Below are 72,089 nucleotides of genomic sequence, written 5' to 3' on the forward strand. Positions count from 1 at the left end.
TGGGGGTGGGAAAAGTCACATCATAACATGTATGGCCTTTTTTCATCTGGATGGCTCCCTCCTTTCCCTTCCTTGGCTCTTCAGAGCAGCAGAGAAATCTTTCTTTCCTTACCTCATACAAAATAGTTCTGCCCACATTCAGACATCCTCAGGGCTCCACATTCTAGCCTAAGCACTCAAAAAGTGATTTCCCCCAATTAAAAACAGAGTTCTTCTTCTACAAGGATTTGGGGTAAATATAATCTGTTCCATCTCTTGACCTGCTATATATGAGTGCCCCATTTCCTGCGCTCTTGTCAGTTCTATTTTAGTAATCTCTTTTGTTTTATCAGTTTCTATCAGAATCTATAAATGTATGTTGATGCTCATTCATTTATTATCTCATTCATTCAACAAATATTCACTGAGCACCCACTATATATGTGAGAAGGACTGTGCAAGGTGCCAGGGGTGTGTGGTGAATGAAATCGACATGGTCCCTGTGTTCATGGAGATTAATGTCTGGTGGAACTGGTTTTGATGAGAAGTTGGTCTCCAGTTTAGGAGTCAAAGTGAGAACCACTAACTGTTGACTTCGCTGCTAAATTAAGAATCATCAGCAAAGTGTTGGAGGGACATGGTAGGAGATGAACTCTGCTGAGGAAAAGCCAAGGAAGACTTGTCAGAGAAGGTAGAGCTTGACAAGAGAAGGATGAGGAAAGCTTCTACAGGTAGAGAAATCAGGAAAGGACATTCCAACCTGAGAGAAGAGCACAAAGTGTGAAAGCACAAAAGCCCATAGGATTTGAAAAACAGCAGGCTGAAGCTTACACTGTGGGTGATATTTTCAAACAGTGAGCTTGTGGATGAATCTCACAAACACATTGTAAAGTGAAAGAAAAAAAAAAACACAAAAGGATACATGTTGTGTAATTCCATGTATAGAGAATTCAGAAACAGGGAAAACAAATCTATGGAATTCCAAGTCAAGTTACCCCTGTGGCAGTGACCGGCCGGGGGCAGGAAGGAAAATCCTGGGGTTCCGTTTGCACAGGTATCTTCACGTTCGATTTTGGCACATCTCCATATATGTAGTTTTCTTCAGTAAAAGTTTACTGAGACAAAAGAGGAAGCCTGATCATGTCACTCCCTCCTCCCCTATTTGAATCACTTCATTGCCTTCCCTTTGCTCAGACCCTCCCTGTGGACTCCAAAATCCTTCGTGGTCTGTCCTCTGCCCACCTCTACAGATAATTTCTCACTGCCTGAAGCCACCTTGGCCTTGTATTGTTCCTCGATGTGCCATGCCTCTATCCTGCCACATGCTTGTCCTTCTGATATAGGGCCTTCGCATATGCTTGTCCTTCTGATCCAGAGTTTCACTGAAGCCTACTTGTCCAGGTGTGATTATCCACTGCCCTGTCCAAGTCTGGTTCCATTGTATGGACTTTAGGAGAATTGATTCCCTTGCCTTCAGAGTGCTCATCTTCATTTGTCATTATGTATTCATAAGGTAATTATTTGACTGTTGCCTTCTCTTTCCCTCTAGCCTATATGCTTTAGGAGGTCTAAGGCTATATTTTTATTCTGCATTTTATCACCAGCATAGTGCCTGGCACATAGTAGGTGTCTGATAACTACTATATGAATAAGTGAATGCATGAATATGGGAGAAATTGAGCCCATGAAAGCCTCTGTTCTACTTAGAATTCATTGTGAAAAGCCTGGATGACACACAACTATGTGTGGCAGCAGGGAGCCATGGAAAGTTTTTGAGAAAGGGAGGTAGGTGAGCTGCACTCTGCTTTGGTGAGACCTGTGTGAAGTAGAGGTGGCAAGGCAGAGTGCAGGGTACACACGGTGCCTACAGAGGGCCAGCGGCCACATGGAGAAAGGTGGGAAGTAGCCAATGTTCCACCTACACTCTGACCCCTGGGCCAGCCACCAAGCCTGACAATGACCTCACAATAGCCCCACCCCACCCTCCGCCCTTTAAGGCCAATATTCCGGCTGCTTTGTCTGACCTGCCCTTTATGTTCGCATCTGGAGGCTACGTCCTACCTTCTACACCATCCTAGTCAGCAAGTAGAGTCAGAGGGATCAAGAGACTGAGCGTCACCCTCTCACCCAAGACTGGACTAGGACTTCATCATGTCCGAGAAAGCAGAGGACCTGAAGGACATAATGCCCACTGAGCGCAAGTCCACGTGGAAGACGGCTGAGGAGAGACGCATGTCCGACCTCACGCGGGTGCTGGAGTGGCTGGAGCGGAGGCAGGGCAAGAAGAAGCAAGCTGTCCAGGTGGGCATTCGAGAACTGCCAAGGGGCAGAGGTTTCAGGGCTTAGATGTCAGGATGGGATCCTTCCCACTGTCCCTGGCCACTTTCCTCCCCACTGGTAGCTCCAAGGTCAAAGGCAATGCCCAGTGCTGTCATCCCCCCTGTGACTCTGACTAACACACTTCTTCCTCTCTAACCTGCCCTTCCCTCTTTCTCCAGGAACGAAGGCAATCAATTTTGCCTCAGTTTCCCCCCAGAGACCCCCCCCCCCAGGCTCTGAGGAAGGCTCATCTGTAGCCACGTCCATGGAAAGTGCCTTCTCTCTCCACCTGATCTCGAATGCCCCTGGACCCCAGAGCAAAGTGGGTGAAAACAGCAGTACAGCAGCACTCATGATGAAGCTCGTCACATGGGTACTTTTTATTAAGCATTTCCTGTGTGTTAGGCCCTATGCTTAGCATTGCACACAGGTTATCTCATCGACCACTCCCAGCCAGGATACAAGGTAGGCACCATTACAACCCCCTGTTGAAGAATAAGGAAGCAGAGGTGAAGAGAAGTAATTTGCTTGAGGTCATATAGTTAACCCTTTTACCCCTACTGGTACATATAGATATCTCTTACATTTTCCACCTCTCGGGTTTCTGGAGAGGCTTTTTTTTTTTTTTTTTTTACCACTTTAGTACATGCTGGCACTGGGGCTGGGACTTGCATAACTGCGTAAACAGAAGGAAGTTAGTTGGTGCCATATTTTTGGGTTGAGAGGTTACTGTATGAGGTATAATTCTAGAGGAGTGATTGTATAAAACTTTTGGTTTTTTGGGCTTCCGTACAGCGAGGTAAGGCTTGTAAGTACATTTACTGTTTCCTGTGTGTTATTGGGGATAGATAATATTCAAGAGAATAGGTTATTTTCAGGCACAATACAGTGTGAGCATGTGTCCTTGACATGCTGTGCGACCAATGGTACATGTAAGCACTGCTTACATTTTTCACCTCTCGGGCTTCTGAACAGCGAGATAAGCCTTGCAAGTATGTTTATGGTTTCCTGTGTGTTATTGGGAAAGCTGTGGTTTGGGGATTAGATAATATTCAAGTGAATAACAAGAGGGAGACCCTCTTTTCTTGTCAGAAACAAGCCAGAGTCAGCAGGGTGCCAAATGACGACCAGCTCCGACAGGTCAGAAAGCATTTACCTGTGCAGGGAACCCAAAAGTGATGCAGAGAAGGCAGCGCTAAGAAGAGGCAGACTGCAACAACGACTGTGGGCAGCCAGTCAGGTGCCTTTATATGTTGCCTCATGTTTTCAAAAGTTTCGTGGTTTCTTCCCTGCTTCATTCCACCCATCTTACCTCTAGACCCCACAGGTACATATGTGGACCACATAATATTTATAAAAATCCATCTTACATAATAAAAAATTACCAACTCTCAATGATTCCATATGCATTCCATTAGTGAAAAAACATTACATCACCAAAAAACTACAAACATATAATAACTCAATAATGAAAGGGTTTTAATAAAGGATAGAGCCAGGGATCAAACTCATATTTACCCAATTCCCCTGCTAATGGGTTTTGTTAGACTCCATAACTAACCCCGCTTTCTCTGCTTTATCTAGTTAAGCATACCCCGCCTTTCAGGAAAACCCCCATTTGGGAAAAAATTTTGGTAACAGCATATCTGACAAAGGGTCTAATTTCTAAAATATATAGAAAATTTTAACAAATCAACAACAAAAAGATAAACAATCCAGTCAAAAAATGGGCAAAGGACATGAACAGACACTCCACCAAAGAGAATATTCAGGAGTCTAATAAATACATGAAGAAATGCTCATGATCATTAGCCATTAAAAAAAACCCTGTTGCTGGTTCCAACTTATAGCGACCCTATAGGACAGAGTACAACTGTCCCACAGGAGCTGCTTCTGAGGAGCGGGTGGTGAATTCGAGCTGCCGACCTTTTGGTTAGCAGCCACAGTCTTAACCACTGAGCCACCCGAGCTCCAACCAGTTGCTGTAGAGTCAATTCCAACTCAGGGCAACCCCATGTGTTTCAGAGTAGAAACACACACCACAACATAGTGTTTCCAACGATTGTGACCTTTCAGAAGTAGATCACCAGGCCTTTCCTAAGGTGCCTCTGGGTGGATTTGAACCACCAACCTTTCGGTTAGTAGTCAAGCAGTTCACTGTTTGAGCCACCCAGGGCCTCACATTAGCCATTAAAAAAAAAAAAAGAAAGATGCAAATCAAAACTATAGTGAGATAGCATCTCACCTCTGCAAAAATGGCATTGATTAAAAAAAAAAGAAAACAAATGCTGGCAAGATCATGGAGAGATACAACTATTGATTTCTTCCCATTTGAAGCAAAGAAGAGTGAAGGAGACTAAAGACTCAAGGAAGAAATTAGTCCATACGACTAAGGGCCCACAGGAAGCACAGCTTCTTCTAGCCTGAAACCAGAACTAGATGGTGCCCTGCTGCCACTACTGTCATGGACTGAATTTTGTCCCCCCCAAAATGTGTGTATCAATTTGGCTGGGCCATGACTCCTGGTATTGTATGATTTTCCTACGAGTTGTAAATCCTGCCTCTACGATGTTGGTGAAGGAGGATGGGCAGCAGTTGTGTTAGTGAGGCAGGACTCAACCTACAGGATTGGATTGTGTCTTGAGGTGGTCTCTTGAGATATAAAAGAGAGAAGCCAGCAGACAGACAGGGGACCACATACCGCCAAAAAAGCAGTGCTGGGAGCAGAGGGCGCCCTTTGGACCCAGGATCCCTACGCGGAGAAATTTCTAGTCTGGGGGAGGATTGATGAGGAGGTCGACAGAGAGAGAAAGCCTTCTCCTGGAGCTGACACCCTGAATTTGGACTTTTATCCTACTTTTTTTTTGGAAATAAACTTCTCTTTGTTAAAGCCATCCACTTGTGGTATTTCTGTTATAGTACCAGTAGCACTGGATAACTAAGACAACTACCAACCATTCTGACCAAGGACACAATAGAAGATCCCAGTTACAATGGGAGGAAAATGTAGAATAAAACTCAAATTCATAAAGAAAACTAGACTTACTGGACTGATAGAAACTAAAGGAACCCCCAAGACTATTGCCCCTAAGACAACCTTTTTAACCTAGAACTGAAGTCACTCCCGGAGGTTACATGTCATCCAAATAAAGAGGACCGGACAAACTGTCAGCATTTGCACAAAAGCAAAGATGGGGCAGGAAAACTGGAGGGATGGAAACGGAGCAGGCAGGGAGGAAATGGGGAAAGTGCTGACACATTGTGGGGATTGTAACAATGTCACAGAAAAATCTGTGTATGAATTGGTAAATGGGAATCTAATTTGCTATGTAAACTTTCACCCAAAACACAATAAAATATTTTTTTTAAAAAAGATGCTCCCAAGAGGGAGGTGCTTCTGTGGCAGGCCAGGGGCAGCGGCAAGTGATGGGGACCTTTTAGAGGAGATGGTTGAGGGGGGGAATGGAATGGTCTGTGCCCCTCAGGCCACCCCTGCACATTCTCTTCCTTCTCCCGGGCCAAGCCTGGCAACCCTGGCTGGTTCGTACACCAGACGGCTTATGGCACTACCCAGAGGGCTTGGACGCTTGTGACCTATTTGAGAAAACCCCAAGGCCCAAAAGTCTCAGGCACAAAGGCCACTGAGTTAGTTTCCTTGCTTGCAGTTTTTTTGGGGGGGGGAGGCAGGGTGGCATTGCACGCATCACCACATCAATCCCACTCGGCTTCCCCCAAAATGAGTGAGCTACTCAGGTGAGTCCCCAGGAGAGGCTGAGCATTGTGTAGGGGAAGGTTAGGGGAGGACTACCCCTGGCCAACTCACTCCCACCTCTCCTCTGAAGTTAACCAGAATCCCTCTCCTTAGAAGGCATTTGCGACATTAAGGTGTCTGCTTTCTTTTCCTAGTGCAGCTGTAACAGAAACACCACCACACACCAACGTGTGGCTTTAAAAACAGAAATTAATTTTCTCATCAAACCAAACCTGTTGCCATGGAGTCAATTCGGACTCATAGCGACCCTACAGGGCAGAGTAGAACTGCCCCATAGGGTTTCCAAGGAGTGGTTGGTGGATTTGAACTACCCACCTTTTGTTTAGCAGCCAAACTCTTAATCACTGCGCCACAAAAAAAAACATTGCTGTCATCGAGTCAACTCCGACTCGTAGCAACCCTACAGGACAGAGCAGAACTGCCACACAGAGCTTCCAAGGAGTGCCTGGCGGACTCAAGCTGCTGACATTTTCACTAGCAGCCAAGCTCTTTAGCCACTGTGATACCAGGGCTCCTTCACAGGTTAGGCAACTAGAAATCCAAATTTAGGACATCTGCTCTAGGGGAGGCCTCTCTACGTTGGGGGAATATCCTTGTCTCTCAGTTTCTGCGGCACTGGCATTCCTTGGTTCCTTGGCCATCTTCACATAGCATCTATCTTCTCCCCATTTGTGCTTAAAGAGCTCCGTGTCTAAGGAGCCCTGGTGGCACAGTGGTTAAGCACTCTGCTGCTAACCAAAAAGTTTGTAGTTTGAACCTACCCAGTGGCTCTATGGGAGAAAAACCTAGAAATCTGCTCCCGTGAAGAGTACAGCCTAGAAAACCCTATGGGGAAGTTCTACTGTGTGGCATGGGTTCGTCGTGAATGGAATTGACTCAATGGCACCTAACAACAACATGCTGCTCCTCACGTCACTCAGACGTGATGATGTTTAGGACACACCCTACACTGATTTGGTCTCATTAATGCAACAAAGAAAACCCTATTTCTAAACAGGATTACAACTACAGATATACCAAACCAAACCCAACCCATTGCCGGGGGGCAATTCCGACTCAGGTTAAACCCCAGGGGCTACGGAGTAGAACTGCTCTGTAGGGCTTTCGTGGCTTCATCTTTACAGAAGCAGATTGCCAGCCTTCTGTGGTGCTGCTGGGTGGGTTTGAACTGCCGACTTTTAGGTGAGTAGTCGACTGCAAACCATTTGTGCCACCCAGGAAGCCGTCCACAGGCATAGGGATTAGGATGCCAATACATATTTTGGGGGAGATAATTCAATCCATTATAATGTCCTTGGTGACTTCCTCCTTCAGACCCAACTGGCTTATCCAGACATTCCTTCGTCCCCACAATACGGTCATTGACATTAATGGAAGGCTTCGTGTTTACGTTTATTAATTCTTTTATTTCTCACAACCCTAGAAGATAGATCCTATTATCATCACCATCTTTCAGGTAAGGAAACTGAGCCACAGTGAGGGCAGGAACTTGTCAGAGGTTACCCAGCCACTAAGCAATAGAGCAGGATTCCAGCCCAGGAGATCTGACCTGGAGATCACAGTCTTAGCCACTGTCACCCACTATCACAAGTCGCATGTCCCTGAGAGAAGATTTAATATTCTCCATTGCACTGCACTTGCCATGATGCTTCAGCTCTTCCCCGCCCAATTTATAAACTGACAGGAGTACACCCTGCCTGCCCGCCCCGTAATGCATCTCTTCTGGGTTCTACCCAATGCTGGGTCCTAGAGACCCTAAGTGAGTCTGCCGTCCCTGCCTCCTCTCTGGGCACTGGAAGGCCAGATATATCCACAAGGAAGCCAACGAAAGGCAGGGTGAGCTCAGCTCCTTGATAAGTTGCAAGAAGCACCTGGGGAAGGAGAAAGGTGAGATTCGTCTGGCCAGAGGACTCTACGAAGGCAGTCTAGGGGTGGACGTGGTACAAGGAGACAGAGAAAATCCTGAGTGGACAAAGGCCTGGGAGTCTGAACAAGCAGGACCTGCTGGAAAACAGGTCAGCCTTCCAGTGGTTCCAGCCTGAAGGTCACAGCTAGAAAGGCAATTTGGGGGCTGGAAAGAATTTCTACCAGGCTGGGGAATGGGACCCTCACATGGAGGGTGGCAGGGTTCCAATGACGGATTCCAAGGTGGAGAGGGACAGAGATGATCTGGGGTTTACAAGCTCATTCTGGAGGGTTGTGTGTGGACACTGGAGGCTGATGGCCGGCAGAGGAAGAATGTGGCTACAGGAGACTCAGGAGGGAGGGCAGCCCACTCACCAGGGAGCCTTTTCCTGGACGGTGCCCAGACCTTCCTCCGTGGGGCACAGGCTACAAGGGTGGCTACAAGGCTCTCTTCCCGTGTCTTTTCAGAACAAATCCAAGCATGTGGTGACCATTCATAAAGCAAATGGGACCGAAGGAAATAAAACAAAAGGCATCCGGAAACAGCAGCAGGGAGGAAACCGCCAGGTGCTTTTCCCTGGGCAGGTAACACAGCCCCTCCCACCCCCACTCCCCAACATTTGTTGTTGCTGTCCTGGAGTCAGCCCCCAACTCCCCTTTATGCTCTCCATAATTAGAACGAGTACCTGCTCCTTACCTGCTCCTCACCTTACAGCATCTGGCCACTTTGTGTGTGTGTGTGTGTGTGTGTGGGGTAAATGTACAGATAACAAAGCATTTGCCATTTCAACAATCTTCACATGTACAGCTGAGTGATGTTAAGCTCATCATGTTGTTCAGCCATCACCATTAACTCTTCCTGAATTTTCCCATCACCCTTAACAGAAGCTCAGTGTCCCCTGAGTGTTGTCTTCCTTTCTCCCTCCCTCCTGCCCACCCTCGTAACCACTAATAAACTTCCCTCTCTGTACACTTGCCTATTCTAGATATTTCATATAAGTGAGGTCATAATATTTGTCCGTTTGTCACTGACTTATTTCAGTTACCATAATGTTTTCAAGGTTAATCCATGTCGGCTACTTTTTTAAGTAGTTGTACTAACACTTTTATTAATATTAATTATCTTAGTAATTTTTACAAAAGAGAGATTATTTTCTTTAGCTGATCCTGGACAACAGTAACAATGAGATTGCGAAAGTCATTTGCTTGGCAATTGTGTTTGAGTTGATCTGGATTGGTGATAATTTTCTCTCCTTTCCATTTCTACTGGTCACAGCAACCCCCTCACTCACTTAGTGGGCACTTTTCTTATTTATGGTCCAGAAACAGCATTTAATAGTTACATCTTACTTTCCCTAAACTAATGGACTACTTTTAGAGTAGTTTTAGGTTTACAAAGAAATGTGCAGAATGTACAATGTTCCCACGCACCCCTCCCCCCTGCACATGATCTCCTGTTAATGTGTTGCACTCCTGTGGCACATTTGTTACAACTGATGTACCAGGTTGATACACTGTAATTATTAACTAAATTCCATAGTTGACATTAGGGTTCACTCTGTAATGTACAGTCCTTATTTTTTTATTTAAGGCTGTGACGTCCACTCCTGCCCACACAAACACTCAAATTAGCCACACCCTCTCAGCTCCCAACAAATGTCCCCACTCCAGTGAGAACTGCATCCCGGGGCAGCTTCTTCCTTCACAGGTGCCATGTCTTACCTTCTCACCTTGCTCCCACCAAAACACTCAGGAATGCCACTTTACAGATGAGAAAACCATGTCCCAACAGCTGCTTTCCAGTCACACAGCTGACAGAGCCAACCCCAAACCTAACTGATTCAGAGAGCAGTGTGTTTCCATGTGTTTCTCAGGCTCCAACTGAGAAACGGGGGGAATCAAAGTGGGGAGTTAGTAAGCAAGCAACAATGTGAGGTCTCTGCCCACTTCATCCCTCCTGGGGGAGTCTCTCCTTTGTCCCCTTTGTCTGCCCCTTCAGCAAACCCTTGAAATAACTACATCTAGGGGTGGTGGAGGAGACCCTGGCTGACGAAAATGGTTAACACACTCAGCTGCTAACCGAAAGGTTGAAGGTTTGAGTGCACCCAAAGGCTCTTCAGAAGAGAGGCCTGGCAATCTACTTCCAAAAAAAACCCAGCCATTGAAAACTCTATGGAGCACAGTTCTACTGTGACACACATGGAGTCGCCATGAGTCGGAGTCGTCTCCATGGCAACTGGTTGGTTAGGGGTGGGGGAAGGAAGTGAAGCCAGATCCTCCTCCCCAGGGTATAACTTCTCTCCTGCTCCCCTTTGAGGTTTCAAGGCAAAGCACCAGGAAAAATGGAGACACCTTCATGTATCGAAGGCTCTACGGGGTGGAGCGAAGGGGAAAACGCCTCAGCATGGTTCCCAGCAACTACATCAAGGATGGCTCCAGGAAACCTGGTAAGGGAAGCCCTCCAGAGCCACCCTCCTCCCAGAGGCTACAAAGCCCACACAGCTCTCAGGGAAGCAGCACCCACGTCACCTGATGGTGGACACAGGGCCAGAACCCCACTTGGGGGCCCTTTAGGGATCACACAGGGTGGGGGTGAGGGGTGCACTTGGACAGGAGACAAGTGGATGTCCAGGCTTGGTGCACACCTAGGGGCTGGCATGGTGTCCCAGGCCCCTGAAGCTATTCCTGTGGAGTGTGACTCCATGCATTCAAAATTATCTAGTTAATTAGATTCTGTGGCAAAGTCCAACACAGAAGGTTCTGAGCCTGCTGGCCCGAGGCCTGCGAGAAGTTGCTCATATACAGGAAAGGCCAGCTCAAGTTACACCAGACCCCAGTTTCCACTCTGTAACCCTCACAGTTGTGAAACCCTGGGCAAGCCCTCCATCTCTGAGGCCCAGGTTTCTCATCTGTAGCACAGTGTAGTTGGCGCATAGGGATAGATGGTGCCTGGAAAGCACTTAGCACAATGCCTGACACAGGGCAAGTGCCCCACCAAGGCCGGAAAATGGCTACTTTACATCATGTTTTGCTAAAATTCTCAGCTGGGCTCTACCGTGGTATTGGAAAAACAGATGCATTTATTTTGCCTAGCCTCTTGGGACAGGGTGTATGGTAAAAGAAAGACCTGGAAGGGATTTCAGTTAACCCAAGTAAAGACAGAGACACCGGCATGTACCGAAGTCAGTTCTGTATAAAATTGCCCCATTCTACCCAACAAAAAGTCCTTTTTTGCCTTTTCACTTAATACACCAAATACGCCAAAGCTGTTGTAACAAATGGCTTTGCATGAGAAAAGGAGGAAGGCAGAAAGGAGTGGACAGGTGGGGCTGTCAGTGCACGTTCATATATGTGCTGCACAGCACAGCAGACTTGCCTCCTGAGCTGCCCCAGTCCCGTGCTAGAGGTGAGCAGTGAAGGAGAGGCACCCAGGCTGGGCCTGGTGCTCCTGGGCTACCTGCAGTTCTCAGAAAGGGAACTTGCCTGTCAGATTTCAAGACAATTGGCTCTAAATTCAACGTAGTTAGTGGAAAAACTGGTGGTTGGGGGGCGGGGGGGACCTCTGCAATATACCAACATGAATGTCTTTGTTCTGACAAGTGTTACACAAGATGTTAACCTTAGGGAAACCTGGGTGGAGGCTGTACAGGAGCTCTGTTGTCTTTGTAACTTTTCTATACATCTAAAATTATTCCAAAATATAAAGTTCATTTCTAAAAATACAGTTAGATAGGCATGTGCCCCCTGGGAAGACCCATCCTTTTCCCAGGTTTTCTGGGATTCCCAGTGTTGTACCTGGCTCCAAAGTCCTGGTCCTGCTGGGCCCCAAGCGTCTGTAGTTCTTGCTTCAGTAGGTGTTTGTTCTCTTTCCCCTGCTCATACCTCGTGTCCTTGGTCCCTCCCCAAGCCTCTCACAGAAGGTCTTTGTGTGTAAGCTGACTTTACTGAGGGTTTGGGAGCAACAGAAGGAAAGAATTACATCCCAGAATTACACACTAAACGTATTAGAAGTCCAGTTTCAAGAGTCTGTATTTTTCTCCTCCCCTCTTACACCAGGGAAGTAAGCTTACTCCAGTTATGGGAAACTTTTCTCTAGTGTCAGCCTCCAAAAGGACAGGCTCCTTGTCTGGTTCCTAATACTTGTGGTTGCTCTTTGATTGCTCCCCATTCTTGCTAATGTAGCCACAAATGTAGGTGACAAATGATTTCTTCTTTTAGAAGCTTATAGCTGTGACACCACCCTTGCAAAGTTAGCAAATACTTAAAACAGGTATAAAAAAAGTTGTTGTTAGGTGCCATTGAGTCAGTTCTGATTCATAGTGACCCTATGTACAACAGAACAAAACACTGCCTGATCCTCTGTCACCCTCACAATCGTTATGCTTGAGCCCATTATTGCAGCCACTGTGTCAATCCATCTCATCGAGGGTCTTCCTCTTCTTTGCTGACCCTCTACTTTACCAAGCATGATGTCCTTCTCAAGGGACTGATCCCTCCTCATAACATGTCCAAAGTACGTGAGACAAAGTCTAGCCATCGTTGCTTCCAAGGAAGATTCGGCCATACTTCTTCAAAAAAAAAAAAAATTAGAAGTGAATTATAAGACATCCTTGTTCTTCAAAGTCCTGTGTCCCCCTGCCACCAAGAGTTGTTCCCTAGCTACCTTTCTCAGTAGGGAACAGCCTCCTAATATTTACGCTCAACTCCAGGGCTGGGATTAGGATGGGACAAGTGAGGTGTTCAGTGCATATGTTTTAAGGAAGAGTCACTACCAGGTGCCAACCCTGCACTTGCATGAGCCAGAAAGTGAGTGCCTCCTTAAATTTTGCACCCTGCACACCTTGCTTGCCTCACCCTAGTCCTGGCCCTACTCAGCGCCCCCTCTTCACTCTTGGTCTCTTGCTCCTCCACCCTCTACATTCCTCACCTCAAATATTCCCATTGAATCGTCACTTGGAGAGATTTCTTTGCTTCACTATCTCTTTCCGCACTCAAAGTCGTCTATCGAGTTGTTTTCTCCCTAAGAGAAACTCTCAAACCAACTGATTAAATAATTATTTTCATCTCACTACACTAGGACCCCAGCAGGGCAGGTGGACTTACAAGCTATCTGATCCTCTATGTTTTCCTCCCCGGGCCCAAAACAAATGCACAAGTGGAGATTGGAGTTGTCTCTTCTAATGCAATACAACCTATGGCCACTGGGGAGAGCAAATGGTCCAGTGCAAGTGCTGCGGGTGCTCCAAGGCAGCCAGGAACCACCTGTGCATGCAGGTGTGGCACTCAAGACTGAGGGGAGCTTCCTTTGCAGGCAGCTTATTGTTGTTAGGTGCCATCCAGTCGATTTTGACTCATAGAGACCCAAGGTGAGTGTGAGTCTGGGCCCAATCCAGACCCAAGTCAGCAAAAGAAGCCACATGGTTAGACTGCCACTATGCTCTTGGTTCACCTCACTTCCATAGATAAAGGGTGAAAAATATTCCAGTTTGGTGGGCTTTCTCCCCGTTTTGTCTATTTCTCCTTAAGACTTTCCATTTCAACTCCTTTGTTCACCTATTAGCTACAATTCTTTGTTGTATTATTTTAGTGATTGATTTAATTAGAGTTTATAGCATACATCTTTCCTTCAAGTAGTAAGTATCATGTCACTTCACACAGAGCATAAGAAAGTTTCAAGAGAGTGCCTCTGTTTTTCTCTCCCAGCCTCCATGCTACTGTTGTCAGACACTGTACTGCTCCATCTGTTGTAAACCTCACATTATATTGTTACTATTCTTGCTTTAAATGAGTATAAAGAAGTTTTTATGCTTATCCACATATTTAACATTTCTAGTGCTCTTCATTCCTTTGTGTAGATCCAGGTTATCATCTGGTATAGTTTTCTTTCTGCCTGGAGCCCTTCCTTGAGCATTTCTTATGGTGTGGGTTTGATGGTGATAAATTCCTTCAGATTTTATATATCTAAAACAGGCTTTATTTCACCTGGTACACAATTCTAGACTGACAAGTCTTCTTTCTGTACTTAAAAGATGTTACTGCACTGTCTTCTCACTTGCATTGTTTCCAATGAGATGTTGGCTGTCATCTTGACCTTTTTTCCTCTGTAGTGTGTCTTTTTTTTTTTTTTCTCTCTCTGGCTGTTTTTAAGATTTTTCTCTTTGTAACTGGTTTTAAGCAATTTGATTGTGATATGCCTTGGCATAATCGAATTCATGCTTCTATGTATCTTGTGTTCAGAGTTTGTTGAGCTTCATAAATCTATGGGTATATACTTTTAATCCAATTTGGAAAAATTTTGGCCATGATTTCTTCTAATATTTTTTTCAGTTCTACATTCTCTCCCCCTCTCTTCAGTGACTCCAGCTATAGATATCTGAAATCCCATAGCTCACTGTTTACTTTTTCCAGTCTTTTCTTCCGCAATGCCTAGTCTAACATTAATCCCATCAGTGTATTTGTCATTTCAGACATTATAGTTTTCATCTCTACAAGTTCAATTTGGGTCCCTTTTAACCTTTGGTGTCTCTCCTTAGCATAAGCATGCCATGCTGAACACATGGAGTACACTTCCTAATAGGTGTTTTAATGTCCTTGCTTACCATTTCTCTTATCTGGGTCATTTCTTGGTCTCTTTATATTGATTGTTTATTTTCCTCAGAATCGGTCGTATCTTGCTGCTTCTTTTCATGCCTGGTAATTTTTTATTGGACGCCAAACATTGTGAATTTTATGTTGTTGAGTGCTACTTTTTTTTTAATTAGTCCCTTAAATATTTTTGAGCTTTATTCCAGGATGCAGTTAAGTTACTCAGAAACAGCTTGATTTTTTTGAGGCTTGACTTTAAGCTGTATTAGGTATGGCCAGACAGCCCTTAGTGTAGGAATAATTTGGCCCCACTTCTGAGACATACCCTTCTGAATACTCTTCTTGATGCCCCATGAAAAACAAAGCTTCTCAACTCAGGTTGTTGGCAATGTGAATGATTCTCATCCCTGTGTGAGATCCAGGAATTATCCTACCTGCTCCTTTCCAACAGTTTCTTCCCCAGCCTTGGATAGTTTCCTCACTCATATGTGCTGAGTAGTACTCAGCATATCTCTAGACCGCTCTCCTGTGAATTCTAGCTGCCTTGGCATCCCAAATTATCTACTCTTTCCCCAACTCAGAGAAACTGCTGAGCAGCTCTGCCTGGGTACCCCAACCTATGCTGCAACCTGTGTCTTCCAGGTAAGGCAATCATGGGGCCCACCTAATTTTTCTCCCATCTCTCAGGGATCATCATCCTGTGTTGCCTGTTGTCCAATGTCTGAAAACTGCTATTTCATGTAATATGCCCAGTTTTTAAATTGTTTAAAGTAGGAGTGTAAGTCCAGTCCCCGTTACTCTGTCTTTGCTGAAAGCAGAAGTCAGATTGACATTTGTAAAACAAACCTTATTGAATGCAATGGGAAACTACTGAAAATTTTTAAGAAAGAAGTTACCATGTTGGATTTGAATTTTAGAATGATCACTCTGGGAAAGCAATCGGAACACATTTTCAAGGAAAATCTTGGCAAAGTATAAGCAGTTGGATTGGGGAAAGGGGGTCATTGGGTCATTGGGCTTTCCCTTCCCAGTACCTATGCCCAGAGCAACTCCTAATGCAAAGGGATGGAGGTCAGCAGCCCCCACTATCTCCCTGAGGGTAGGGTCAGCCCCTGGAGGCCCAAACGTGGCCCATAGAGACATGACTTCACTGTTCAGCCACAGATCCAAGAGTGTGGGTCAATTCTGTCCAAGGGGTGGCCAGACCAGGCTTCCACAAAAAGACTCTGACAACCTAGGATCACATCCTGGATCCACCACTGCTTAGCTATGGCATCTTGGGCATGTTACTTGATTTCTCTGATCCTCAACATTCTCATTCGTTAAAATGTACATGCTATGTTAAATGTATATGAGATTAATAGTGCCCCACTCCCTAGAAAGCCTCTTGAACACTGCCTGGCACAAGAAAAATCATTCAACAAATAGTGCTTATATATTTAGTTTTATAACCATTTATATTGCTATTATTCTTTTCCACCTGAGACAAACTTTGACCCAGAAGAGCATTAAAAGATGTCTTGGGGGATGTTATGGCCCTTTCTCTAAGGGATTTCCAGTTTGTATCAAAGAGGATGTGCGCCTCACGATTCTTCTGGAACATGGCACCAATTTCCACCATGCACAGCAGGGAGTGCTAAGGCCACTTGCCTCTGTCACACTGCCAGGGACCAGCTCCCAAGCCAGAGGCCATATTGGGCATAAAGAACCCCAGTTCAGCCACTAACTCGTTGTGAGACCTTGGGCAAGTCACACTGTCCCTCCAGGCCACTGTCCCTTCATAGTATAACTGTAGGGGTCTAGACTCCGTGTCTCATCTGGATGTCTTTAGTTGCCATGGAGTCAGCTCTAGACTCACTATCTCTAGGCATATCCTGGTAAAAGTCTTCAACTTTTTTGATGAAATCCTGCAAGCTTGTATAGAGAGAGAACAACTTAATTATGCAGGAAAAAGAATCGTACTGGCATCAACCTGCAAGTGGAATGGCACCTATAACCCTATAATCCTAACCCAGCACATGTATGTCACCATCAACGTGAATGGATGATGTTAGAAGATTCAGAAATATTTAGGGGTTTATCAGCCACGTGTTACATTATCTCCAAAAAAGAGTATAAAAGCAAAAATAAAAAACCAAACCCATTGTCACTGAGTCAATCCCAACTCATAGTGACCCTATAAGACAGAGTAGAACTTCCCCATAGGGTTTCTCAGGAGTGGTTGGTGGACTCAAACAGCTGACTTCTTGGTTAACAGCCAAACTCTTGACCACTGTGCCACCATGGCTCCAAAACAGAATATACCAAAAAAGAGAGAGAGAGAGTATACTAAAACCAAAAAAAAAAAAAAAACCCAAACTTGACATGAGTCGATCCTGACTCACTGCAGCCCTAAGTGTTGCGGAGTAGAACAGCGCTCCACAGGGTTTTCAGATCTGTGAGCTTTCAAAAGCGGATCACCAGAACATTCCTCCTCTGGGTGTGTTTGAACTGTCAACCTTTTTGTTAGTAGCTGAGTATTTAACTGTCGCACCACCCAAGGACTCCTTGAAGATTATACAGAGATACCAAATCAGGACGTAATTGGCTCAAAAGGCAAAATCTACATACACTTTATAGAAAGGCTGAAAATAAAAGGATAGGCAAAAAGGTTATGAGGAAATGGGAACAAAATTAAACTCCATGACAATGTATCAAATTAGGTGGAATTAAGGCTAAAAGAAACACACAGGACAAAGGAGGATGTTTTAAAATGTTAAAAAGAAAAAATAACCACCATAAACTTATTTGCACCAAAAAATATAGTAGCTAAAAGATAAAGTGTGAACATCTAGAAATGCAAAGACAGTGGGAGATTTTAACAGACCTCTCCCAGAACCAAAGAGACAGACTGAGTAGATGACAGGAGGGACAAAACAGAACCCAGGAATGCAGTTAACGAACCATGACTTCACATCCTCTGAATAGAGAGCATACATTTTCATAGGGACAAAGAATGTTACCACAAAGAAAACATTTACATTCAAAAAAGTAAAGATTTTAGGGCCATGTATATTATTGTAAACCAAAAATTAGAAATGAATTAACAGATACCCCCAAACTTAACAACTGAAAAGTAAGGAACAGGCTACTAAGGAACCCTCAGATCAAAGGGAAAAAACTAATGAAAATTTGCCTGTTTCATACAAATACGTATGAAACAGAGGCAAATTTTATTCTCAGAGAAAAATTTACAGTAAAAGTCAAATGCTAAAAGAATTGTTCTTATCTTTATAAAACAAAAAAGAAAAGAAAAAACTAATAAGAACTGAAAGAAAGAATTAGTATGAACAGAGAAGAGTAATACTGGCTAAAATTAATACAAGACAAAAATAGTCAAATGGAAAAATCCACAGCTAACTCTTTGCAAAAGCCAGTGACAAATAAAATTATCACGAGGCTTGTTAAAAATAAAAGCAAAAAATATGCAAGATTTTTATGAGAAAGGATACACAAGCAAAAATAAGAAATACGTTAAAATAATTAAAATAGAATTCTACATACACCTATATACAATAGAAGGAGTCCCTGGGTGGTGCAATTGTGGATTACTAAGCAAAACGTTGGCAGTTCAAATCCACCCAGAGGTACCTTGCAAGAAAGTCCTGGTGAGCTGCTTCTGAAAGGTCACAATCTTGAAAACCCTACAGAGCAGCTCTACTCTGCACAGCTGGGGTCAACGTGAGTTGGAATGGAGCTGACCGCAACTAAGAACAATAACATATACTATGATGGTTAAGGTTACGTGTCAAGTTGGCTAGGCCATATTCTCGGTGATTTGGCAGATATTATGTAATCATCCTCCATTTTGTGATCTGATGTGAGCAACCAATCAGCTGAAAGGAGTTTCCTTGGAGGTGTGGCCTGCTTCCAAAACATATGGGTGTTCTGTCAAAGTTTGCCCTCTCTGGATCTTGCATCCAACTTGCCATTCTTTGACCTCTGGTCCTTGGGATATGAGCCAGCAGCCTGCCGTCTGACTTGCAGATTTTGGGTTCCCCAGCCGCTGTAACCACGGGAGTCAGGAGAAGCCTCCAGCATGATGCTTGACTCACGGATTTGGGACTTGCCAGCCTCCGCAATTTTGTGACCCATTTCCTTAGAATAAACCTCTCTGTTTGTATTTCCTGGAATCTCGGTGGCACAGTGGTTAAGAGCTTTTCTGCTAACCAAAAGGTCAGCAGTTCGAATCCACCAGCTGTTCCTTGGAAGCCCTATGGGGCAGTTCCGCTCTATCCTATAGGGGCGCTATGAGTCAGAACTGACTCGATGACTACAGGTTCGGTTTTCTAGTTATATATATTTGTATATACAGGCTTCACTGGTCTTACTCCTCTAAAGGACTCAGCCTAAGACATATATATTTGAAAACCTAGAGGAAATGGATGGTCTCTTGGAGAACTATAAATAATCAAAATTGGTACAGTACAGAGTAGAAAAGTTGAATACAGCAATGACCACAGTGAAGGTTGAAACGGTGACTGACACTTTCCCACCAAAAACAGCATCAGGACAAATGGTTTCACACTGGGTTCCATCTAACCTTTAAAAGGCAGATAACCGGGAGGAGCCAAGATGGCGGAATAGACACGCTCCCAGCGAGCCCTCTTTACAACAAAGACCGGAAAAAAAACAAGTAAAATGAGTATATTTGTGACAAGCTGGGAGCCCTGAGCTTCAAAGGCAAACTCAGAAAATGAACTGAGGGGCAAGCGGAGGAAGAGACCGTTCAGAAGCGGAGAGGAGTTACCAGACCTGAACTGCGGGGAGCCCTCAGGCACCATTCCCGGAGCAGCAGTGGTGGCGGTGGGCTGGTACTAGCGTTCAGCCGCAGTTTCCTCCTGGAGAAGCAGCCAGCCACATAGCCTACTCGCACCTCCGGAACCTCAGGAGAACGGCACTCTCGGCAAAAGCTAAGTACTTGTGTATGTTTTTAACCCGGCCTCCCACCTGTAAACCGGCTTCAGCGGCTGAATTCCCTGGGCCTGAGATAGGCCCTGGTGAGCACCTAGAGCCATCCTCCCGACCATGGGGAAGCAAAAAATTTGCATATGGGGGAAAAGATAACATGCTAGCTCCACTAACCAGGGGAGCTCAGGACAGAAGCAGCTCCTGTCCAGGCATAAACCATCAGTGGACTTTGAGCACCTTTCCCTTCTGCATGGACCTGTGTGGGCCTATTTTGGGAGCTATAGGCCGTTGTTTGCAGACTCCAACCATTTCAGCTGCGCGGTGGAGAGGTGGATGTTTGATGTTTGACATTGCTTTGCCTATTAAACAAGGCCCTCACCTACCCACATCAGGGACCTAAGGACTGGTAGCTCCACTCAGGTCACCCAGCCACCCATGACAGGGGTCCAGAGATAACTGGTACCTCCCAGTCCTTACAATTAAAAACTTTGGGTGCCCATGGTCCAACTGCAGAACCCACCCACCTGCATGATCTAGGGAACAGGGACGTGCTTTCCTCAGAGACACTCAGGGGTTGGTTGTCAGCCCTCTGCCTTGTTCAGAGCATGACCCCCTGCTGCAATCAGATACTGATATATAAACCAATCACCCCTGCCCCTCTAAGACTGTAGGACAGAGCCTGTACCACACACTTGATGATCAGCTACCTGGAAACGTCAGCTGAATTCATACAAGAAAACTGAATGGACTCCTAGACTGATATACCTAATAATAGCTCTAGCCACCTGGGGACAGGACATCAGAGCTCCAAAGGAGAAAATAATCAAGCTAGCTCACTCAAGAAACCCATAGGGGTATACCAAAAGAAACCAAAGCAAGAAGCTATGACACAGTAAGCAAGCATAAACTAATACAATAACTTATTGATGGCTCAGAGACAACAGTCAATATCAAGTCACATAAAGAAACAGACCATGGTCACCTCAACAGGCCGTCAAAACAAAGAATCTAGGCAGATTCTAGATGAAAGTGCACTCCTGGAATTACCAGATGCAGAATACAAAAGTTTAATATACAGAACCCTCCAAGGCATCAGGAAAGAAATGAGACAATATGTAGAACAAGCCAAGGAACATACAGGTAAAGCAATTGAAGGAATTAGAAAGATTATTCAGGAACATAATGAAAAGTTTAATAAGCTGGAAAAATCCATAGACAGGCAGCAATCAGAAATTCAGAAGATTAATAATAAAATTACAGAATTAGATAACTCAATAGAAAGTCAGAGAAGCAGAATTGAGCAAGTAGAAGCTAGAATTTCTGAACTCGAAGATAAATCACTTGGCACTAATATATTTGAAGAAAAATCAGATAAAAGAATTTTTAAAAATGAAGAAACCTTAAGAACCATGTGGGACTCTATCAAGAGAAATAACCTACGAGTGATTGGAGTACCAGAACAGGGAGGGATAACAGAAAATACAGAGAGACTTGTTGAAGATTTGTTGGTAGAAAACTTCCCTGATTTCGTGAAAGATGAGAAGATATCTATCCAAGATGCCCATTGAACTCCACATAAGGTAGATCTTAAAAGAAAGTCACCAAGACATATTACAATCAAACTTGCCAAAACCAAAGACAAAAAGAGAATTATCAGAGCAGCAAAGGATAAACAAAAAGTCACCCACAAAGGAGAGCCAATAAGAATAAGCTTGGACTACTCGGCAGAAACCATGAAGGCAAGAAGGCAATGGGATGACATATTTAAAAAACTGAAGGAAAAAAAATTGCCTGCCAAGAATCATATATCCAGCAAAATTGTCTCCTAAATATGAAGATGAAATTAAGACATTTCCAGATAAACAGAAGTTTAGGGAATTCATAAAAACCAAACCAAAACTACAAGAAATACTAAAGGGAGTTCTTTGGTTAGAAAATCAATAATATCAGGTATCAACCCAAGACTAGAACACTGGGCAGAGCAACCAGAAGTCAACCCAGACAGGGAAATCTGAAAAAACAAAGCAAGATTATTAAAAAAAAAAAAAGAAGCTCAAAACAGGGTAACAGTAATGTTATTATATAAAAGAAGACAACATTAGAATAATAAAGACAGACTAAGAAATGTAATCATAGAACTTTCGTATGGAGAGGAAGATTCGGCAATACAAAGAAATAAAAGTTAGGTTTAAATTTAGAAAAATAGGGGTAAATAATAAGGTAACCACAAAGGAGACAAACTATCCTACTCATCAAAATAAAATACAAGAAAAAAAAAAAGAGAGACTCAGCAGAAACAAAGTCAACAACAACAAATATGAGGAAAGGACAATATATAATCTACTCAGCACATAAAATTAAGTGGGAAAAAGAAACTGTCAACAACACACAAAAAAAGGCATCAAAATGAAAGCACTAAATTCATACCTATCCATAATTACCCTGAATGTAAACGGACTAAATCAGCCAATAAAGAGGCAGAGAGTGGCACAATGGATTAAAAAACAAGATCCGTCTATATGCTGCCTACAAGAAATAGACCTTAGACTTAGAGACACAAACAAACTAAAGCTCAAAGGATGGAAAAAAATATATCAAGCAAACAACAATCAAAAAAGAGCAGGAGTGGCAATATTAATTTCTGACAAAATAGACTTTAAAGTTAAATCCATCAGAAAGGATAAGGAAAGACACTATATAATGATTAAAGGGACAATACACCAAGAAGATATAACCATGTTAAATATTTAGGCACCCAATGACAGGGCTGAAAGATACCTAAAACAAACTCTAAAGGCATTGAAAAGTGAGATAGACACCTCCACAATAATAGTAGGAGACTTCAACACACCACTTTTGGCGAAGGACAGGACATCCAGAAAGAAGCTCAATAAAGACATGGAAGATCTAAATGCCACAATCAACCAACTTGACCTCATAGACATATACAGAACACTCCACCCAACAGCAACCAAGTATACTTTGTTTTCTAGTGCACATGGAACCTTCTCTAGAATAGATCACATATTAGGTCATAAAGCAAGCCTTAGCAGAATTCAAAACATTGAAATATTACAAAGCATCTTCTCTGACCATAAGGCCATAAAAGTGGAAATTAATAACAGGAAAAGCAGGGAAAAGAAATCAAACACTTGGAAACTGAACAATACCCTGCTCAAAAAAGACTGGATTATAGAAGACATTAAGGATAGAATAAAGAGATTCATAGAATCCAATGAGAATGAAAACATTTCCTATCAGAACCTTTGGGACAGAGCATAAGTGGTGCTCAGAGGCCAATTTGTATTAATAAATGCACACATCCAAACAGAAGAAAGGGCCAAAATCAAAGAATTATCCCTACAACTTGAACAAATAGAGAGCAACAAAAGAAACCCACAGGCACCAGAAGAAAACAAATAATAAAAATTAGAGCTGAACTAAATGAAAAAGAAAACAGAAAAACAATTGAAAGAATTAACAAGACCAAAAGCTGGTTTTTTGAAAAAATCAGCAAGATTGACCACTGGCCAAACTGACAAAAGAAAAACAGGAAAGGAAGCAAATAACCTGAATAAGAAATGAGATGGGCGATATTACAACAGACAAAACTGAAATTAGAAGAATCATATCAGATTACTATGAAAAATTGTACTCTAACAAATTTGAAAACCTAGAAGAAACGGATGAATTCCTAGAAACACACTATCTACCTAAGCTAACACAAACAGTGGTTAAAAAAAAAAAAAAAAGAACAACTAAATAGACTCATAACAAAAGAAGAGATGAAAAAGGTAATCAAAAAACTCCCAACAAAAAAAGCCCTGGTCCGGAGAAGAGTTAACACCATTACTACTAAAGGTATTTCAGAGCATAGAAAAGGACGGAATACTACCAAGCTCATTCTATGAAGCCACCATATCCCTGATACCAAAACCAGGTAAAGACACCACAAGAAAAGAAAATTATAGACCTATATCCCTCATGTATGTAGATGCAAAAATCCTCAACAAAATTCTAGCCAATAGAATTCAACAACATATCAAAAACATAATTCACCATGACCAAGTGGGACTCATACCAGGTATGCAGGGATGGTTCAACAGTAGAAAAACAATTAATATAATGCACCACATAAATAAAACAAAAGACAAGAATCACATGATTTTATCAATTGATGCAGAAAAGGCATTTGACAAAGTTCAACAACCATTCATGATAAAAACTCTTAGCAAAATAGGAATAGAAGGAAAATTCCTCAACATAATAAAGGGCATTTATACAAAGCCAACAGCCAACATCACCCTAAATGGAGAGAGCCTGAAAGCATTCCCATTGAGATCGGGAACCAGAAAAGGATGCCCTTTCTCACCACTCTTATTCAACATTGTGCTGGAAGTCCTAGCCAGAGCAATTAGGCTAGATAAAGAAATAAAGGGCATCCAGATTGGCAAGGAAGAAGTAAAAGTATCTCTATTTGCAGATGACATGATCTTATACACAGAAAACCCTAAGGAATCCTCCAGAAAACTACTGAAACTAATAGAAGAGTTCAGCAGAGTATAGGGATACAAGATAAACATACAAAAATCAGTTGGATTCCTCTACACCAACAAAAAGAACATTGAAGAGGAAATCTCCAAATCAGTGCCATTTACAGTACTCTCCAAGAAGATAAAATACTTGGGAATAAATCTTACCAGAGATGTAAAAGACTTATACAAAGAAAACTACAGTACACTTCTGCAAGAAACCAAAAGAGACTTACATAAGTGGAAAAACATATCTTGCTCATGGATAAGAAGACTTAACATTATAAAAATGTCTATTCTACCAAAAGCGATGTATACATTTAATGCATTTTCGATCCAAATCCCAACAACATTCTTTAATGAGGTGGAGAAACAAATCACGAACTTCATATGGAATGGAAAGAGGCCCCGGATCAATAAGGCATTACTGAAAAAGAAGAACAAAGTGGGAGGCCTTACTTTACCTGATATTAGAACCTATTATACCGCCACAGTAGTCAAAACAGCCTACTGGTACAACAACAGATACATAGACCAACAGAACAGAATTGAGAATCCAGACATAAATCTATCCACATATGAGCAGCTGATATTTGACAAAGGCCCCAAAATGGTTAAATGGGGAAAAGACAGTCTTTTTAACAAATGGTGCTGGCATAACCGGATATCCATCTGCAAAAAAAATTGAAACCCGTACCTCACTCCATGCACAAGAACGAGCTCAAAATGGATCAAAAACCTAAATATAAAATCGAAAATGATAAAGATCATGGAAGAAAAAATAGGGACAATGTTAGGAGCTTTAATACCTGGCATAAACAGTATAGAAAACATTATAATGAATGTAGAAGAAAAACTAGCTAACTGGGAGCTCCTAAAAATCAAACACCTATGCTCATCCAAAGACTTCACCAAAAGGGTAAAAAGAGTACCTACAGACTGGGAAAAAGTTTTTAGCTATGACATTTCCGATCAGCGCCTGATCTCTAAAATCTACATGATACTGCAAAAACTCAACTACAAAAAGACAAATAACCCAATTCAAAAATGGGCAAAAGATATGAACAGACACTTCGCTAAGAGACATTCAGGTAGCTAACAGATATATGAGGAAATGTTCACGATCATTAGCCATTACAGAAATGCAGATCAGAACTACAATGAGATTTCATCTCACTCCAACAAGGCTGGCATTAATCCAAAAAACACAAACTAGTAAATGCTGGAGAGGCTGTGGAGAGATTGGAACACTTCTACACTGCTGGTGGGAATGTCAAATGGTACAACCACTTCGGAAATCGATTGAGCACTTCCTTAAAAAGCTAGAAATAGAACTACCATACGATCCAGCAATCCCACTCCTCAGAATATATCCTAGAGAAATAAGAGCCTTTACATGAACAGATATATGCACACCCATGTTTACTGCAGCACTGTTTACAATAGCAAAAACATGGAAGCAACAAAGGTGCCCATCAACGGATGAATGGATAAATAAATTATGGTATATTCACACAATGGAATACTACACATCGATAAAGAACAGTGAGGAATCGGTGAAACATTTCATAACATGGAGGAACCTGGGAGGCATTATGCTGAGTGAAATTAGTCAGTTGCAAAAGGACAAATATTGTATAAGACCACTATTACAAGAACTTGAGAAATAGTTTAAACTGAGAAGAAAACATTCTTTTGTGGTTACGAGAGGTGGGAGGGAGGGAGGGAGGGTGGGAGAGGGGTATTCACTAATTACATACTAGATAAGAACTACTTTAGGTGAAGGGAAAGACAACACACAATATAGGGGAGGTCAGCACAACTGGACTAAACCAAAAATAAGTTTCCTGAATAAATTGAATGCTTCAAAGGCCAGTGTAGCAGGGGCAGGGGTTTGGGGACCATGATTTCAGGGGACATCTAAGTCAACTGGCATAATAAAGTCTATTAAGAAAACCTTCTGCATCCCAGCTTGGAGAGTGGTGTCTGGGGTCTTAAACACTAGCAAGCAGCCATCTAAAATGCACCAATTGGTCTCAACCCACCTGGATCAAAGGAGAATGAAGAACACCAAGGGCACAAGGTAATTATGAGCCCGAGAGACAGAAAGGGCCACATGAACCAGAGCCTACATCATCCTGAGACCTGAAGAACTAGATGGTGCCTGGCTACAACCAAAGACTGCTCTGACAGGGAACACAACAGAGAACACCTGAGGGAGCAGGACAACAGTGGGATGCAGACCCCAAATTCTCATAAAAAGACCAGACTTAATGGTCTGACTGATACTGGAAGGACCCCGGTGGTCATGGCCCCCAGACTTTCTGTTGGCCCAGGACAGGAACCATTCCCAAAGCCAACTCTTCAGACATGGATTGCACTGGACAATGGGTTGGAGAGGGATGCTGGTGAGGAGTGAGCTTCTTGGATCAGGTGGACACTTGAGACTATGTTGGCCTCTCCTGCCTGGAGGGTAGATGAGAGGGTAGAGAGGTTTAGTAGCTGGCGAAATGGACATGAAAAGAGAGAGTAGAGGGAGAGAGCGGGCTGTCTTATTAACGGGAGAGTAATTGGGAGTATGAAGCAAGGTGTATATAAGTTTTTATGTGAGAGACTGACTTGATTTGTAAACTTTCACTTAAAGCACGATAAAAATTATCAAAAATAAAAAAGCAGATAACCGCAGTGTTACTTCAAGTGTTACAGACCATATAAAATATAGATATTTCTGCATTAATTTAACAAGTCAGCATAACCTTGACTTTAACATAGTGTACCAAGAAAGAAGGCCAATCTCACATGAATATACACATGAAACATCTAATTAAAACTTTAGCAAATACACTCTATCAATGTATAAAGTGAATAATGTACCACGACTAAGAGGGATTTACTTCTCGGAAAACGTATGACCAGAATGCTTTCTTAGAAGCAAGGATGGCAAGACTATGTCTCACATACTTTGGACATGTCGTCAGGAGGGATCAGTCCCTGGAGAAGGACTTCACGCTTGGTAAAGCATATAATATGGTCAGCGAAAAAGAGGAAGACCCTCAACAAGAAGGACTGACGAAGTGGCTGCAACAATGGACTCAAACATAACAACAATTGTGAGGAGGGCACAGGACTGGACAGTGTTTCATTCTGTTGTACATAGGGTCGCTAGGAGTCAGAACAATAACAAGTGGGATTTATTCTATCAGGCTAGGAATGGTTCCATATCAGCACATCTAACAAAATAATTTATTACATCGGTAAATTAAAGGAAAAATCATATGAGTAGATGATAGAAAAGCAATACACGTAATGGAACAATAATTACTAATAAAAACTCTGTAAACCAGGACTACCAAAGCTAAAATGATATAAAAATATATTCCAAAAACTAGCAGCAAATATCATTCTAGGTGATGAGATGTTAAATTCATTTTACTTAAAATCAGAAACAAAATGAGAATGGCTGCTACCATCCGTCAGTAGGACTGTTTTGGAGGGCTGATCAAATGTATCTAAAGAACAGTATATAGTTTTTATAAATATTAGAAGGAAGATATTTTCTTTTATCCACAATGATGTAATTGCATATCTACAAAACTCAAGAAATCCTAGTTAAAAATTAGTAAAATGTGGTGTGGTTGGTGGTATACTGGCCAAGTACATACTTTTTAAAACAACAGATTTTTTTCTCTATGTTAGTCATGACTATTACAGAAACTCAGGACCAGTTACTGTTTCCTTCTGTCGTACGTAGGGTCGCCCTGAGTCAGGAGCGACTCAACAGCACCTAACAACAGTCGTAACTAGATAAGCGTTGAAATAGGCAGGAAATATCCTTATTACATTCCATTAAAAAAATCTGTAAAATACTTGGGAGTAAATTTAACCAGATGAACAACTAAATAAATAAACAAGGTCCCCGAGTTCTGGCCCCAGCAGTATTTCATTCAGCCGTTAGTTCCCGTAGAGTCAGCTCCAACTCATGGCGACCTTCCCTACGACAGAACGAAACGTTGTCTGATCCTGAGCCATCCTCACGATTTGGTGTGACTGAATCCACTGTTTCCACTATTGTGGCAATCCATCTCATTGAAGGTTTCCTTCATTTTCGCTGACCCTCTGCGTTACCAACCATGATGTCCTTTTCTAGCGATTGATCTTTCCTGATGACATGTCTCAAGTAAACAAGCCAAAGTCCCACCGTCCTAACTTTTAAGGGGCATTATGGCTGTATTTCTTCTAAGACTGATTTGTTCACTCTTCTGGCAATCGGCGGTATATTTGATATTCTTCTCCAACACTGCAGTTCGGATGCGTCAATGCTGCTTCTGTCTTCCTTCTTCATTGTCCAGCTTTTGCATGTATATGAGGCGATTGAAAAGACCATGGCTTGGGTCAGTTACACCTTAGGCATCAAAGTGACATCTTTGCTTTTTAAAACTTTAAAGAGGTCTTTTGCAGCATGTCATTTGATTTCTTGACTGCTGCTTCCATGGATGTTTATTGTTGATCAAAGTAGAATGAAATCATTGGTCTTAATGACTCTTCCTCCAATGTTGATGCCACATTCTTCTTCAGACCCTCTCCATTTCATCTCATACCTTTGTGCCTCTGTGCACACTGTTCCCTCTGCCTGCAAAGCTCTCCTGTCTTTTCCATCTGGCAAATTTTTGTCCCTTGAAATCCAGCTCAAAGCGCATTTCCTCTTAAACCTTCCCAAACCCCCCAGGCTAATTCTTTGTAGGTGAAGTCCTTCTGGGGTATGAAAGAAGAAAAGATTGAGTGAAGGGGATAAGAGGAAAGAGAAAGGAAAAAAAGGAGGGAAGAGAGTTGGGAAGGCAGAGAAAGGAGGGAGGAAGAGATGAATAAGGCTTAAGCAAATATTAAAAAGCAGATGACCTCCTATCTCAGATCAGGTAGGATTTTGAAGCCCATGCACTCATTCAACCTTCATTCTCTTCCTGCCTCCCATACCTCTCATCTCTAGCATCTGATCCTTTCCAGATTTTGAGATCAAGGATGCACTCGCCATGGAGTCCTCTCAGCGGGGAGGCTCATACCATCGACAAAGCAGTATAGATCCCATTTACCAGGATAGCATCTTCACACGGAGGGGTACCCTCATAAGAGACTGGACAACCAAGACACCTGACACCTCTTATGAGCGCAAGCTGAAGTCCCTCATGGAGAAGGGCACTGAGCCCAAAATGGAGGCTGTCAAAATGTTGAAGCCAGAGGAAGTGCTGAGCTGCCGGTGAGAGACCACATGTGGTGGGCGGGTGGAGGGGGCTTTTGCCAATGTTGCCTTTGGCTCAGAGTCCTGGGCTGGAGCACGGAGGTCTGGGGGGGTGGGGGGGGGGGGAGTTCAGCATGGCTGAGATCTGTCCTTGAGTTCCAGAGCCCTGCCCCTGGGCTGAAGCCATTGGGGTTTCTGAGCAGCCTCTCCACACATACGTCCCTCCCGGATGGGCATGTGCCGCCATTTTGGTGCCACCTTTCAGCTCTCTGCAATTTCAGTTTATTTCACAATAGGAACCAGGGATATTACTCAAGAAGGAAAGAATGAGCTGTTTGTGGACTTGTCTTAACAGGGAATTCTCATAAGGGGCGTGTTCACTATGGTGGTGAATTGCTGGTGATAGTAGCTCCCATCGCCAGTGGCTACCAGTTGTATTTTGGAGTTTTGCACTCCCAAAGGAGCCATGAACCAAGTGTGAAGCCATTTGGTTTTTATGGCTCTTACCAAAGGGTCTTCCTTCTGTCTTGCTCTCTGTCTTATTTATCAAGAACCACTGATTTTCAGTAACACTAAACAGCCTGATTTCTCCCCCCAAAAATCCAAGCCTCCCTCTCCCTAAAAAAGAACCAGTTGCTGTCAAGTCAGCTTCGACTTATGGTGACCTCCTATGTGTCAGAGCAGAACTGCACTCCACAGGGTTTTCAGTGGCTGATTTTTCAAAATGAGATCACCAGGCCTTTCTTCCAAGGCACCTTTGGTGAACTCAAACCTCCAACCTTTGGGTTAAGAGCTGAGTGGTTAACCATTTGCACCACCCGGGAACCCCTTCCCTCTCCCAAGCTCAGTGTTACCCTTTACTGTAAAAATGTAACTGATGAAGTTCAGAAGCTTGAATGGATGAGGAAACTGGGCAACAGAAAAATGTAGTTGTCCTTGTGGCATCGACAGCAGTAAGCTCACTTTTGAGTTTCAGATGACCTCAAATGCATGGCATCCCAATAGCCTCATCACCAGATCTGGCTTGCTCACTGACCTGCTAAGGGTTGAATGAGTGAGATGACTGCTGACTGACTGAGGGATGACGGGTGGGATGATTGTTGGCTGGCTGAGGGGTAATGGGTGGGATGGTTGTTGACTGACTGAGGGATGGATGGGTGGGATGACTGACTGGCTCAGGGATGATGGGTGAGATGACTGCTGACTGACTGGGTCAGGGATGACGGGTGGGATGACTGCTGATTGGCTGAGAGATGGGCAGGCAGATTCCACAAGCTCAAAGTGGCTCCTTAACCCTGCTGGCTGATTCCCTGGCTGGGCGACTTTGACTATGGCTTTCAGGTTGTCAGGACAGGTCTGACATCCTACCCAGGCCCCAAGGCCAGAGACAGCCTACCTGGGGTAGCCCCTAACCTGAGGATGGGGGGAGGTGGCGGGCAGAGTATTTGTAAAAGTAGCATCTATGAAGCCATTAGAAAATCATTCAAAACAAAAATGACATTGTCCAGAATGGGATCTTAGCAAGTGCCCACATGTGCAGAATGGGATCTTACTTAGCAAGTGCCCACACGTCCAGGATGGGATCTTAGTGAGTGCTCACGTGTCCTGAATGGGATCTTAGTAAGTGTCCATGAGTCTGGAATGGAATCTTAGTGAGTGCCCACGTGTCCAGGATAGGATCTTAGTGAGTGCCCACATGTGCAGAATGGGATCTTAGTGAGTGCCCACTTGTGCAGAATGAGATGTTAGTGAGTTCTCACATGTGCAGAATAGGACCTTAGTGAGTGCCCAAGTGTCCAGAATGGGATCTTAGTGAGTTCTCATGTGTCGAGAATGGGACCTTAGTGAGTGCGCAAGTGTCCAGAATAGGATCTAAGTGAGTTCTCATGTGTCCAGAATGGGATCTTAGTGAGTGCCCACATGTCCAGAATGGAACCTTAGTGAGTGCTCACCTGTGCATATATGTGAGGTAATCCAAGGCTGCACTGGTCAGGAAAGAAGGGGTGAACTGTGGCTGGAGCTGTTAAGGGAGGTGGTTGGGGTATAGGGATTGGCGAGTGGGGTCTGAGCTGCCCATGAGAACAGATAAGCTCCGGGAAAATCTCGAAGGGAAGGGAGGCCGTTCCTGATATGTAGAAACAAGGGGTCACATCAACATGTCTTTGCTACACATGGCCCCCCAACAGCTGTAGCAAAGTAACCACCCAGGAGACAGCTTGAGTAGAGGGTTTGTCCCCTGATACTAAAGCTGGGACCAGGGCCAGGGCTGCCAGTGGAACAGGATCTCTCTGGACATGGCGGTAGGAATGCTGTCTGCATCATGCAGTACAAAAGGGGTCAATCCAGTCCCCTGTAGAAGTCAGGATTCTGGGGCTTTAGTTAATATTTTCATCAGTGGCCTAATTGTTGGCTGATTGTTTATTATCAAAAGAAAATATTCACCTCTAATCTTACAACTTTGTCCAGCCATTGTTTCCACTTTCCTGTTTATTCCCCAGCCTTTAGCATCATTCAAAGCTCACACAGGCTACTGATAATAGACAGGTGGAAATTCACATTCTTATTTTTTCTCCCCACTTGCCATCACGTCACAGCCATGTTGCACCTTCGTCTTCCTAGTGCTATTTTAAGTAGAGCAGAGGAGTCCTTGAAATGGGATATTCCATTATTTACTTTCTCATTCATCTGTTGATGGAATTTTCCCCATTTTCCTCTTGTTGATAACCCCAGAATGCACACCTTCCATCTATACAGATTTTTCTTTCCACTAAATTCTGTCCTTGGGATAAGCTGAGAACATGAGCACATTTTCTGGGTCAAAGACAACGAACCTTTTTTTTAGGGGAGGGAGCTTGATGAGGGCAAGGAGGAGGTACTTGGCATATACAGTATGTTAACAAACTGACTTCCAAAATGGTTATACCAGTGCAAACTCCCACCAACTCTGTGGTGTGTCTGGTGTTTTATAGGGTCTCTGTCAGCTCCAGAAATGTCTGGAGGTCCAGTGCCTTCTCAAGTTCCTATATTTGCTGTTGCTAAAATCTGAAATCCCCTTCAGCCAACCTCTGTGGCCTTCTCTTGCACAGGTACCTGAGGTTGTCCAAGAACAACATCAAGACCTTGCTCAAGCTGTGCAAGGACGCAGGAATGAACGTGGACATCCACCCCCACATGATTGAGGGAGATATCAATTCAAAAATGGTGTTCGCCCAAACCCCCAGCACAGCCCTCTGAATAGCCCCTTTTCACGGCTGCCTTCAGGCTCCATCTGTTGTTGGACCCTCAGCCCACCACATGCCACCCTTTGGCACTTACACTTGGCCCTTCAGGCTTAGTATGTCCCTTTTAAGACAGTAGCAATCAGAAAACAAGCCTAGACTGCATGGATCATTGTGCTGATGGTCATTGGTTTGCCGTTGCCACCCAGGTCAGAACCAACTTAGGAGAAGCTTGTTTTTCTCCTCGCCCAAGCCAAAAGAAGATGCTAGTGGATGCACTTCCTAGAAAGGACGCCTGAGAAACGAGAAGGGGAGGCTGAGAGTCCCCAGAGGGGAACAAAGGACGCTGTGGTCCTTCAGGGAAGACAAAGGGTATGAGGCTGGAGAGGACAGTCACACCATAGCCTTGCATACTTCTGCTTGCGTGGAGCGGGATCTTGTGGGCAGGGTGGGGAGGTGACCTCAGGGTGTGGGGAGGTGATGTCAGGGCATAGGGAGGTGACCTCAGGGTGTAGGGAGGTGATGTCAGGGCATGGGGAGGTGATGTCAGGGTGTGGGGAGGTGATGTCGGGGTGTGGGGAGGTGATGTCAGGGCATAGGGAGGTGACCTCAGGGTGTGGGGAGGTGATATCAGGGTGTGGGGAAGTGATGTCAGGGCATGGGGAGGTGACCTCAGGGCATGGAGAGGTGGTCTCAGGGCGTGGGGAGGTGGTCTCAGGGTGTGGGGAGGTGATATCAGGGTGTGGGGAGGTGATGTCAGGGCGTGAGGAGGTGACCTCAGGGCATGGGCAGGTGGTCTCAGGGCATAGGGAGGTGGTCTCAGGGTGTGGGGAGGTGGTCTCAGGGCGTGGGGAGGTGATGTCAGGAAGTGGGGAGGTGGTCTTATGATGTGGAGAGGTGACCTCAGGGTGTGGGGAGGTGACCTCAGGGCATGGGGAGGTCACTTCAGGGCATGGAGAGGTTACTTCAGGGCATGGGGAGGTGACCTTAGGGTGTGGGGAGGTGACCTCAGGGCATAGGAAGGTGACTTCAGGGCATGGGGAGGTCACTTCAGGGCATGGGGAGGTCACTTCAGGGCATGGGGAGGTGACCTCAGGGTGTGGGGGAGGGGGGACCTCTCAACATATCAAAATGGAGGGACCTTTGGATGCTGACAACCACAGAGTGCCCTAAGGGGAGCTGAATCTTTCAGAGCTGGGAAGTGCCTCCATATCCTCAAGTCCAGGACCTTTTCAAATGATTGAGAGACAACCTCTGCTCCAGCAAACACCTGCTCCTTTGGGAGAGTAGTTCAAAAATGAGAAGGAAACATTTTCTGAACTTCTCCAAGTTTAGGCACTTTATCAATATTACCTCATTCGTCATCAAAACAAGCGAAACTGAAGTCATCTTGAACGGCGCTCACTTGAGTCCAGACTACCTGGAACCTCCGTCCTGCATTCCTAGGTGTCCTTTCCTTCAGGAAGTCCTTCTGCTCTCTTACTCTGCCTCTCTCTTGCTGCAATTTGAGCCCGTTTCCTTTCATTCAGGCCACTGGAGCAGGAGTAGTAGTTAGCCTTCTTTTTCTAGTAAATATTCAGATTCAAGGAGGACAAGTGATGAGGAACAAATTAGATCAGTTAAAACGGCCCTGAAAAATCAAATGTCAGATAAATTATTAACAATAGCAATGTGATATGATAATGACCATAAGCCTGTTCATCTTTAGACTTGAGTTTCTTTCCCCTCACAGTTTGTCATATAGTTCACTTTATTCACCCCAATATCCTCACCATATTCATCTTTAAAACACAATGACCAAAAATGGACCCAGCCCAGCTTTCTGATAAGGCCTGGGGCAAATGACCAGAAACGAATTCCTTCTGTTAATTAGGACTAACTTCACAGTGAGATATAGATTCTGTTCATTCAATCGCTCTCTTTCCCTCTGCAATTAGTACTATATTGCTACTTGCAGTACTCCTCTTGTGGTCCACCAAGACCTGTGGGTCCTTTACTGCAGGTCTGGAGTGCTACATCAGCTCCTCCTCGGTTACTCTGGGGGCCTCTAGATGTTCCAGAAGAGGGAGGCCCAGCCTTTGTGATACCACAGAAGAGTCAGGGGCTAGCAGTGCCCCGATCTTTGACCTGGAGCTCTCCTCACCTGGTAGAGTGGGCAAGGTGGTGGGCAGCAGGACCAGGAGGGTGTTTGTGATCCCACTGCACCCCACCCTGGCTCCTTCGAGTCCTCCTGTGGCCCACATTCTCCCCGGACTTTCACGGGTTTCCATCTGTCATGGACTGAATTATGTCCCCAAAAATGTATGTATCAATCTGGCTGGGCCATGATTCCCCGTATTGTGTGGTCGCCCTCTATCTTGTGATTGTGATTTTAAGCTAGGATTAGGATGGAATAGTAATTTTATGTTAAAAAGGATTAGGGTGGGATTCTAACACTTTTACCAGGTAGCATCCCTGATCCAATGTAAAGGGGGTTTCCCTGGGATGTGGCCTGCACCACCTTTTATCTCTCAAGAGATAAAAGGAAAGGGAAGCAAGCAGAGAGTGGGGGCCTCTCACCACGAGGGAAGAAGCACCAGGAACAGAGTGCATCCTTTGGACCTGAGGTTCCTGCCCTGAGATGCTCCCAGACCAAGGGAAGGCTGATGACAAGGACCTTCCTTCAGAGCTGACAGAGAGAGAAAGCCTTCCCCTAGAGCTGGCGCCCTGAATTCGGACTTCTAGCCTACTGGACTCTGAGAGAATAAACTTCTCTTTGTTAAAGCCATCCACCTGTGGTATTTCTATTACAGCAGCACTAGATGACTAAGACACCTCCATGGAGAGTCAGGAAGATCAGATGTTCAGATCTTCTAGCCCACTGACTTCTGACCCTTTTAGCTATCCCCTCACCCATCACATATTGACTGAGCGTCAACCAAGTGCCAGGATCTGTGATCAAGCCAGGGACGCAGTAGAGAAAAAGACCTGGTCTTGCTTGCACGTGGCTTACATTCTCAAAGACAAAGTGTCCGGTTAATCAGAATCAGCGCTGTGAGTCAGGCGATCAGCTGTGATGGAGAGTCAGTTGCCATGGAAATGCTGGGGGAGGATGCTGCTGCCTTGGCTGGTTGGGGGTGGGAGAATTCTTGGAGGAAGAGACTTCTAGCATAAAACTTTTAAGGATGAGTTGGAGTTACCAGGAATTTTGTGGGGGAGAGAAAGGCGGGCAGAAGGAACAGTGTGTACAAAGGCTCAGAGGCCAGGGACAGCGCGACCTGTTGGAGAAACGGCTCAGTCTGGCTGGAGTGTAGTCAGAGGGGAGGGGAGTGACAAGAGATAATAGGCACAGAGAGTTTGTGGGCTGTGCCACAAAGGTGCTTTTTCTTTTGGGTTGCTAGTCATTCAGCAAATACTTACTGAGAACCTACTATGTGCCAGGGACAGTTATAACTACTAGGAATATTGCGGTGAACAAAAACAGACTCTATTCTTGTTTTCGTGGAGCTTACATTCTAGTTAGGGAGACAATTTCAGTAAAGGATGAATAAAATGGAAAAAACAAAGGACAGGGTAGAAGGAAGTAAAACGACTGGGCAGAGTGTGGGGGGAGGATGCCGGTCGGTAGGGTGGTCAGGGAAGATCTCTCAGGAAATATTCGAGCTAAGGCTTGAAGGGAGGAGCCCTGGTGGTGCAGTGGTTAAGCACTCTACTGCTAACCAAAAAGTTGGCAGTTTGAACCCACAAGCCACTCCATGGGAGAAAGATGTGGCAGTCTGTAAAGATCTACAGCTTTGTAAACCCTGTGGGGCAGTTCTACTCTGTCCTATAGGCTGGCTATGAGTCAGAATCAACTCGGCGGCAACGGGTTTGGTTTAGGGTTTTTTTTTTTTTTTTTTTTGCATAACAAATTACATCAAAACATAGTTTAAAACATTATTTCTCATGAGTCCATGTGTCAGCGGAGCAGCTCAGCTGAACTGAGCCAGGTTCGCCTGAGCCAGGCTAGGCTCACGTGTCTGTGAGGGCTGGCTAGTGTAGGGTGGCATTGACTGGGTTGGCTGGTCTCTGCTCAGCTAGCCTGGGCTCCTGCTCATGGTGGGACAGAGTTCCAAGAGAGAGAAGAAGCATGCAATCCCTGTCGAGGCCCGGAACCAACACTACCACTCACATGTCATTCTGTCCTCCAGTGACCAAAGCAAGTCCCAAAGTCAGCTCAGGTTCGAGGGCGGAGGAAGGAGCTTCAGAGTCACGTTGCAAAAGGCCTGGATGCAGGGAGGATTGAAGAATTATGGCCATTTCTGCTGTCAATCTTCCACAAGAACCTATTTAAGAAAGAGAAGTTGGAGACTTAAAATAGGGTGAAGCTGAGGGAAGCAAATCTTGCGGGTTACTCTTGGAGGAAAGCCAAGAGAATTTGTTATTGGATTGGATGTGGTGTGGGATGAGAGAGAGGACTCAACGATAACACCTGGGTTTGGGCCCGAGTGTCTATCTTAATGAGGCTTCTCTGGAGAAACAAACCAATGAGATGATATATATATATATATATATCACTGATGTGAGTGTGTGTGCATGTGCACATGCGCAGAGACAACGAGGGAGAGAATTATCTCAAGTAATTGTGGGGGCTGTTAAGTCCAAAATCCATAGGTCAGACAGCAGGCTGGAGACTCCTGCAGGCTTGCATCCCAAAATTCATAAATCAGAAAGAGGGAAGAGTGAAAGCTAAAAGTGTTCCAGCAAAATGTCTGTCTATAGTCTGGAGGCAGAACGCACCCTAAGGGAACTTCTTTTTCGGTCTTACGGCCTTCAATGATTGGATGAGGCCCACCCCACATTATGGAGGATGATTGCTTTATTTGAGGCCAACCAATCTGATACACAAAACTACTTCATAACAGCAACTAGACCAGTGCTTTACCAAATAACTGGGCACCATAGCCCAGCCAAGTTGACACATAAAATTAACCATCGCACTTAGTGCTTCGGGTACCATAAAATGAGGTTGGAAAAGCAAAAGAAGAGAAGGCAGGAGCCAAGAATTCAGTCTGAAGTGGATTAGGATGGAGGTGTGATTAATGTCTATGCTGCTGTTCACATGGTCAGTGAGGAGCCCCTGATAGGTCTCAAGCAGAAAAGTGACATGGTGAGGGGCAGTTGAAGGGCAGGTACAGAGGTAAGGAGACCACAGATGAGGAGTCAGAGGCCCGGAGAGGAGCAGAGCACTCCCCAAGGTCACACTGAGTTCATGGAGAGTTGGTACTGGAACCCACACCCTCCCTGACCTGGCCACATCCTGCTACCCAGACCACTTCTCTGCCCAGGGAAAGTGCCAGAGCTCGGGCCCAGGCCGACGGCCCAAGGAGACAGTTCCCTGAAAGTGCCCCAGGCTGGTAGATTCAGAGGGCTAGGGCCTCTGGAAGATTCTCCCCTGTGCTCCAGAGGCCCCAGTTCCTCAACTTTCTCATCAACATGCAACCCCTTTTCACAAAGTACAGACATTTTAGCAAGAGGCCCAGCTCCAGCTCCTGCTGAGCTGAATGTCACATCTTCAAAGAACAGAAGCTTGGTGTCCCAGACCCTCAGGGATGGAACTTGTCGCACCTCCCCTAGAACTGAGCATAGACTGGAAAAGGGGAAATAAATGAAGGAAGAGTCAGGGGGCCGGTCCCAGCTACTAGGGCTACACAGGCATGCTCACGGGGCATTCTGAGGGCTTTCCTATGCAGTCAAGGGGCCTCAGGTTCAGCTTCCTTACATTCTGACTTTATCCTTAAGCCCATAGAGAACCCAAAGACTCACAGACAGCATCGAGAAGGAATGTTGCCCAGCCAACCTCCAGTCAGAGGCCACTGCCACACAGCACCACCTGCGGTGCACTATAAACCTCTATTTTATAAACTCTGAAATCACCTCGTGAACAGTACAACTATACTGGAATTTTTTAAAGAGTTAGCACCAGACACAGAAATGGACTTACATGCACTGGAAGCAGATTCACAGATGTATAGCCCTGGTTCATGACAAAGTTGACCCGCAGCGCAGTGGAGAAAAGTGGGTCTTTTCAATAAATCAGGCTGGCCAATTAAATATCCATATGGAAAAAATACTGACCCTCTGTTTCCTGCCATATGTAAAAATCAATTCCAGATGGATGCAGACTGTGAAAGCTTTTAGAAGAAAAGGAGAAGACCATCACCATGACCTTGGGGGAGGCAATAATGTCTTAAACAGAACACAAAAAAGCCTGAATCCTTAACAAAAAAGACGAACAAATTGTATTACATTAAAATTAAGGGTTTCTCTTCATCGAAAGTCATCAGGAATCGAAAAGGGAAGTGATCCAAGTCGGGGAAGATATTTGCAGTATATCTTGACAAGGACTCAGATCCAGAACGTACTTTTTAACTTCTATAAATCAATAAGAAAAATGCAGATAACTCAACAGAAGAACAATGGATTAAGTCTTATATAGGCACTTCACAAAAGAGATTAACCAAATATAAGAAATGTCTGTAGTAACCAAGAAATGTAAACTGAGGCCACAACAGGGTACCACCACACACCCACCAGAGTGACTAAAAAGTGAGAGTGCCAACTGCTGATTAGAATGGAGCAGACACAGCTCTCATCCACTGCTGTGGAAAACTGGCGGTATCTCACAAACCTGGATATACGCCTACCCTACGATCCTGTGTCTCCATTCCTAGAAATGTGTGCATATGTGCACCAAAGACATGCGCCAGAATGTTCATAGCACTTTATCAATATTGCCCCAAACTGGAATCAGCCCAAACATCCATCAACAGTTGTACCTAAATGCCTCTGAGTTGACCCCTGACTCATAAAAAAAAAAATTTTTTTGTTTTTGTGACCCCTAACTCACAGTGACCCCATGTGCGTAAGAGTAGAACTATGCTCCACAGGGTTTGCAATGGCTGATTTGGGGGGCAATGGATAGCCGGGCCTTTCTTCCGAAGCACCTCTGGGTGGACTCGAACTGCCAACCTTGCAGTTAGCAGCATAGTGTGAACAAACAATATGCATAAATCACACCATGCTGTGCAAACGTAGCAAGATAAAAAGAATATCGGCGCAGTTCTGCGGTGTTAGAAGTCAGGATGGTGGTGACCCTGGAGGGAGGCGTGGTGACGGAAGGGGCGGGGGGGGGTGCCTCGAGGCCGCTGGCACAGGCCGTTTACTCTGTGAAGGTTCACTTAAGATATAGGACCTTTTCTGTAGTTATATCCTACTTTAAAGTATGTTTACAAAGAATATGTCAAAGTTTTATAACAGTTTTGGTTTCATTTGTTTTAAAAAAAAAAGAAAAACCATGGGAGCTTCAAAAGTAAAACGATCATTCGTGTTCCCTCCACCCCCGCGAGGCAGTGACTAAACCTAAGTCCCTTGAGGTGGGGCCGAATGTGTCAAGGTCCGTGTGCCTCCGTGGGGTCTAGCCTCGTGCCCCGGTGCGCCCCGGGGACTCCCGCCTGCGCCCGAGCTGGACGTCAGTCCTGACCCCTTGGTATCCCTTCCTTCCTTCGGGTTAGTTCCGCCAGCGCACCACCAGGTGGGGCTGCATCACAGCGGAAGATCCTTCACCTGCGGCCGGCGCGGCCTGACCCGGCTACGGGCCGAGCCTCAGCCCGTCGCGGGCAGCCGTCTCCAGCCCGACCCAGAGACGGTGGGCGGGCGCCAGCCGAGGGTCCCGGGCGCGTCGCTTCTCGGAGGCTCCGACTCTTCCAAAATAATGGGGGCAGGAAGTGCAGTTTACAACAATTAGGTACCACTTTATACCTCCGTCCACACATACAGCTTTTGGAAACCCTGTTGGCTTAGTGGTTAGGTGCTACAGCTCCAACCAGAAGGTCCGCAGTTCAGATCCACTAGGCGCTCCTTGGGGATTCTGTGGGGCAGTTCTACTCTGTCCTTCCTATAGGGTGGCTATGAGTCGGAATTCCTCGACGGCAGTGGGTTTGGGTTATACCTCTGAGACTGGAGAACAGGAGAAAGCTGGGAAATGCCGGCGTTGGCGCAGACACAGAAGCGAGGGAAGCTTCGCGCCTTGCTGGGGGTGTGGACTCTTGGGCCCTTCTTGGTTAGTGAGGCACAGACATCGCAGTGGCTAGCAATTCCTTTCCGGGGTGTATATTCCGAAGGTGTTCTGTCGCAGGAGCCGTATCTGGGAATGTTCGCCCCAGTGTCCACAGGGGTGGCTGGATGCTGGGGGCCGCCCATGCCTGGGATGGCAGATAGCAAGTGTGGAGGGTAAAAAAGACGGGAAACAGAAGATGCAACATGCTAGCCTTGATACAAAGTGAAAACACCCACACGCTGACAACCACCACTTACAAGGACGTGCATAAACACATCGGAACAGGAATAGGAGTGGGGAGGAAGGGACAGAGAGGAGGGGAGGAGGAGATAGAAGATGTGGGTGAGAGAGAATACCAAGTTCCCGGTGGTGTTATGAAAAAACCTAAGTTTCCAGAGTCTCTAGCACTCGTTAGGCACTCAGTAAGCTACTTCACACTCGTGCCTTTAGTAACCAGTTCCTGTCAAGGTGATTCTGGCTCATGGCGACCCCATGTGCTTCAGAGTAGAACTACGCTCCATAGGGTTTTCAATGACTGATTTTCCTAAAGTAGATTGCCAGGCCTTTCTTCTGAGGCACCTGTGGCTAGCAGCCAAGCGTGTAAACAGTTTGCACCACCCAGGGACTCCATGCCTTTGTTAATGAATATTTATTGGGTGCCTACTATGTGTCAGGAAACCCCGGTGGCATAGTGGTTAAGTGCTATGGCTGCTAACCCAAAAGTCGGCAGTTCCAATCTACCAGGCGCTCCTTGGAAACTCTGTGGGGACAGTTCTACTCTGTCCTATGGGGTTGCTATGAGTTGGAGTCGACTGGAGGACAATGAGTTTTTACTATGTGTTAGGTACTATATAAAACTATACTAGGCCCTAAATACAATAATGAACAAAACAGACCAGAAAGAATAACTCCTGTCACCACGGAGCTCACGTAAGCTTTGGACCTTATTCCTAGTAAAAGAAATGTCACCTTTTTTTTTCAACCAAATCACTGTAGAGCATTGTAGTGGCCCCGTGTCCTGGACTGGTGAGAAATCCTATTTCAGCCATTAATGAGGCTTAATCTCTCATACCCCAAGGTTCTAACATTCCAAGAGCAGCACACTGGGGTGTGTGGAGCCCCAGCGTTGGTCTGCGCTGGTCGCTGCTGAGATGCTGGTGATCACAGCCCTCAAAAGCCCAAGAACTCCCTGAAAGATGGAGGCTTTGCTGGGTCTGCACCCAGCTGGCTCCAGGCTTTCTCCTGGGAGTCCCCAAGGCTATAATTGTGCCTTCTGAGATGGACACACAGCCCTGGCTCTCAGGGAAGGGCCCGTCACCTCTAGGGCACTGCCAGGGGGTGGCCCATCACTGCCACCTGCCAACAACAAAGGCTCCATTGTCACCCAGCCCTGCTGGCGCCCCTTTCTCCTGTGGCTCTTATGCTCCTCTCACTCTAGTGTTCCCTCCAAGAGCCCAGGCTTCTGGTAGGCAGGCTGACTATGGGTCAGCTCTGCTCCAGCCTGTGGTAGGTGAGCATAAAGCCGCTTTCCTCCAGGAGGGAGTTGAGGGAGAGAGAAACTCACAGAACCCAGTACCGTGAATTCTCAGGCTTTAAATTCTCCAAGAGTGCAAGCAGAACACAAACGAGGACCCTAGTAACTAGCCCTGACAGCATCATATTTCTAGATTTTTATTTATCAGCACATGATGATGGAGCACCTACTGAATGCTGCACTGGTGGAGGCGCTCAGTGGCCCACAGTGAGTAGTGTGGTTGTTGACGGCATCCTGAAGGTGGCGATAGCAATGCCCATATCAGGTGAGGTTGTTTGGTTGCCAGCAATAACCAACTCTGGCCGGCTTGGGTAAAACTGAACTGTGTGTGTGCGTGTATAGTCAAGTAACTTCCAGAATCAGCCCAACCAATTCCATGCCTTGCCGGAGATACAAATTCCAGAGAGAGGCTCTGATTGTCCTCTCCTGGGTCAGGACTCCAGCCCCTGGGCAAAGGGAGGACAGGGCACCTTGAGTGACATATGGTCACATATGGTGGTAAAATGGTAGTTTCCTACAAGGAAACCAAGGGGCTTGTTAGTTATCTGTTGCTGGGTGTCATGAATTAATTTGTCCCCCAAAATATGTATTGTGAATCCTAACTCCTATACCTGTGGATGTAATCCCATTTGAGAATAGGGCTTTCTTTACTATGTTAATGAGGCCACATCAGTGTAGGGTGTGTGTTAAGCCAATCATTGCCGAGACAGAAAAAGAGAGGATTAGGCTCTAAAGAAAGGACAAACAGGGAAGACACAGGCCACATGGATATCGCTAAGGAAAGGAGGGACAAAAGCTGAAAAAAAGACAAGGACCTTCCCCAAGGGAGAAAGCTTTCCCCTTGAGCTAGTGCCCTGAATTCAAACTTCTAGCCTCCTAAAATGTGGGAAAATAAATTTGGTTCATTCAGGCCACCCACTTGTGGTATTTCTGTTACAGAATCACCAAGAAACTAAGACTCTGGGTAGCAAATTACTCCAAACAACAACAAATATTTATTATCTCACCCACTTTCTGTAGGTCAGGAATCTGAAGTAGCTTGTCCCTCCGTGGTTCTGGTTTGGGGTTTCTCATTAGATCGCAGTTGAGATGTCAGCCAGGGAAGGGTGCAGTTCTCTGAAGGCTCAGCTGGAACTGGAGAACCCACTGCCAAGGAGGCTCACTCACACAGCTGGAAGGTTGGCGCTGGCCGTTGGCTGGAGGCCTCAGTTGCTCACCACAGGGCTACTTGAGTATCTTCATGACATGGCAGCTGACTTCCTCAGAGCGAGCAATCCAGAAAGGAACAAGGGAGAGCTTCAGGGTCCTTCATGTTCTCACTTTGGAAGTCACGCACCGTCACGTCTGCAGTGTCTTATCAGTCACAGAAGTTGACCTTATTCAGTGTGGGGAGTAAGAATGCAGGGCGTGAATACCAGGAGGTGAAGACCTCTGGGAATCATCTTGGAGGCTGCTACCACAGGTGCCATTACAGGAAGAAGGGAAAAGGGAAGTAGCAGATGTCCAAAGCAATGGTGATGGCCTTGGAGCACACAGTCCAGAAGACAGAAAACAAGAACTTCACAGTTACTCAGCAATGACTCACAGAGGGTGCATACAGTAACAGAGAAAGGAACAAAGTGGGTAGGAGCCCAGAAGAGGCAGCAACTGGCCTTGCCTATGGGACTCACGGGAGGTGTCACTCGAGTTGGATATGGAGGGTAAATAGAAGTTCACCTGGAAGAGATGGGAGGAAGGGACTTTCCAGGCAAAGGCAGGAGGAGGGAGTAGGTGGAGTCCTGGTTCTGCTTAGTACCTTGATGGGACTAGAAAAGAAGACTATGGGGCCGAGAAAGCCCTCAAAGTGCTCCAACACTTGCCTGCCTGTGGGAGACTGGCCCCCAAGTCCCTCCTTTACACCATGGCCCCAGGACTCAAGGTCCCTGACTGCCACAGGGAAATGGCACAGTTTCTCTGCTGGAAGGACCCACTTCCTCCAGCCAACTGGTCCCCTAGGAGGACCAGCCATGGACCCCGCCCTTTCTGGAGAAAGGCCCGAACCCCGGTGGACCCTGTTCTCTGCCCTAGCTGAGTGCCAAGCGAGTGTCTCTATGGCTACCCAGAGCCACTGGGCCTGGCCAGACCCACTGTCCCATATCCCCTTCCTGGGATTGGTGACAGCCGGTCAGGCCCTACCATCCCACATGGCCGTCACTAAGCCAACCCCCACCCCTCACACACACACTCCCACCCATTCCAGGCAGGCTGGCACATCTGCTGCTGCAGGGCCAGTGCAAGCTGCTTTGCCGAAGGCACCGGCCTCCCCCAGGGCACATTAGACAGGCTTCACTGGTCAGAGCAGGCGGGCCTGTGGAGAAACAGGCTCTGGGGGCCCTGAAGTCCCCGGGGGGAAGAGGCTGTCCGCCCCAGCTGTAGAAACAACAAAGGGGCCCACACAGTGCCCTTCTCCCAGCTCCCCTGGGTGGAAAGGAAGAAGAGGAGCAGGAGGACAGGGAGGAAATTAAGATGCGGGCAGTGGAGCCACTCACTGTATCCTTTAATGAAAGGCCAGAGTCACATCCTTCCCTCCTCCCACCAGCAGAGCCCACTAACTGGGCACCGAGGAGTCTCCCCCGCACAGGTCCTGTGAGTGGCAGGCCCTGCCACGCTGGACACGGACAGGAGCAGAGGACCTGCAACTCAGCCCACTGGGGCACGAGTCTTCTGCCCCACAATGAATGCCAGCCCTCTAGCTCCATAGCTGAGGGCAGTGCTGGTTCAATGGTAGGAGTCTCATCTTCCGTGAGGGAGACCTGGGCTCAGCTCCCAGGGAAACACCTCACGTGCAGCCACCATCCACCAATCAGTGGAGGCTTGAGTGTTGCTATGATGTTGAATGGGTTTCAGCGGAGCTTCCAGACTAAGATGGATTAGGAGGAAAGGCCTGGTCATCTACTTCAAAAAATCAGCCGATGAAAACCTTATAAATCACACCAGTCCAAAGGAAACATGTCTTAAACAAGTTTTTAAAACACAACATTACACAATGTAAAGAGCACAGTGCGTGAAAGGATGGGTTTAGTTATTGAAAACAGCTGGGGGAGAGGAGGTCCACTTCAGATATAACCTGGACAGACCTTTCTGAGGAGGTACCTTGAAACTATGTCCAGACGCGGCAGCAATGAGTGCTGGGATCCATTAATGAAACCTGCCATGGCTACAAGGAGAGGAAGTAGTGGTATGTGTGCCAGATACTTGTTTTACCTGGCTTATGCCCTCATCTAGGATGCTTGCCACCCAAAGAAGAACTGGACATAATTCTAACTCTCCAGGAATTCACCGTGAGGTAGAGTGGATGAACACTTGCAGAAGAAGCCATGATACAGGGCAGTTCACTAGAGTCTTTAGATGAAAAACCAAGACAGTAAAATTGAACCAGAGAAGGAGTAATTGGCTCCTACTAGGGTGATGTTAGCAAGGCCTTGAAGGGTCCTTGACAGGGGACTTGGGAGCTTTTGATTCATTGTTTGTAAGTCCAAGAGGATGGGGACTGTGTCTGGCTTATTTACCACCAAATCCCCAGTGTCTGGCACATACTGGGTCACTCGACAATTGTTTATTGAATGAATGAATTATTATAGGAAAGCAAGAGTTAGGGTGATGTTGAGAGGCTGGGGGTTTTAGACTTGCTCCAGGAACCAAGGGCCCTCCAGGCTTTAGAGCAGTTGGCAGAGGGTGGCAGCAATGTGGTGGAAGTTACCCTTAACTCCTGCTCCCAGCGTCAGGAACAGAAAATCCCAGGAGATGGTAGCAGTCCCTATGCTCTGCACTCTACAGCCCACAGCTGACCCCTTCCCACTGTGTAGAGGAGGACACTGTTTCTTATTGTGCCCACTCTCTTGTCCCCTGCCAGGTACTAATACCTACAAGGCAGGCTCCTTCCTAGGGAGAATAGATGGATCCAAAACACATAGAATCATATGTGGGAACTCACTTAGAATGGGCTTGCCTCAGAAGGCTCCTGGGGAAGGTTGGGCTGGAGCCCACTCTGCCAGGATGAGTAGACCTTGGACAGGTGGAGAACAGAACATTCTGGCAAGTAGAACCTCCATGGAGGAGGGAAGACTAAAGAGGGGTAAGGGAGGAGATCAGTCTGGTGGGAGTAGAGGTCTTGGATAGGCATGGGGGCTGTGGGAAAAAAGCAAAACTGGAGCCAACTCATGGTGGGCCTTGGGTGCTAGACTGGGAGTTTGAAGTTGAGCCTGTGGGCAATGGAAAGCCACCATGAGCCTTCAAGACAAGGAGCTCTGAACTGGTTTTCTGGGGCTTCCATGCCTGCTGGAAGGTCAGATTGTGTAGACAAGGGGAGAAAGTTCCCAGGGAGACAGCAAGATATGACACCTGTAGACCCTAGTTTTCAGAATGTGCCTCATCGAAGGAGCTGGTCACCTTATTATCTCTCCAAACAGCACGCCTTCTCTAGATCAAGGTTCCGGTGGAAACACAATGGGACTATGGTGGTTTTTGTGCTTGGTTTTCTGGGTCTCCCACTCCCCCCGCTCCTTATCTATTCTCCTTTATCGGCCAGACAAAGCTCATCCCAAGGTCCCTGGGTCTCCGTTGTAGCTCACATCTGTCCTTTCCCACCTGCGAATTTACCCATCTGCGTATCTACGAAATCTTTCATCCCGTCGACATTGTAAGGATTCAAAGTAAGGAGGTTCATGTGGTCAAAGAAGCCTTGATCTGAATGGCTTCCCCCCACTTTCTCCTTAAATGACTTGTTAACAGGAACCCAAGTGTCTGTTGAACCTAAAATACTTTTTTTTTTTTTTAAATAACATTTCAAGGTAACTTGCGGCGCGCCCTTTAAGAAGCGAGGACTCAGCGTGTCCCCGGCTGCTTCCTCCTTGAAGCTCTGGTCTTCAGGGCCGTGGGAGGCATCCAATCAGACAGGCCGCCGCTGAGGGCCAGGGGAGGAGGGCTGTGGTGGTTTTATTTCAGATTCCAGCTAAGACCATGAAATGGAAGGCAGGAAGACGGGTGAGGATGCCAGGGAGCGTGTGCATCTGTGTCTGTGTGTCTGTGTGCAGACGGCCAGAATAATGAGTCACACGAATTCACAGAATTCTGTCTTGGCCATCACACACAGCTCCCTTTTCTCTTGAAGGCCACTTTGAAAAATCCCGTTTTCGTAAGTCATTTACGTCCCCTAGGAGGGCAGGCCTTCTAAAAATATTCCCCATTTCTTACACCTCGGAAGCAAATTATTTATGTTAAAGCAGCTTCGTTATCCTGGCCCCACTGGGCCGGCTTGGGAATGGAGGTGACTTCAAGAAGGCTCCATTATCAACGACAAAGTCCTAGGAGAGGCCCGTTCCAGGAAAGGAGAGGCTTTCTGCCAGACCCATGGGGCCAAACAGCATTTGTGGGTCACTAAAGGGATGTTCCGTTCTCTTTCCCCACAAAGGTTCGTACTCCAGGCCCTGCCCTAGGTAAGGGGAACCATCATGGCCAGACCCCACTGCTCTCATGGAGCTCGCGTTTCAGTGAGGGGAGATGACAGTTGATAGATGTGCAGACAAATATTTTGAGAGCCTGAGGGTGAAATGATGGGTGTGCTTGACATTCTATAGGGTTTATTGTTGTTGTTAGTTGCCTTTGAGTCAATTGCAACTTGTGGTGACCCCATCTGTTACAGAGTAGAACTGCTCCATAGGGTTTTCTTGGCTGTAATCTTTACAGAAGTAGATCGCCAGGCCTTTTCTTCTGCAGTTTGGCAGTCAAGGGCAACCCAGGGACTTTATATTCTGTACAGTAGTCAGGGTCATTTGAAGTGACTCCCATATGACAAGAAGGAGCAAAGATCTAGGATTTGAGTTTTCTGGGGGGAGGAACGGCTGAGGGCACAGGCCCTGACTTGAGCCAGAGTTTGACAAGTCTGTAGAACAGTGAGAAGACAGTGTGTCCAGAGCAGAGTGAGCTCGGGGAGTCTGCAGACAGTGGGAAGGCAGCGTGGCCGGAGCAGAGTGAGCTTGGCGTGAGTGGAGGGAGGTGAGTCCAGAGGGGAGGCAGGGGCAGACCCAGAGGCCAGGAGGCCAGGGTGAAGAGTACAGTTCTGTGTGAACAAGTGCTCCTCCTGCTCACCTCATCCACACGTCCACTGAGCAGCCAAACAAGGAGGAAGAGCCCATCAAGAACGAGGATGCTGGGAGAAGTGGCTGAGGCTGGCCACCGAAAGAGAAGTTCCCTGGCCCAGCGTGCCCGCCCCCCCTCCCCCCCCCCCCCGCTCTCAACTCACTCCCCTCCTGGGAAAACGCAATTAAAAATCACCTCTGAAAAGTCAGTGGGAAGAGGAGAGGAATGGGGATGGGACCATGCTTTAAATGTAGGTGGAACCTGTCATTTGCCCCCAAAAAGGGTGTTTGTCCTCCCCTTTTAATCAGTCACAAGTCCTGTCGTTATCCGGGGGGAGAGAAAGAGCAAGGAGAGAAGCCACTCCCTGGAGAAGCACCTCCATTCTTCCAATGTCCAGAAGGCAATTAAGTCTTAAGGCAGGAACCTGAAAGCTTTCATAGGCTGAGCCAATTGGTGTGTCTCCATAATGAGTGAGGCCTTCTGCTCAGCAAGGCTGATTTTCCCAGTGGCTTCCCAGGCCTATCCTGGACTCTCAGAGAGGCATCGGCTACCTGGGCTCTGCCCTCGTGGCCAGGTGGCCTGCACTGGGCAGGGAGGCCGGAGGGGAGCGGTCTTCTCCCAGGGCTTCCTGGGACCGCAGACACAGCCCAAACACACGAAGGCCAGAAGGCGGGCCAAGGCCAGGCTGGGGCAGTGGGCCGAGGCCCCAGTGAACAGGAGGGTGAGCTCTGACTCACAGCCAAGGCTCTCCACTCTGAGCGGTGTGTTCTGGGGCCCGGGATGAAAGGCCTCTGTGAGCAGCCTGATTACCAATGAGCCCAGATTAAGCCTCTATTATAGGTCTGATTGGAGAGCTAATTATTTGGTTCCCATTGTGTGGCAGCAGCGGAGCCTGGAAGGTTCACCCACTACCAGCCTTCCCCCGGGGATTTCCCTGGGTTACCTGGTAGAACAGGCCTGAGGCTGGGCAAGGGCTCACCAGACTAGGTGCTAGCCTAGAAGCCAGGGGTACAAGAGGGAGCAAAATGGACTTGCCCCTGCCCTGGGTGGGTGTAGTACTGAACGAGCAAGAGGGATTCTGGAGAGAAGCAGTCACACATGAAACAAGAGCCTGCCCTGCTGGAGAAGAGACACCTTAGGCTGGCTGGGGCCGGAGTGTGGAGGGCGTGTAACAGAGACCCCTGATTTAGACAGGCAACCTAGACTGAGACTTCTGGAGGAGGCGGAGCGTGGTGAAGACTGCTCAGGCAGTAGGAACAGTGTGTGCAAAGGCCCTAGGGAGGAACTGGAAAAATGGGCTTACAGGAGCTACAACACAAGACAGGAGGGGAGACCCAGGCAGGACCCACATACACGGGGCCTTGGAGACAGTGGCAGTAATTTTGAAATATAGCCGTTAAGTAAGGAACCCAGGTGGCACAAGGGATTTGCAACCGAATGCTAACCCAAAGGTTGGCAGTTCAAACGTACCTAGCAGCTCTGCAGGAGAAAGGACTGGAAAACTGCTTTCATAAAGATTGCAGCCAAGAAAACCCTATAGGGCAGTTCTCCTCTGTAACACCATGAGTCAGGGGCAACTCAGCAGCCACTAACAACAACAAAAACAAGAAGACATTAAGTGGTCTTAGACGGAGGAATGACAAGATCAATTTGGCACTTTTTAAATTTCACCAGGGCTACCTACCATGTGGAGCGAAACATGATCAGGAGCAGGGAGACCAGATGAGTTCTCACAGGAGTGGAGAGGGTGGTGGCAGAGGGAGAGGGGACGAGTGTGTGGCAGGAACTGTTCGGTTCTATTAAGGCAGAGACACCAGAACACCCAGAGCCTTCCCTGCCCCTTCCTCCCTTCCAAGGGCCTGCCCGAGGGAGCTCTCCCACAGGGCCAAAGCTTGCCTGCCAGGGAAAGAATGTCAGAAGACAGAAGGACAGCACACAGAACCTGCAGGGCCTCTCTACCCTCAGGTACCTGCAGGAATAAACATGAAGATTGAGGAGGGAGAGCCCTGGAGAGGTTTCCCTGGGTGACCAGACGATCACAGTCCCTGTTGTTCTTGTTGGGTGCCATGGAGTCGGTTCTGACTCATAGCGAATCCCTGTGACAGAGAAGAATTGCTTGATAGGGTTTCCTATGCTGTAATCCTTCCAGGAGCAGATTGACAGGTCTTTCTCCCTTGAAGCCACAGGGTATGTTTGAGCTGCCAACCTTAGGATTAGCAAATGAGCACTTAACTGTTGTGCCACCAGGGCTCCTCAACAACCCCTACCCTGCCCCCCACTTTCAGGAGTGACCCCAGAAATCAGCATTGATTGAGGGTGGCTTGGGAGCCTTGATGGCCCCAGGTCCCTCTCAGCACTGAAATCCCAGGATGCCACTGAGTCCATGAATCCATGGTTCAAAGGATCTGAGGCAGGGATGGGGCCTGGGACAGCCATCTCACTGTCCCCCTCCGTAAAGTAGGGACAGCCGTCCAAGAGAAGGAGCCCACCTCTTGACCTACACCCCCAGGGTCCTCCCACCTGGCTAGGCATTTTTCCCCAGGACCATGACCACTGCAGTGACAATAATTGCCTCATTGTTCTTCTGGGCTCCTCATTTATAGGGACAATAGAGGCTACCACAGAGAGGCCAGATGCACTGCTGCCCATCTGTAGGCAGTCTCACTTGTTGTTATTAGGTGCCGTCAGGTCGGTTCTGACTCATAGCCACTCTATGCACAACAGAACAAAACACTACCCTGTCGAGCACCATCCTCACAATTGTTGCTATGCTTGAGCCTATTGTGTCAATCCATCTCCTAAAGGGTCTTCCTCTTTCTCACTGACCCTCTACTTTACCAAGCTTGATGTCAGTCTCCAGGCACTGGTCCCTCCTGATAACATGTCCAAAGTACAAGAGACGAGGTCTGGCCATCCTCTCCTCCAGGAAGCACTCCGGCTACTTTTCTCACCTAGTCCTCACCTGCCCCCTTTTATGGTAAGGAAAGTGGCTCCAACAAATGACATAAGGTGACAGTGGTCACATAGCAACAAAGCTGTCTGATGCCAAAAGCCGAGCTCTTAGCACCATAAAGGGAACAAAAGGTGTTTGGAACTGCCAGGGCCAATGAGGAGCTAAGCCCCATTCAGATGTCTCTCCCGAGAAGCCGCAGGCCTGGCTCCCCCACCGTGGACCCCGGCCTTAGCCATCCCCACTCCACACCCCAGGCAAGCAGGGACCTCGCTGGGCATCCTTATCTCTAACAAGCTGATTGTAATGGTGGAGTGCATCCCCCCACTCCTCCCTGCCTGGCCCCCCATCACAGCAGTCCTGTAATGACATGGGACAATGAAAGGAAGCTTGCAGGTGTTTAAACAAGGTTTCTCACTCTTGCAAGGTAGCTGGAAGAAGAAGGGCTGTTTTGTTTAAGGAAAGCCACCATACCACTTGGATGTGACGTTGTTTCTCTCAGGGAGATGCTTGTGAACATAGCCAGCCCAGGGCCGGCAGATGCCAGAGCGTTAGCCCCAAGCTAGGTGGAGGCAGCCAGGTGGCAGAGCCAGGCCCCGGTGAGTGCGGGTCAGCTTGTCCTCTCATCTTCTAAGAAGCAGGCATCAAATCCAGAACTTTCTAGAAGTCAAACCTGAAGCACCTCTAGAGATTTTCTGGAGTGTGGCTCAGAGCTTGCTACTCCTCAGCTCAAAAGCTTGCAATGCATCCCACTTTGAAATGTGGCGTCTGGGGTCTTAAATGCTAACAGGCGGCCATCTAAGATGCATCAATTGGTCTCAACCCACCTGGATCAAAGGAGAATGAAGAACACCAAGGTCACACGATAACTATGAGCCCAAGAGACAGAAAGGGCCACATGAACCAGAAGAACTAGACGGTGCCCGGCCACAACCGATGACTGCCCTGATAGGGAGCACAACAGAGAACCCCTGAGGGAGCAGGAGATCAGTGGGATGCAGACCCCAAATTCTCATAAAAAGACCAGACTTAATGGTCTGACTGAGACTAGAGGAATCCCGGTGGTCATGGTCCCCAAACCTTCTGTTGGCCCAGGACAGGAACCATTCCCAAAGACAACTCATCAGACATGGAAGGGACTGGACAATGGGTTGGAGAGAGAAGCTGATGAAGAGCGAGCTACTTGTATCAGGCGGACACTTGAAACTGTGTTGGCATCTCCTGTCTGGAGGGGAGATAGGAGGGTAGAGAGGGTTAGAAACTGGCAAAATTGTCACGAAAGGAGAGACTGGAAGGGCTGACTCATTAGGGGGAGAGTAAGTGGGAGTATGGAGTGAGGTGTATATAAGCTTATATGTGACAGACTGACTTGATTTGTAAACGTTCACTTAAAGCTCAATAAAAATTATTTAAAAAAAAAGAAAAAAAATAGATAAATAAAAGCAAAAAAAAAAAAAAAAAAACTTGCAGTGGCTCCCCATGACCCCTACAAATGGGTTTTCAAACTCCCAAGGGGTTGATACACTGCGGTAGTTAGGACTCCTTTAGTTGCAAGTGACAAAAGCCACAGCCCAAAGTGGCTTAAGAAAAGGGGAATATGTTAGCTCTTATTAACTGACAAGTCCATGGCTTTATTAACTGACAAGTCCATGGCAGGTCTGGCTTCAGATACAGCTTGATCCAGGAGCTTTCTGGTGTCATCAGGACCCAGTTGACCTCTCCCCACTGCTTAGCTCTCCTTCCTTTGTGGGCCTTGTTCTTTGATGGGTTCTTCCCTCAAAATGCAAGGTGGCTCTGGCCACTCCAAATTTACCCCCTCTTGGCTTCAAGCCCAGCAGGAAGGAGACTGAATTCCTCTGACTGGCTGTCTTGGTGTGTCTTGGTGTGTCTTGGATGACAAGGCCCTCTCCAAACCAATCACTGTGGCCAGGACAATGGAAGGTTTCCAAGAGCCAGAACTGGGAGCTGAAGTTGGAATCCTACTTCAGTGCTCTTCTTGGGATGCCACACAGCCCTAACCATGCCTAACCATGTCTTTCCTTACCAGGGTACCAGGTGGACACAATGCCTGATGTTTAATCCCAAACCATTTCAAGCTTTCAGCTCAAACCACTGTATTTTAGGATAACATTATTTTCCATGAAGTCAGGCAGGAGTTCCTTCTCTTTGTCTTGAACAATCCTCCTTCAGGCTTCCAAGGGCGTGGCTTGATATTAGTGGCATGGAACTCTCTGCTTTCATAACGTTGCCCTGCCTGGCATTATAGGATTGATCCCTATGGGCTGAGTCGGCCCTGTAACTTAGCCCAGATGATAGAGGGCCCAGTGATTGACAGGCTTAGGGTCTAGGGTCAAGTCTCCATTCTACCAGGAAAAGTTATTTAACTGCTGATAAGGAGCCCTGGTGGCTCAGTGGTTAAGCACTTCGCTGCTAACCGAAAAGGCCTCAGTTCCAACCCACTGGCCGCTCCACAGGAGAGAGATGTAGCAGCCTACTTCCTTCAAGATTACAGCCTTGGAAACCCTATTGAGCAGTTCTACTCTGTCTATAGGGTCACTATGAGCTGGAATTGAGTTGACGGCAGTGGATTTTTGGTTTTGGACAACATAGACACCCTGTGGGAGTTTCCGGCCCACAATCTGATTTACAGATATGGACTTACCAGCTTCTACAGTCACATGAGACAATTCCTTAAAATAAATCAATCTCTCTCTCCATTAGAAAGAAAGATAGCTATCTAGCTATCTAGACGATAGAGAGAGAGATAGATGGTACTAAAAACCGAACCCATTGCCGTTGAGTCGATTCCAACTCACAGCGACCCTATAGGACAGGGTAGAACTGCCCCATAGAGTTTCTGAGGAGCACCTGGCGGATTTGAACTGCCAACCTTTAGGTTAGCAGCCGTAGCACTTAACCACTACGCCACCAGAGTTTCCAGATAGATGATAGAGAGATATAGATAGGTAGATAGATAGACAGACAGAAAGAGGTATAGGTATAAGGATCTATATAGGTATACGTATATGCATCCATATGGATCTACATATAGAAACAGGTATGGATACAGACAGATATAAGATATACACAATGAGGTAGGTAATGGACACCTTAGTGATGCTGTTTCTCTGGAGAAAGCCAACTAATACACTGACACCTAACTAAACCCTACTGTCCCTTAAACTGTAAACGTAGGCAACAAATTATGATAGTGTGAGCAGTACCTGTGACTTTGTCACCAAGAAACATCACAGGTACTTTTCTAGTCATGCCACAGTTGTTGCAGATGGCTCCAAGTAGCACTTACACTATCACTTCTTCCTAATGACTGTAGTGCTAAGACCCACCGCTAGGTATGATGTAATGTGTTTTCAAAGAAGCATGTGACCCTACGTGCAACAGAACAAAATACTGCCCGATCCTGTGCCATCCTTACAGTTGTTGCTATGCTTGAGCTCATTGTTGCAGCCACTGTGTCAATCCACCTCGTCTTCCTCTTTCCTCTGACCCTGTACTTTGCCAAGCATGATGTCCTCCTCCAGGGACTGATCCCTCCTGACACCATGTCCAAAGTATGAAAGATGCACTCTCACCATCCTTGCTTCCAAGGAGCATTCTGGTTGTACTTCTTCTAAGACAGATTTGTCCATTCTTTTGGCAGTCCATGGTATATTCAATATTCTTTGCCAACACCACAATTCAAGGGCATCAATTCTTCGGTCTTCCTTATTCATTGTCCAGCTTTCACATGTATATGATGCGATTGAAAATTCCGTGGCTTGGATCAGGCACACCTTAGTCTTCAAGGTGACACCCCTACTTTTCAAGACTTTAAAGAGGTCTTTTGCAGCAGATTTACCCAATGCAATGTGTCATTTGATTTCTCAACTACTGCTTCCGTGGCTGTTGATTGTGGATCCAGGTAAAACGAAATCCTTGACAACTTCAGTCTTTTCTCTGTTTATCATGATGTTGCTCATTGGTCCAGTTGTGAGGGTTTTTGTTTTCTTTGTGATGAGTTGCAAGTCTTACTGAAGGCTGTGGTCTTTGATCTTCATTAGTAAGTGCTTCAAGTCCTTTTTCACTTTCAGCAAGCAAGGTTGTGTCATCTGCATATCACAGGTTGTTAATGAGTCTTCCTCCAATCCTGATGCACTGTTCTTCTTCATAGAGTCCAGCTTCTCGGATTATTTGCTCAGCATACAGATTGAATAGATATGGTGAAAGGATACAACTCTGGCACATACATTTCCTGACTTTAAACCATGCAGTATCCCCCTGTTCTGTCCGTACAACTGCCTCTTGATCTATGATCATGAGCACAATTAAGTGTTCTGGAATTCCCATTCTTCACAATGTTATCCATAATTTGTTATGATCCATACAGTCAAATGCCTTTGCATAGTCAATAAAACACAGATAAACATCCTTCTGGTATTCTCTGCTTTCAGCCAGGATCCATCGGACATCAGCAATGATATTCCTGGTTCCACATCCTCTTCTGAAACCAGCCTGAATTTCTGACAGTTCCCTGTTGATATACTTCTGCAGCCGTTTTTGAATGATCTTCAGCAAAATTTTGCTTGCGTGTGATATTAATGATATTGTTCTATAATTTCCACATTCAGTTGGATCACCTTTCTTGGGAATAGGCGTAAGTATGGATCTTTTCCAGTCAGTTGGCCAGGAAGCTGTCTTCCATATTTATTGGCATAGACAAGTGAGCACTTCTAGCACTGTATCCATTTGTTGAAACATCTCAATTGATATTCCATCAATTTCTGGATCCTTGTTTTTCGTCAATGCCTTCAGTGCAGCTTGGACTACTTCCTTCAGTACCATCGGTTCCTGATCATATGCTACCTCTTGAGATGGTTAAACATCTACTAATTCTTTTTAGTATAATGACTCTGTGCATTCCTTCCACTTTCTTTTGATGCTTTTTGTTGCAGCCAAATGACGATCCATGTCATTGAGAGTCTTTCTCTTTTGAGCTGACCTTACCAAGCATGATGTCTTTCTCCAGGGATTGGTCCCTTCTGATAATCTGTCCAAAGTCTTGCCATCCTAGCTTCTAATGAGCATTCTGGTGAAGGAGCACCCTGGGAAGAACAGGGTGGGGCACTGCAAATAACAAGCCAAATCTCACTGCACAAAGCTGTCTCCTTTCAGGAGGCAGCCGATAAGGACTGATAAGAGGACACACCACATCCATTAGGCAACGTAAGGGCAGGGTCAGGGGGTCTTCCTCTCCACTGAATCCTACAGGTTGGAGGGATGGTGGTAGTAGTTGAGGATGAATCCCAAGTGTTTTGGCCAACTTAAGATACTAGTCTGAGGCAGTAGTGGTTCAGTGGTAGAATTCTCATCTTCCATGCGCGAGACCCAGGTTTGCTTCCCAGCCAAGGTACCTCATGCGAAGCCACCACCAGTCTGTCAGTGGAGATGAGTTACTGTGTTATTTCAGCAGAGTTTCCAGACTAAGTCCATCTGGGAAGAAGGGTCTGGAGATCTACTTCTGAAAATCAGCCAGTGGATGCCCTATGGATTACAAAGGTCCTATCTACAACCAGGAGCCCTGGTGGCACAGTGGTCGAGAGTTTGGTTACTAAGCAAAAAGTCGACAGCTGGAATCCACCAGGTGCTCCTTGGAAACCCTATGGGGCAGTTCTACGCTGTCCTACAGGGTCACTATGAGTTGGAATGGACTCGACGGCAATGGGGGTTTTGGTTTGTACACAACCAACGCAGAAACAACGGGCGGCTACTGTTCTGTTGTGCATGGGGTCACCAAGAGTCAGGGGCCAACTTGAAGGCAGATCACAACAAGGACACTGGCCCTCTCTAGACTGTCAGGGGGTGGAGGTAGCTATGCTAACGGGTAGCCCCCTGTGAAGCTGGCATAAAACCTGAAAAAACTGAGGTTCTGAAAGGAAGGGGGAGGAGAGAAGAGATGTTGGGGTTGAGCAGGGGAAAGTGTCTGCCCTGGCAGTGAAGACCCCTGTGTGTCACCATTAAAGCAGCAGACCCCACCTTTCTGCTCCTGAGATTCCCTGGTGCCCGCCGTCCTTCCTCTGACTAAGCATGTGCGGGCTTCCTTCCTCCCCTCCACTCTGGGCTTTCCCTTCTATTTCTGTTCTGTGAAAATTATCCAAGACTTCCTGTGCTGTTAGCTGACCCACATCCTTTTAGGAAAGTAATGGAATCTTTTTTCTCACCAAACTTGTAAAGATGGAAAGGCTTTTTAACCTGATTTTACTTGTGAAGAAACTGACAGTCAGACTTTGGGAAGTGATGGTTAACATCACACGTAAGGGCCCACAGGGGCAAAGCCCAGGCCACAGCCCTCTAGCACGGTGCTCCCTCCACTGGCTGCTGAGGTCAGGCTCTAACTCCGGGTAGAGTCCTCAGTTCTCACGAGGGCTGAGTCCCAAAGCACCTGGGGTGGGAAGTACCAGCCGTTGACCCCTTCCCTACTCTTACCCCTAAACTCGTCCTTCTGCCTCTGTGTGAACCTGAGCCTGGCTAAAGTATTGTGTGTTTCTAAATCATTTTCCCCCTCAGTTCTAAAGTCACTGAAGTGATAAATCTGAAATTAAATTTCCACAATTCTGGGAGCTTCCATGCCTCTTGCCACACTGACTTGGCCCATGACAGGGTGGGGTGTGGCAACCTGAGGACCAGACCAGACAGAGGGACACCCCAAATCACAGAGATCACGATGGTGGCTCCTGGGGAAGCGAGCCCTTTGTAAACGTGGTCTCCTAAAAGCATTGACAGTTCCATTTCTCTGAGCCCACACTGGGGAAGTCTTCTATGTCACCAAGATAATACTGTATTAAGAGAGATTCTGTGTTTGGTGTATTTAATGAGCAAGCAATTCCCCAAAGACCTTTCAATAAAGCCAGTAAATTTAACAGGAGAAACTCATCAACTGGCTTTGCTGCTCTGGTTAAGAGGACCACCGCTTCCTGCATTGACAGACCCTGGTGCACATTATGCTAAGAAAGCCCCAAAATCAGTCTCCGAGAAGAGGGCTAAAAGGTGGGTGCAATTAAGTGGCTAACACTCAGCCCCCAGCTAGCCTGGCTGTAATGATTATTTTAATGTAAAAGCACTGAAGTTGATGAGAAGCCGCCCAAGTTAGGAAGCCGCCTATTTGCCATCAGAATATCCCTGCTCCGAAGGGTCCCTGAGTGTCAGGCTGTTCATAAAGGCAGGCCGGAGACCAAATCAAAGACTAAATGCATAAAGGCATGCCGCACCTCAAACAGAGTGCTCAGATGAAATTGATTTATGAAAGCAATATTGTGGGTTTTGACAAGAAGGCAGGAAAGATAAAATATTCGTATCCATCATCAACATGACGCATGTCGCTTCAGTCCCCTGGCACTGAGAGCTTGACAGACGTTGAATATGGGAAAGGAGATGTTGGAGGGTGACCAGGGCTCTGCACGGAGGGAAGAAGACCTGAGTCTGGTCTGATCTTTGCCCATGAACATGGGGGAATCTTAGGCCAGGCACTTCCCCCACACAATTCCCAAAACTCAGCTAACAGCTCTGGTGGTGTGTTCTAAATGGAATTCACTCACTCATTCTTTTAACCAACACTTACTAAGCATCTACTACATGCCAAGCCCTGCGTTAGGGGCTGAAGCAACAGAAATAAATAAGACACAGTTCCTGCCCTAAAGAAGTTACAATAATAGATTTTCCCAAGAGGAATATCTCACGAACATGAACCTCTAACACAAACCTGCTAGAAATTCAAGCTGGATTCAGATGAGGATATGTAACCAGGGATATCACCACTGAAGTCAGATGGATCTTGGCTGAAAGCAGAGAATACCAGAAAGATGTTTACCTGTGTTTTAGTGACTGTGCTAAGGCTTTTGACTGTGTGGATCATAACAAACTATGGATAACATTGCGGAGAATGGGAATTACGGAACACTTGATTGTGCTCATGAGGAATCTGTACACAGATCGAGAGGCAGTCATTCGAAAAGAACAAGGGGATACTGCATGGTTTAAAGTCAGGAAAGGTGTGCATCAGGGTTGTATCCTTCCACCATACTTTTTCAGTCTGTATGCTGAGGAAATAAATACTCTGAGAAGCTGGACTATATGAGGAAGAACAGGGCATCTGGATTGGAAGAAGACTTGTTAACAACCTGCGTAATGCAGGTGACACAACCTTGCTTGCTGAAAGTGAAGACAACTTGAAGCACTTACTGATGAAGATCAAAGGCTACAGTCTTCAGTATGGATTATACCTCAACATAAAGAAAACAAAAATTCTCATGAGCAACATCGTGATAAATGGAGAAAAGATTGAAGTTGTCAAGAATTTTGTTTTACTTGGATCCAAAATCAATGCCCACTAAACAGCAGTCAAGAAATCAAACAACATATTGCATTGGGCAAATCTGCTGCAAAGGACCTCTTTAAAGTGTTGAAAAGCAAGGATGTCACTTGAGGACTAAGATGGTCTTGACCCAAGCTATGGTGTTTTCAATCACCTCATATGCATGTGAAAGCTGGACAATGAATAAGGAAGACGGAGAAAGAATTGACACCTCTGAATTGTGGTGTTGGCAAAGAATATTGAATATACCGTGGACTGCGAGAAGAACAAACAAATCCGTCTTGGAAGAAGTACAACCAGAATGCTCCTTAGAAGACAGAATGGTGAGGCCTTGTCTCACTTACTTTGGACTTGTTGTCAGGAAGATGGTGCAGGACCAGGCAGTGTTCCATTCTGTTGTGCATAGAGTGGTTATGAGTCAGAACCAACTCTACAGCACCTAATAACACCAGCAGATACTCTGCTCATCCCCAAACATCTGAATTACATGTCATATATCACGTCATTTTCCTGCATGACAAATCACACCAAAACATAGTGTTTAAAACTACAACCTTTTGTTTAGTTCAGAATTCCATGGGCAGTTTGGGCAGGACTCAGCTGGGCAGGTCTTCTAATCTTGGCTGGACTCCCTCATGTGTCTGTGGCCAGCAGCAGGGTGACAGGGCGACTCTGCTTGTGCCGGTTGGCATGTGATTGGCTAGGGCGATGGGGGGTGGGGTAGGGAGCCCCTGGGCCACAGGTCTTTTATCAGCCCTGAGGCTAGCCCAGGCTTGTGGAAGGACTGTCTCAGGTTCCAAGAACAGGGAAAGGGAAGTTTCAATGCTTACTTTTCAAGTACTGGCACCATGTTTGCTACTGACCCGCTGATGAAAGCAAGTCACAAGGCAAGCCCAGATTCAAGAGATGGAGAAAGGCTCTCCCTCTTGACTGGAGGAGCTACAGGCACGTTGGATGGAAATAGGTATAGGATGAGGACGAATGTTTGGCCATTTTTGCAATCTACCGCATTGGTGACTGATTTGGGAGAAAACACAGAAGCAGAAATCATTGAAATTAGCATTTCTTTCCGGCTCCTCCCCTACCTTGGAGTCCCTGAGAGGTGGAAACAGCTAACGTGCTTACCAGCCAACCAAAGGCCGGCCTTAGAGCCCACCCTGAGATGTTTCAGAGGAAAGGCCTGGAGATCCATTTCCAAAACCTCACCACTGAGAACTGTGTGGGGCACGGTTCTACTCTGGCACACACGGGTCACCACTCGTCGCAACCAACTTCCCAGTAACTGGTGTGCAGATTTACAGATTGAGAAACTAAAACACAGGGAGGGTGAGGAAGCTGTCCCAGGTTACAGCACTTCTGAACAGCTGAGCTGGGGCCCTCCCCCAGGTGGCCTGGCTTTAAAGGGCTTTTTCTCAACCATCTCACTAGCGCACACCCGGAGCACGGAGTACACTTGAGGACTGAGTCAGGTCGCCTGGTTGGGTATTTAGATTTGTTTTAAACTATTATTTTGAAATAATTTTGGACTTAATGGCTGCGAGATAATGCAGAGAGGTTCCATCCGTCCTTCACCCAGCTTCCACCAGTGTTTTATTTTTTAATTGCAGTAAAATACACACAATATAACATCTGCCATTTTAATTATTCCGAGTGTGCAATCCAGTGGAGTTAATCACACTTATGACATTGGGCAGCCATTGCTAATGTTTGCTTCCAGAACGTTTTCATCCCCCCAAATGGAAACGCTGTGCCCACCACATTTCTCCCTCCCCTCAGTCCGTGACAGCCACTCGTCTACTTTCTGTCTCTTTGTGTTTGTCTCTTCTTGTTATTTTGTATAAATGGGATCATACAATGTTTGTCCTTTTGGGTCCAGCTTATTTCACTCAAACTAATGTTTTCAAGATGCATCTGTGTTGTAGCATGTGTTTAAACTTCACTCCTTATAGGGTGGAAAAATATTCCATCATACGTATATACTGCATTTTGTTCATCTGTTCATCTCTTGGTGGGCATTTGGGTAGTTATTTAGATTTAACTACTACCATCATTTTAGTTTAATATCTGGATAGATTATTCTTCTACAATGATTTGGCACCCCAAGACATATGTGTAATGGAAGGAACTTGGGGCTCCCAGTCTCAGCTCCATCACACCATCCACATGATTAACCTCTCAGAGCCCAACTCCCCACCTGTAAGGTGGGCTGTCGTTATGGCTGCTGGGCTAAGAATCCCCAGGGAGGCTCTGAGCCCCCAGTGACACCCCAGAGAACCCCTGCTTTCTGTTTCCACTGGAGAAAAGGCACAGGGTACCCAACTCACTTGGGCTGTCTATGTGATACCCAGCATGATCAGTCAAAATACAAAAAGAGGAAACATTAACCAGTCTCAATCTGCTGTTAGTTGCCACTGAGCGAGCTCCAAATCATGGCGACCTTATGTGTAACAGAACCAAACGCTGCCCAGTCCTGCACCGTCTTCTTGGTAGTTGGTATGCTTGAGTCCATTGCTGTGGTTATTGTGCCAATCCATCTCATTGAGGGTTTTCCTCGTTTTTGTTGACCCTCTACTTTATCCAACAAGCTGTGTTCAGTCTACACAGCACTGTAAATTGACTTGGCCATTTTGTTTTCTTCCTCACTGAAATGCTTGAATGTTCTAATGTCATGGGGACACGCTGGACTGGATGCTGAAGTACCCAATCTCTTTTGTCAAAAGCAGGGGTGAGGCTGCCCAGCACCAGACTCCGACGCTGAGACTGTGCCTTTACTCCCAGACTGGCTCTGGATATGGTCGAGTCAGTTGATCTGAGTCAGTTACTCGGTGATAATTGGCTGTCCAACTGAAATCAACTATTTTTGTTGTTATTTTTTATTCATCCATGCAAGATATTTTATCAGTCCCTTTGATCTGAAAAAGCACGTATTTTAAAAACAGCCCCACAGTTGGAAGAGAAGGCCGTGCTCTCTGTTTGGTGGCTGTGGCTCCCAAGTCTTCTAGCAAAAGAAATCAATGCCGTACAGACGGGAAGATCATCCTAACACAAACTGTACAGGAGCACAGGAGTTAGAATTTAGGCAATGTGGCTTAGTCCAAATGACTCTATCTTGCTGAGCCTCCGTTTCTGCATCTGTAAAATGGGGATAGTATCACTACCCACCTCATGAGGATTAAATAAAATCACGCACATGAAGCATTTTGCATTGGCAGTTGGAACCCTCTAGCACCTCTGTGGGAGAAAGACCTGGTGACCTGCTCGCATAATGATTTCAGCCTGGGAAACCCTATGGAGCAGTTCTCCTCTGTCACACGGGGTGGCCGTGAGTCAGAATTGACTTGACGGCACACAACAGCAACAAGGACTCATGGATATTGGCAATGGCTATTGTGACCAATCTTCAAATTTAAGAACTTAACCCATTTCCCCCACATCTTTTGATATTTCTGAGCCCAGCAGAGGCCAGTCCACAGCTACCAAGGTGCCTCCTGCCCCCTCCTACCTCAGGGTAACAGTAAACATCAGGGGCCAGGGTGGGGATGAGTGAGGGTCAGAGAGGGGGCCACGTATCTCAGGAAAGCTGGCAGAAAGTGCTGGCTCCAAGCATTTAGCTTATAGAAAGCCTCTACCGTGCCTTATCTAGCCTCACTGCATACCGCGTCTGGCTTCCGTTTAGAACCAGCGTCTGGGTTCCACGGAGAAGCAGCCTCGGCTACACCCACTGCAGCCATTCCGGGAGCTGGAGATGGGAGGGAAATGCTGGCAACGGCAACAGCTGAGCCAGCCTGGCATGGCAGGACCCTGCCACAGCAGACGATCTCAGCCACGAGGTCACAAACCAGAGCGAAGCGGGCAGTGGAGGCCAATGGAAAGAATTCAGGGCCCAATTCTTGTTGTTTGCCTGAATCGAAGTAAAACATGGAAGGCCTTGTGAAGGAGACTGCGCACGCTCTCCAGACCCGAGCAAACAGCTTCAAACACAGACGGAAAAAAAAAGACTGTAAGCCCAGGGTTTTCGGGGCAGAAATGTGGCCTGGCTTATGGTGAGTGCGTATTTGTGCACACGAATGTGTAGGTGCATGCTGGGGGGGTGGGCGCTGGGGTGCAGCCTGAGGAAGCAACTTTTTTCCAAGCATGACCTTGAAGGTGGTGCGTGCTTTACCTCAGGCACGTGGGAGGAAGTAAAGGGATCCTGGTAGGACTTTCACCCCTGATCTGTCTCTGTCTCTACCCTCATCCCCACCCCCCATCCCCACCTTGCTTCTTTCTGTCTCTCCCTGCCTCACTCTCTCTGTCTCTCCCTGCCTCACTCTCTCTGTTTATCCCTGTCTCACTCTCTCTGTGTCTCACTCTCTCTGTCTCTCCCTATCTCTCCCTGTCTCACTGTCTCTGTCTTTCCCTGCCTTACTGTCTCTGTCTCTCCCTGCCTCACTTTCTTTGTCTCTCCCTGCCTCACTCTCCCTATCTCTCTCTGCCTCACTCTCTCTGTCTCTCCCTATCTCTCCCTGTCTCACTGTCTCTGTCTCTCCCTGCCTTACTGTCTCTGTCTCTCCCTGCCTCACTCTCTTTGTCTCTCCCTGCCTCACTCTCTCTGTCTCTCCCTATCTCTCCCTGCCTCACTCTCTCTGTCTCTCCCTGTCTCACTCTCTGTGTGTCTCACTCTCTTGGTCTCTCCCTGCCTCACTCTCTCTGTCTGTCCATCATCTTTCCCTCTAACAATCTCATATCTTCCTTCATCCCGAGAACACCTTTTCTTTCAGCTCCATCGGCTGCGTGCTTTGCGTTGGGAGAAGTGACGTATTCCAAAAGAGCAGGATCCTCTGGAGACACGGGGTTTCCAGGTCTGAATGCTTAATTTCACATTCCCGCTCCACACGGGCAAAGATTCAAGCCACATTGTATCCTGGCTTATCACATGCTCCTCGCCAGTCCTGGTAAAATTCTTCTCCTCCGCAAACAGGGTCTTGGCTGTTCCTCCTGAGGAAGGGGCACATTTTAAGAGTCTTTTCCGTTGTTTTGCTCCTCGTCCCCATGAGGGACACTTGCAGTGGAGGGTCGGAAAATTCCAGGCTTCCCGAGGGCGCAGGAACCTCACCCATCTCCACCAAAAGAGTGATTTCCTGATGTCTACATCAAAACAAAAAACCAAAAAGCCCCAAACCAGTTACCATTGAGTCAACTTTGACTCAATGGTAACCCCATATGTGTCAGCTTAGAACTGTGCTCCAGAGGGTTTTCAATGGCTGACTTTTTGGAAATAGATTACCAGGCCTTTTTTCTGAGGCATCTCTGGGTGAACTCGAACTACCAACCCTTTTATTAGCAGGTGCATGTAAACCGTTTGCGCTGTCCAGTAGCGAGTGCTCTTTATTTTATTAAGCAGTTATTCTATTCTAAGCATTCTACAAATGTGAACTCACTCCTTATAGCAACTCTTACTCCTTATAAAAATCCCATTTTGCAGACGAGGAAATTGAGGCACAAAGAAGCTAGATAACTTGCCAAGCTCACACAGCTATTCAGTGTAGACTTTAACCCAATCATCCAGCCTGCGTTGGTGCTCTGAACCGCTGCACCTGGCCACCTCTATGCAAAGTCCTCCCCACCTTGGGCACATGGAAGCTGACCTTGTTGGTTCTTAGAATAATCAAGTCCATTCCTCCTCAGGGCTTTGGGGCTGGACCCCTTCCCCCCTCTTCCCCCACTTTTTTGCAGGCTGGTTTCTTCTTACCCCCCATTCTCTGCTGAAATGTCATTCTCAGAGAGGTCTTCCCTAACTCCCTCCAGAAAGGAGCCGCTCCCCCAGGGCCCCCAGGACCCCACACTGTTTAAAGCCTTCAGTGCTTGTCACCTTGGGGACTCCAATGCTACTCTTTATCTGTATTCTTGGTCACTGTCTCTCTTTCCTGCCCTGAAATGGAAGCTCTGTGAAGGCAGAAATCTGCTCCATCTTGCTCATGGCTATGATCCCAACTCCCAGAGCAGAGGCAGAGCTCCAGAAATATTGGAAATGAAAGTCAGTGAGAGGAGGGTGAGACCTGTGCCTGCCCGGACACAGTGAGAGAGGTGGGCAGGAGTACTTCAGGAGGGAAGATGGGTGAGCAGAGGAACTGAGGTTTAAAAACATGGTGTGTACTCACCAAACATAGTCATTCAGTACCGTGTGCTTCAAGGGCAGTGTTGGCAGGACCCACTTATTGACATCGATAGCAAATAGGTGAGGGAGCAGGTAAGACATTGTGGTGGAGCCTGCAACATACTGGATCAGCAGAAGGGTTATTACTACTGTTGTTTTTAGGTGCTGTCGAGTAGGCGCCCGCTACTGGCAACTCTAAGTTTACAGAACACCACTGTGCCAACCTCAGTCTTTGCTATGTGGAAACCATCATTGGAGCCACCATGTCAATCCATCTCACGGAGGGTTTCCCTTGTTTTCGCTGACTCTCTACCAAACATGAAGTTCTTTCCCAAAGATTGGTCTTTTCTGATGATGTGGCAAAAGTAAGCAAGGTGAAGACTCATGATCCTCACTTCTAAGGAACATTCTAGCTGTACTTCCTCCAAGACAGGTTTGTCGGTTCTTCTGGCAGTCCACAGAATATTCAATGTTCTTCACCAACACCGCAATTCAAATGGGTCCATTCTTCTTCTGTCTTTATTTTTCATCATCCAACTTTCACATGCATGTGAGGTGTTTGAAAAGATGAAGGCTTGGGTCAGGTGCATCTTAGTCATCAAATGACATCTTTCTTTGAAGACTTCTGAAAAATATTGTTGGTAATATTCTGGATATGTATATGGGCTGGAATTAAGGGCCTTGAATGCCAGGCTAAGAGCTGTTCGGGCTCTATCCAACAGGCCATGGGGCACTAGTGAGGGTAGCAGGGAAGTGGGTGAGTGGGGAGATGCTAGGGCAGGAGGCCCCTAGGGCCTAGACAAGAACTCTTCCTGGCAGGGGAGAGCCAGGAGACTGGGGAAGATGTAGGGGCAAAGGAGACCAAGGTCTTTGACTGTGGCTGGTGGGTGCAGGAAAGACGCCAGCTACCCCCCGTGGCAGGAGCAGACCCGAGAGAGGAGGAACCTCCCAGGTCTGAAATTGCCCAGATGCATTTTCAAAAAATCAGAGCAGGTCGAGATTTTCGTTTTCTATTTTTCCTTTTCCCCTTGCCTACTTCAGGGCCACTAGGAGCAAATTGTGTTTCCAAACACATCGCAAGAATCTGCAGTGGAAGTCGGAAGAATAACCCCAGGCTTCTTGGTCTAATTCTCAAGGTCAACTGATATCATTAGAATAACATGAACTCAATTTGAGTTACAGCAGGGAAATCATGTTAGGAAATATGGGTCACTCATCACCTAGTAATGAAGCTGTTACCTCTCGTGATCGGAAACGCGCTCAGAAACCTCTGTCAACCGTCCTCACCCCATTGTCAGGCTGGCTCTTAGCAATGGCGTCACTGTTAAAATCACAGCCCACTTAAAGAGGGAAACTGTGGTGAAGCAGGGATTGGCTTTCAGGCCTGCAGCCCTTGAACCAGCCAGAAGGGCAGGGAGGTTCCGGGAACAAAGGGTGGATGTGTTTCTAACGGGTTTTCATCAAAAAGCTTTCTCTCTGATTTTTGAGATTTTGTTTAAAAGCCTCAGTGGGATACTGAGGTCATAGGACAAGCAGGGAGGGAGGACAGGGCGAGGCGAGACATAGCCAAGACTCAGCCCAGAAGCCCCCAGCCCAATGGTAGTCTGTGCCGGCAGTGCGAGTCATGACACAGCTGAGCAAAGAAGGTCGTGGGTCAGGGGTAAAATGACCAAGAGTGGAGGATCACCCACCTTTTGAAACGGTCCCCCAGACTCAGAGCAGAAGCATGCCCAGCCTTAAAAGATCCCAACGTTCCCATGAAAACTAGAAATTCAGAACTTCTTGTGAATTCTCCTTATCTTACAATGGTGGCAACTCATTAAACTATTACAATGCTGTAGGGTCCGCACAAAACATGTCTTGGAGCTGCCAGTTTGTGACTTATGGGGCGGGAAAGGCTGAAACTCCACCGGAGGGTTAGGGTCCTGGGTGAGAAGACCTCAGTCCCCATATACTCCCAATGCCAAAATTAGCGAGGTGGGCAGCTCTTCTCTGGGACAAACCTGGGGAATGCTCCTGCCCTTGTCTTGGGCGCTGGGAGCTCCGGTCCCTCTCCCAGGGCCAAAGCTTTCTTAAACAGCTGCTGGGATGGTGGTGGCTTGGCTCTCGCTGAGTGGCTCTCAGGACCTTTTTTTTACCTGAAAGAGACCCTTCACCCAAGAACACCCCCTCCCTGGAGGCAGCCCACACCTAGTGGCTGGCTGATGTAGGGGGTAGTATCAGGCCTGGATTTCTTACCTCAACTGGAAACCCTCTGAAGGACCATGCCAACTCCAGGGCTTTCGATGGAGCCAGCCAAGGCCTTTGCCATGACTGCGACACAGCCCGGCCTCTCTCTTTGCCCCGTCCTGCTTCCCCCACTGCCCCCGGCACTGGTCCTGCTTCCCAGAAAACTCACCTGTGACCCCCTCCTTAAACCTGAATGTTTTCCTTCATGCAAAGGGCGGCAGTACGACTAGAACTGCACCACACTCACAGTAGGCACTCAGTAAATGCTTGCTGTACATTGTGGGCTGAGTACCTAGAAAAAGGCAATAAACATGCAACTGTTCTTACTGTTCACCCAGTGCCATCAGGTCAGTTCCGACTCATAGCAACCTTATAGGACAGAGTAGAACTGCCCCATAGAGTTTCCAAGGAGCGCCTGGTGGATCTGAACTGCCGACATTTTGGTTGGCAGACATAGCTCTTAACCACTACGCCACCAGGGTTTTCTCCCTGTTGTTACTAACCTTTAAACCAGGCTTCTTAACAATGGCACTATGGACATCCTGGGCTGGATAATTCCTTGTGGTGAGCACCATTCTGTGCATCGTAAGATGTTTACCACCATCCCTGGCCTCTACCTGCTAGATGCCAGTAGCTTCTCCCAGTTTTGATAATCAAGCAGAACTGCAGAAATTGCCAAATGTCTCTTGAGGGGCAGAATAGCTTCTAACTGAGAACCATTGCCCCAACCTGTTAAAAGTCCTTGAGTCACAGTTTGGAGCGAGCCCAGCCTTGGCCCTACAGGCTGATCAGGGGCCTCTCCCAGAAACCCCAGGCCAAGCCAAGGGGCTGTGTGGGGCGGGGGAGGTGCTCACTGTCTCAGGTCCCAGCAACTCATCACACCACCAGCACAAATGGTTTCCCTGCTCCCAGCCTCAGTGGCCCCCTAGGAAAATCAGAGATGTCAGTTCTGTCCCTGCCACCGCCGGGCAGGCCGTCAAAATCATGGTTCGGAGGGTCTGGGAGCATTTTGACCAGAGTAAAATCATGTGCAGAAGTTCAAGGTGTGCATCACACGAGCGTTCTTCTCAGCCAAGTTCAGCTCAGTGGGCTCAGCAAGACAGACAGACAGACAAAGGGACCTTCATCTACCCTGTCCATCTGCCCTTGCCCCCGCACTCCAGGGAAAGAGGTGCCACAGCTAAAATGCCCAAGATTAGTTCTGTAAACCTTCATCTAAAGTATACTAAATAAATAAATTAAATGCCAAAGGAAAAATAAGTTGCCATCAAGGTGATTCTGACTCATGACCACTCCACGTGTGTCAGAGTAGGGTTTTCAAAGACTAATTTTTTTGGAAGTAGGTTGCCAGGCCTTTCTTCTGAAGTGCGTCTTGGTGGACTTGACCCTCTGACCTTTCACTTAGCAGTTGAGCACATTAACTGTTTGCACCACCCAGGGACTCCAAAACGCAGGAGAAACAAGCTAAAACCTCAGGACTCATCAGGTCCTAGAGTTATAGGATTTCCAAAGCACGTTTTTCTGCAGGAGGTTTTGCTTTACGTGACAACTTTTCAAACTTTGAGTAGGATGCGACTGGACTTTTTTACTTAACTCAAAAAAAAAAAGTGAATAAAAAGCAGATCAAAGAAAGCTACAGCGCCTCTGCAAACCCCTTCCACCAGCAGTGGGCAGCAGGAACAGAAAATGAAAAGTTCGCATCTCGAACACCTGGTGGAAGCACAGGCATTCTGCCTCGACCTTCCCTCCCCGGAATGGAAGGAAAGGGGCAAGATTTCAAAACAGCCTGGCTCCCAATGTGAAGACGGAAGCCACCAGGCCCCACGACGAACACCGTCATGCGATGACACAGAGAGCGTGACGTGGCCCTGGTCACTTACCTCCAGGACTCAACCCCCACACAGCCTGGGAGCGAGGCTGGCAGGGGCCTGGCGGGGCTGTGCCCCCAGAGGAATTCCAAGAAAGGCAAGGTGAAGGGGGGCAATCAGTTGTTCCAGGGGATGGATTGAATCGGGCCCCCCCCAAATATGTGTTGAAACCCTAACCCCTGTTCTTGTAAACATGACCCTGTTTGGAAATAAGGGGTTTTCTTTGTTGTGCTAAGGAGGCCATGCCAGAGCAGGGTGGATTCCAAACCTAATCACTGCTGAGTTATAGAAAGAGAAGGATGGACAAAGAGACCCACACTGGGAAGACAGACGCCGTGTGAGGACCCACCTAACAGAGCAGGATGGACACAGAGACCCACATGGGGGAAGACACGTGCTGTGTGAGGACCCACCTCACAGGGCAGGATGGACACAGAGACCCACATGGGGGAAGACACATGCCATGTGAGGACCCACCTCACAGGGCAGGATGGACAGAGAGACCCACATGGGGGAAGACAGACGCCAGGTGAGGGCCCACCTAACAGAGCAGGATGGACACAGAGACCCACATGGGGGAAGACACGTGCTGTGTGAGGACCCACCTCACAGGGCAGGATGGACACAGAGACCCACACGGGGGAAGACACATGCCATGTGAGGACCCACCTCACAGGGCAGGATGGACACAGAGACCCACATGGTTGAAGACAGACGCCATGTGAGGACCCACCTAACACAGCAGGATGGACACAGAGACCCACATGGGGGAAGACACATGCTGTGTGAGGACCCACCTCACAGGGCAGGATGGACACAGAGACCCACATGGGGGCAGACAGACGCCATGTAAGGACCCACCTACAGGCAAAGGAACGTCAAAGATTACCACCGACCCCAGAAACTAGGAGAGAAGGAATCAACGCCGCTGGGACCCTGATGTGGGCTTCTAGCCCCCAGAACTGTGGAAAGGTAAATTTCTGTTCTTTAAAGCCGCTCCCTCATGGTGTTTCTGTTTCTGCAGCACTGGGTCGCTGACACAGGGCAAACAGATTCTTCCCAGACCCCACCCGGAAGCCCCTGCCCACATTCTGGCTCCCCAGTCCCAAACCCAGGGAGTCAATTTGCCTCTGAAGCAGTAGAGTCTACAGGTTTTTCAGGGGCCACTCAACATGCTTGAGACCCAAAAAGAAAACAAGACTATTGAGTCTAAAATACGAAAATAAAAGTTAATATTTTCAAAAGCAAGATTCTAAAATGCTTTTAGCAGTTTTAGGCAAAAGAACTTTACAAAGTAATTGCACGCAGTGTAAGGTGAGCGGAGTTCAACCCAGTGAAACCTGTGGGAGCCGGACCTTGACGGGACCGCCTGGGTCCCAGTGAAACCTGTGGGAGCCGGACCTTGACGGGACCGCCTGGGTCCCAGTGAAACCTGTGGGAGCCGGACCTTGACGGGACCGCCTGGGTCCCAGTGAAACCTGTGGGAGCCGGACCTTGACGGGACCGCCTGGGTCCCAGTGAAACCTGTGGGAGCCGGACCTTGACGGGACCGCCTGGGTCCCAGTGAAACCTGTGGGAGCCGGACCTTGACGGGGCCGCCTGGGTCCCAGTGAAACCTGTGGGAGCCGGAACCTGACGGGACCGCCTGGGTCCCAGTGAAACCTGTGGGAGCCGGAACCTGACGGGACCGCCTGGGTCCCAGTGAAACCTGTGGGAGCCGGACCTGACGGGGCCGCCTGGGTCCCAGTGAAACCTGTGGGAGCCGGACCTTGACGGGGCCGCCTGGGTCCCAGTGAAACCTGTGGGAGCCGGACCTTGACGGGGCCGCCTGGGTCCCAGTGAAACCTGTGGGAGCCGGACCTTGACGGGGCCGCCTGGGTCCCAGTGAAACCTGTGGGAGCCGGACCTTGACGGGGCCGCCTGGGTCCCAGTGAAACCTGTGGGAGCCGGACCTTGACGGGGCCGCCTGGGTCCCAGTGAAACCTGTGGGAGCCGGACCTTGACGGGGCCGCCTGGGTCCCAGTGAAACCTGTGGGAGCCGGACCTTGACGGGGCCGCCTGGGTCCCAGTGAAACCTGTGGGAGCCGGACCTTGACGGGGCCGCCTGGGTCCCAGTGAAACCTGTGGGAGCCGGACCTTGACGGGGCCGCCTGGGTCCCAGTGAAACCTGTGGGAGCCGGACCTTGACGGGACCGCCTGGGTTTTCTGGGTCTCCCAGGTTTTCCGTCTTTGACAGGGTGCAGCCTTAGCACTCTTCTATGGCTCGTTTTAGTGGAAAATATTTGCTTTTCCTTCTCTGACAGGTTTCTGCCTTACA

The 72,089-nt window shown here is 47.0% G+C and overlaps 1 protein-coding gene across 1 annotated transcript; it reads left to right on the forward strand.

The window, feature by feature from the left end:
* Positions 1-2,130: 2,130 nt before the first annotated feature.
* On the forward strand, positions 2,131-32,509 carry C21H16orf78 (chromosome 21 C16orf78 homolog). The gene is made up of 5 exons (XM_064273520.1): positions 2,131-2,280; positions 8,444-8,560; positions 10,293-10,422; positions 29,044-29,293; positions 32,362-32,509. The coding sequence occupies exons 1-5, from the start codon at positions 2,131-2,133 to the stop codon at positions 32,507-32,509; spliced, it is 795 nt and encodes a 264-aa protein (XP_064129590.1).
* The last annotated feature ends 39,580 nt before the right edge of the window (positions 32,510-72,089 follow it).

The sequence above is a fragment of the Loxodonta africana genome, chromosome 21, assembly GCF_030014295.1.
Source record: "Loxodonta africana isolate mLoxAfr1 chromosome 21, mLoxAfr1.hap2, whole genome shotgun sequence".
Classification (NCBI taxonomy): Eukaryota; Metazoa; Chordata; class Mammalia; order Proboscidea; family Elephantidae; genus Loxodonta; species Loxodonta africana.

Bases quoted from the DNA above. Each gene is read 5' to 3' on its own strand.
- C21H16orf78 (XM_064273520.1), top strand. From the start codon at position 2,131: ATGTCCGAGAAAGCAGAGGACCTGAAGGACATAATGCCCACTGAGCGC. The intron at 2,281-8,443 runs GTGGGCATTCGA...GTGTCTTTTCAG, and splicing joins AGAAGAAGCAAGCTGTCCAG to AACAAATCCAAGCATGTGGT. The intron at 29,294-32,361 runs GTGAGAGACCAC...TCTCTTGCACAG, and splicing joins GAGGAAGTGCTGAGCTGCCG to GTACCTGAGGTTGTCCAAGA.